This window comes from Vicia villosa, linkage group LG1 (genome assembly GCF_029867415.1).
Source record: "Vicia villosa cultivar HV-30 ecotype Madison, WI linkage group LG1, Vvil1.0, whole genome shotgun sequence".
NCBI lineage: Eukaryota > Viridiplantae > Streptophyta > Magnoliopsida > Fabales > Fabaceae > Vicia > Vicia villosa.
The window spans coordinates 3,794,310-3,866,398 of NC_081180.1; the positions used below are offsets into that span (position 1 = coordinate 3,794,310).

General features: G+C 33.5%; 3 protein-coding genes and 1 pseudogene across 3 annotated transcripts; all 4 read right to left on the minus strand.

Annotated features, from left to right (window-relative positions):
- Positions 1–6,899: 6,899 nt before the first annotated feature.
- LOC131645267 (uncharacterized) lies at positions 6,900–21,042 on the minus strand. Its single transcript, XM_058915940.1, has 5 exons — positions 20,812–21,042; positions 20,593–20,682; positions 19,377–20,409; positions 17,766–19,245; positions 6,900–17,514 (listed from the first exon to the last, which is right to left on the minus strand). The coding sequence occupies exons 1-5, from the start codon at positions 21,040–21,042 to the stop codon at positions 14,046–14,048; spliced, it is 6,303 nt and encodes a 2,100-aa protein (XP_058771923.1). The 3' UTR covers positions 6,900–14,045.
- A 469-nt stretch (positions 21,043–21,511) lies between these two features.
- Positions 21,512–23,074, minus strand: LOC131645268 (uncharacterized). The gene has a single exon (XM_058915941.1). It carries the CDS (start codon positions 23,072–23,074, stop codon positions 21,512–21,514), a length of 1,563 nt encoding a protein of 520 aa, XP_058771924.1.
- Positions 23,075–47,960: 24,886 nt separating this feature from the next.
- Positions 47,961–53,556, minus strand: LOC131645270 (uncharacterized; annotated as a pseudogene).
- A 967-nt stretch (positions 53,557–54,523) lies between these two features.
- LOC131645271 (uncharacterized) lies at positions 54,524–56,027 on the minus strand. The gene is made up of 8 exons (XM_058915942.1): positions 56,009–56,027; positions 55,855–55,927; positions 55,620–55,767; positions 55,379–55,536; positions 55,163–55,283; positions 54,917–55,087; positions 54,776–54,832; positions 54,524–54,697 (listed from the first exon to the last, which is right to left on the minus strand). Exons 1-8 carry the CDS (start codon positions 56,025–56,027, stop codon positions 54,524–54,526), a joined length of 921 nt encoding a protein of 306 aa, XP_058771925.1.
- Positions 56,028–72,089: the final 16,062 nt, after the last annotated feature.

Sequence of the window (72,089 nt, forward strand, 5' to 3'; positions counted from 1 at the left end):
TGAGGTTAGGGGATTTAAATAGATAACGACTTCATAAAACGAGCATTTTATTAATTACATTGTTTCTAAAGAGCTTTTCTAAAATCTAATGGGATGGCGAAAGCGTACATTACGAGTTAGGATAGTAATCTAAATCAACAGCGCGAAAGTTTGAGAGGAAGATTTTTAATCAATTGAATTAATAAAGATTTTTAATCGAATTATGCATTAGCCAATGGATCTTCGGATCACCTTAAGTTAAACGAAATACATACTGATATCCGTCTATTATTATATTTCTTAATATTCACAATCACTTTCCCTTAGGAACAATCAAAATATTAGTAGCCTTAGCTTTACATAGTAACCTTAGATAACGGTAGATCGATTCATAGTCCCTGTGGATTCGATATCTTTTAAAACTACACGACACGACTGTGCACTTGCAGTCATCAGATTTATAGACACGTAAAGTCGCGATCAAAACCCTATGTATATATTTGAAGTAAGAGAAAATTAGCCTAGTTTTATCAATACGTGTAATTTGAGAAAAGAGGCAAAATGAGAGAAAGAGCTTTTGAAAGGAAAATGGAGTCAGTGCTTGAAGAATTAAACCCTATTTGAGTTTCCACCATTGTTGAATTTTAGAGCTTTGTTATAACGAATGTGAGAGTGATTGTTTTGATGTATGTTGTAGGTAGTGTTTAATCGGTGAAATTAGATGTTTTTTGACGAAAGTATGATGAGATTACAATAGAAATGTGATATATAATATTAGGAATTTGAAATAAATTGTTTTGACATGTTAGAGGCCCGTAATGCTAATTTTTATACTCACCATGGAAACATAAGGGCTCATAAAAAACTAATTTTTCAAATAATAATTGATCGGTAAAATAGCAAGTGTACTATTTTGCCTCTGTAGTAATAATAGGGAAATTCCCCGGATGTCGATCTCAAGGACTGCGCAGGAATAATGAGTTCAAATTATAGTTCAGTTAAACAAAAACTAATGTTGGGGTTTTGTTTGCAAATTGTCACTAAACAATAATGAAAATAAACAGAAAAGTAAATTGGCTTTTTGACAAATATGAGTATTATGCTAGGGGTATAGTGTGTGATTGTTCCTGTAATAACATTGGATTTAGATCTCTTCAACAAGTTCATAACCTTTAATTACCGTCCTTTAGATTATTTTCCCCTAAGTCCTTAGTGGGAAAACCTTTGAACATTCATCGTAACTCCTAAGTCCTTAGAGAATTATGATGAAATCAAGCCTTTATGTTATCAAGAGTTAACCGGTAACTATAGGGTATCCCTAGTCTTAGGTGATATCTACTATAGTTTAATCGTACAAAAACCTTAACAACCGCTGTCCAGCTGGTTGTTAACCGTAAATCAATCTTGTTGGTCAGACAAAGAAAGCATAAAAACCTTGTACAATTAAATTAAATAAGAAAACAAATCTATTGATGAACTCAAGAATTCAAAATCATTATAGAATCAAATCAGGGACACCCCCTAGCATTAAGGTTTAGTTACTCATATTGTTCAAAGAAAACAAAATATAAAATAGAGACATTACAAGAATTGAGATGAAAGTTGATATTCAATCGCTTCCGTTCATGAAAACATTCTTCTCTCCCAAACCCTTGTTTTCTCCAATCTTCAACTGTGTCTTCTCCTCGCCAAAAAGTCCTCTAATTCATCGTTAAAACTCTTCTAAATAGTGCAGACTCACTTATGTTGGTTGGAAGTACCCAAAATGCCCCTTGGGTCAACACTTAATAAAAAATCACAAAAATCAGCAAAATCAGTGTTTTAGCCAACACTGGCCGTGTCAGGCAACACGGGTGGCCGTGTTGGCCTCCTGAACTTAATTTTTCAAAATCACACTCAGCACTGCTGACACGGGTGGCCGTGTTAGGTAACACGGGCCGTGTTGGTCCTTAATTTCAGAATTTGGATTTGTGTTCTTCATGAAAGTTGTAGCCCTTTTCGTTAGCGAAATTTTGCCACCGGAACCGCGTCATTCCGAGTTACGAAGCTCTAGTTATGATCAAAATACTACACGCCTGTTACGATGAGAAACATGCTCAAAATTTCTAGATCTCACACTTGCTAACACGAGCCGTGTCAGCCCCGTGAATTTCATCTCTTTTGCATTTTCTTGGCCACGCTTCCTCCTAACACTGCCAGTTTCAGGTGACATAGGTGGTCGTGTCAGACCTAATGTAGCTTGATTTTTCACTTCCTTCGAAACTCCCTTTTTTGTACTTTTTCGCATTGATTTGTCTCGATTTATTCCTTGGAGCCTACAAATAGTAAAATACACAACCAAAGCATAAAATGTAGAATAATGAAGTAAAACACTTGACAATATAAAGCAAAGATGACTAAAATCAACGGTAAATAAACGTGTAGAAACCACTGATCAAACTCCCCCAAACTTAAATTGTTGCTTGACCTCAAGCGACAATTACAAGAGCAAATGACCTTCCAGGCACACCGGTGTTCATACGTGAGATATCCGTTTGTATTGATCAAGAAACAGTTGGTCCGGTATTCACATGACGCGACGAGTTTCCGCTAGAACATTAAACCTTAAGCTCCCCTTTCAGATACCTCTCCAACTATGCTTTGCACTTAAGTCTCTTTTCGATTTTCCTCCTCTTTCATTCGGACAATCACATTAAGGCACTGCATTTCTTATAATGATCATCACATGCATAAGACGAATCAAGGCTTTTTATTTTCTTTTTATGGCACCAAACGAGCAACATTTGCTACTTTTAATTACCGATGAAATTTTCAAACTTTGCAGTTATATGTTTTCCTTTTTGGACGACGTTTGGGGATCAACCTCCTTTGGGCTGAATAACCGGGTGAGGGTTACCCAACTTAGCGAGCCGGTTTCCTTTTACCGCCTTTTCATCATCTGGTGCCAACTTTATCAATTTTTTTTTCTCAACCAGTCATCATGCATGTGAATCTGAATTATGCCAGACTGTATCAATAAACTACTTGAGGATTACTTCTCAGGAGACAAGTACTATGGTGCAAATCTACACGTTAGACTCGTATTTCTTTTAGGGAACCAAGGGTGTTTAAACAAACCTCTTCTTGTCACATTATTCCGAACTTCCTGTCCTCAAACAATCCTCCCTTCATCTCTATATACTATTCCCAATCGCTCTTTAAGATCAAAACTCTTCAACAAAAATTAAAATTTCAGTCAAAATTTGGGAAGAACTCAATGTTTGGTTTTACACATCATAACGAAAACATAAAAAGAAAAATGCAAGAGTAAATCCTCCCCCAAACTTGAACTAAACATTGGCCCCAATGTTTCAGAACAAGCCCAAGAGGGGTGACTCACAGAGGGTAGTGCAACTCTAACTGCAGCTTCCTAGCATTCACCAGAAAGGCCCCCTTTTTATTTCCTGGAAAAAAAAACAAACGCAAAAAGAAAACTAAGTTATTAAAAGCACGGGTTGCCTCCCACTAAGCGCTTCGTTTAACGTCGCATGGCTCGACGGTCAATTTCTCTTGTTAGGGTGGCATATATGATACAAAGTACACATCATCTTTTTTCTTTCTTTTGTTTGGTAGCATTCCCATGAACTTAAAGTACTGATGATGTTGTTGCCAAATCCATTTTAGCTTGATTTTATTGAACAAGGCATAAATGTCTTCCAGTACTCTGTCAATTTCTTGTCTTTCATCTGCCTTGTTGTAAAAATAGTTTTTGGGGATACTCTCTTGTTGAAGATTTTCTTGTTGGGTGACCACATCTTCACAAATTGTTAAATTTGTGGTTTTATCCCAAACTCGATCATCTTCAAGTTTCCTTATTTCTTCTTCCCCATATTTCTTTTTTACCTCAAATTCTTCTATTCTTACTGCATCCTCTTCATCTGATATTATGCATTTTTCTTCTGGTTCCACATATTCTTTTTCCAACTCTAACTTTCTCCAAATAAACCTATCTGGATAAAAGTTAGCTTCCTTACATTCATTCATAAGGATTCTTACCTCTCTCTTATATGCTTTAAAAAATTTAGTCGCCTCTTCCAAGGTGACTCCTAAATCAGGCGACCAACATGCAAGAGATACAGGTGGCAATGTATCAAAACAATACATAGCTACAAAACTCATACAATTTGTTAGTAGCAAAGTATAGAAGAATTCATGAAGCAAAAATAATCTGAGTTTTTTTTCTTTTTTATTTATTATAAAATCAAATTCAAATAAACAAAAACTGAAAACAAAATTTTAGTTGACGAGCAACAAAATTTCAATTGAACAAAAATTAAAACTCTATATTTTGGCAGTCCCCGGCAACGGCGCCAAAAACTTGATCGGTAAAATAGCAAGTGTACTATTTTGCCTCTGTAGGAATAATAGGGAAATTCCCCGAATGTCGATCTCAAGGACTACGCAGGAATAATGAGTTCAAATTATAGTTCAGTTAAACAAAAACTAATGTTGGGGTTTTGTTTGCAAATTGTCACTAAACAATAATGAAAATAAACAGAAAAGTAAATTGGCTTTTTGACAAATATGAGTATTATGCTAGGGGTATAGTGTGTGATTGTTCCTGTAATAACCTTGGATTTAGATCTCTTCAACAAGTTCATAACCTTTAATTACCGCCCTTTAGATTATTTTCCCCTAAGTCCTTAGTGGGAAAACCTTTGAACATTCATCCTAACTCCTAAGTCCTTAGAGAATTATGATGAAATCAAGCCTTTATGTTATCAAGAGTTAACTGGTAACTATAGGGTATCCCTAGTCCTAGGTGATATCTACTATAGTTTAATCGTACAAAAACCTTAACAACCGCTGTCCAGCTGGTTGTTAACCGTAAATCAATCTTGTTGGTCCGACAAAGAAAGCATAAAAACCTTGTACAATTAAATTAAATAAGAAAACAAATCTATTGATGAACTCAAGAATTCAAAATCATTACAGAATCAAATCAGGGACACCCCCTAGCATTAGGGTTTAGTTACTCATATTGTTCAAAGAAAACAAAATATAAAATAGAGACATTACAAGAATTGAGATGAAAGTTGATCTTCAATCGCTTCCGTTCATGAAAACATTCTTCTCTCCCAAACCCTTGTTTTCTCCAATCTTCAACTGTGTCTTCTCCTCGCCAAAAAGTCCTTTAATTCATCGTTAAAACTCTTCTAAATAGTGCAGACTCACTTATGTTGGTTGGAAGTACCCAAAATGCCCCTTGGGTCAACACTTAATAAAAAATCACAAAAATCAGCAAAATCAGCGTTTTAGCCAACACTGGCCGTGTCAGGCAACACGGGTGGCCGTGTTGGCCTCCTGAATTTAATTTTTCAAAATCACACTCAGCACTGCTGCACGGGTGGCCGTGTTAGGTAACACGGTCCGTGTTGGTCCTTAATTTCAGAATTTGGATTTGTGTTCTTCATGAAAGTTGTAGCCCTTTTCGTTAGCGAAATTTTGCCACCAGAACCGCGTCATTCCGAGTTACGAAGCTCTAGTTATGATCAAAATACTACACGCCTGTCACGATGAGAAACATGCTCAAAATTTCTAGATCTCACACTTGCTAACACGAGCCGTGTCAGCCCCGTGAATTAGGGATGGTGTCGCTACCGCGAAAATTAACAGAGTCGCCACTAACATATTTATCCTGAAAAGGAAGGGAATGCCAGCAAACCACAAAACAAAACAACGGTCTCACGACCAGAGAAAAAGGGTAAGGGAGTCGGTTACGCGAGGGGAAGGTATTAGCACCCCTCGCGCCCATCGTACTCGATGGTATCCACGCAAGTGTCTAAATCTATGGGTGTGTAACAACTCTATGCTAATCTGGACTAAAATGAATGCAGAATGTAGGGAAAAGAAAGGATTATGCTCGCACGGGCCCTACCCCGCTGCCTACGTATCTGTTTTGCAGAATCAGAGCTACCGTAGCTCGGCTAACTAATTTTGTTTGTTTTGTGTTTTTTAGGTGAACGAGTTACATTCACACTCCGCTGCTCGACCTTTGGAGGCTTACGCTTGGGAATGGAGCGGAAATAACAAGTTCTTAAGAAAAGAAAATCAAAGAGTGTGGTTTGTGTTTTAAAGAATGCATGAGGAAGACCTAAGCTAAGGGGGAAAGCTTGCTACCTAATGTTATCATACAAAGGGTATCAGTCTAAACTAAACTAATCAACCTACGAGGGAAAAGGGAAGCAAACAATAATATCACACAAACGAGCATCCGCTCGTAAAGCAAACAAAACCAACGGTACTGACCGAATGGTAGAAAAGCGGTCCCGCCATAGCCAAGGGGAGCAGCTCAACCCAAGTCAACCAAGCATTAGACCTCGCGAAAATGATCGGGCCATAGACAAGAGGGCGGACCCCTCTCAGCAACCAAGCCGTCACGGATCGTAAAGGAAAACGGTGCGTGCGTACACCGAGCATCAACGTCGAGCGACGCGAGCTATAGGAAAGACGGGGGTCCGATTGCATGAACCCTTTACCTGACATACTCGATAACAAGATCTTTTGCACGTTCGGAAGCAAACAACGCGAGGCGTGCGCCTACCAAACAGACTCGATGAGACTAGGCGGGGGTTGATTACGAACCCTTGACCGCATGCCTTCCATGAGGACTTAACGGAGTGCCATATAGGACTTATTACACCGTGACTCCCTGCCGCAAAGCACAAATATAAACACACCAACAAAAACAGAGCCTCTTTCGAGGACTTGGCCAGATGCATGTCTAAGTCCTACTTCTCATGTTATTGGATGATGCGGGAAAGCGATAAAGTGCGAGAGAAATAAAATGAAACGAAATCAATACCAAACGGATGATGATCCGTAAACTAAAGCGAAGAGAGCGAGTAAACTAGGATCCCGCGAGCGAGCTAGCAAAAGCAACAGCAAACATGTCAGCACTCCGATTAGAATCCGCATAAGCAATCAAGAGTCGGCGCGATGAAAGTAAATCACGCGCCAACGTGTGCATCGGGCACAACGAATACCATACACCTGCAAGGGAAACAGAAATCCGGACAAGCAAGTATAATGATAAAGGATGCGTGTAGAAACGCGAATCAGAGAGAGGATAAATGTCGTGTCCCGCAAATAAAGCGGAACACGAGAGCGGGCATCGACCAGAGCCTCCATGTTGCCTTGCATACTAGCACACACGTTAGAGATAACAAAGCACCGCAATCGGAATTGCGTTATTGAATTATAAGCTGAACCGGAAACGGATAACGGAATAGAAAGTGAAAACATAACAAAAGCAAACAAGAAGAAACGTGGGATAGCATTCAAAAGCAAATCAAATATGTACACTAAAACTACGGAAGCCAACACAAGTATTTACATGCACAACGGTACACCGAAACGGCGAAACCGGGTAAAAACAGTGAAAACTAAACTCGTCAGAATTAAGCCAAAATTTTATTGCAAGGTTAAAACATGCTAAAGAAGTCAAATATGCAATTAGAATTTACAAAATCGGCCTGGAAGCGCGACTTTCAAGACGGGGCAGAAGCGGAATTGGTGGAAAAAGTCGGCCGAAACCGAAAATAAACTGTTCTAACAGTTCCGAAAATCATATTCCACTCAAGAAACACTAATCACATGCTTAAAAATGATAAGCGGTTCTAAAGTTGTAACATTTTCAATCAAAGCCGACGTACCGCGTCTATTTGCAAAAATGAGGGAAAAAGAGGATAGCATTCATGTCATAACAGAAAAAATCAGCACTCAACAACATCACTTAATCAATCAAACAAGCTCTATTCTCATTTTGTATCCATGACTAAATCATAAGCCAAATGCACAACAATTTCTTTTAGTTTCTACATTCCCATGAGTCAACAAAATGATGAAGTGCACCAACAACTACACAACCAAAAATTCTGCATTGAGATGCTCTAAAACAGTCCCAAAAAGTTACTTAGAAACACATCTAAACACAAGAAAATGGTTCATGGTACTTTGCACAAGATAGCATATAATTGACATGTTGGAAATTAGAATCAAGCATAGTTTCAAGTAAGCACAAAGTATCAAATCCTTAACAAATAAAGTTCTCCACAATTAAGCATCAAGTGTTACTAACATTCAGGACAAATGCACAACATTCACATAAGCATGGTACCGATTAATTTTCAGCATTTCAACACAATTGAAATTCACCGTTCTCTCAAATTACATGTCAACAATACCACCAACCAACATAGAAATTTCCAGCATCAAATGTCCACCAAATGAGCAATACAATTCACATTATCAATCACTAAAACAACACCAAAATTCCAGCATCTATGTACAATGTCTAGCGCAAAACATCACACAATCCGCAAGTTGATTTTAGCATGAGACATGTTCTTTTCAAGTAGCATCAAACTCTTAACAAATGACACCATGCTTAGGATCAAGTTTCTTCTTGAGTCAACTATTCGAAATCACGATATCAATACATCCATCATTAAGAACAACACACATTCAATAACATGACACCATCAAACAAATGAAAACATGAAAATCGAATCGGTTTGGCCAAAATTTCGGTAAAATATCACAAACCCGTAACAGGGCAGACCACCCGAAACTGGACCGAATTTTGTCCGAATCGAGAAACCGTACGCGTGGAGAGCTTTGGAATGTTCGAGAAAATCGGTTTTCATTAAAAAAAATCCAGAAAACTCCATACGGTTAGAGAGTTATGACTAAAACACATTTTTAGCACAAATTGAAAAAAATGAACAAGTTAGCATATTGTCTCATGAAGCTGACATAACCAATGTTTATCATATTTCAAATAATCTACAAGAAATGACAGCAACTTGGTTCAACCATCCAACTCCACATACCACTCAACATCACCACGCAATTTGGACAACAAAATTAATCAATTATCAACAAGTGCTTCATCAACAAATTACAACCACATCAGCCAACATTTATCTTCACAAATCTCATATAAAAAATATTCATGCTTACCAAACAAACCAGCAAGTGGAGTAAGAGCATTAACATTCATGAACTATCATCAAAACAACCTAATCATCAACTGAACTCATGTACTCAGGTCAAGATCATCTCATCAATTCGAATTATCATCAACTAAACACAACAACAATTATTATCATTACCAATCAACAACAAAATCATCATCTAATTCTCATCAATATCTAACAATTAGTAATACAAAAATTCAATTTCAATCTCCACCTCCACTCAATTGTTCAACAAATTGAAACAACGTCATCAACACATGACAATAAGCATCAATCAATTAGTAATGATCAATTTGCAATGCCGACAGTTCATACAAGCATTAATACAAGCACCTAGCATGCTTATTTGTGAACAAACAATCAACTCATGAATGCTCATCCATTCAAGTGATACAATTCACGTACAAACTATGACTCCTATCAACTTTCCGCACCATCACAAAATGAACAGCAAGTAATTCAAATTCACTTTTCTAATTACTAATAGCAATGAGTATTAAGCATTATCCACGACACAACTACATTACTTCAAAAGCAAGATCAAAGTTCTAAAGCGAGGTCAAAGTTCCAAGAATTGAATTACCGTAATCGAAATGACGAGAAAGTGATCGGAAGTACGAAGTGGAAGATGCCGCGTCGGAAGCTTGCTGCACCGGAAAGTGAATTCGCACCGGAGGGGGAAGTCGTGTCGGAAGACAATCGCCGGAGGGATGTGCCGCGGTCACCGTGTGGAGACAAGTGATGTGCGATCGGAAAAAGAGAGTTCAGAAAGAGATCTGAAACTTTTTCTTTACGTGTTCTTGAGGAATTCTATGAAGTTCATAGTGTTCTTCCCTTTTTTCTATATTTTTTTGGTATTTTGATCTTAGAGAGAAGTGAGTGAGAATTGGTTTTTGTTTGTGTGATTTTTGGTAAAAGTGGAATTATGAAAGAAAAGGAGGGAAAATGACTTATATAGGGTAAGAGGTGAAATGTCAAAAATGCCCCCGACGTATCTCTTTTTTGCTCGTTTTCGGGGAAACGTGAATCGGTGCGAAATTCGGAAATAAAACGAACATCACTGCGAAGGTGACCAAATTTGTGACTCGTAGCCGCGAGAATCGTCTCAATCCGACAAACGGTGAGAAAATTATGCGCGTTTGAATGACGAGAAAAATCGGTTCATCTGGTGCGACTGTGCAGAATTTTTGTGCGTACCGCTCAAAGAACGTGATAAAACTCAAACTTCGGCTCGAAATCTGACTTAGCACGTGTGACGAAGAATCGAAGATAACGAAATTTCCGAGTGAATGCCGCCGGAATGGACTTCATACGATAAAAATCGAAAAAGTTATGAATTTTCGAACTCGGCGCGACATACCCGAAAGCACACTTTTCACTGAAAAATCAAGGCGTTCTTCAAAATGCTGGGAATTTTTGGTGCATAATTGGTCTTCGGTCCGAACATATAAAATCTTGGTAATGATAGTACGGAGCTCCAGTTAAATTTTCAAGAAAATCCGACGAGCGGATTGTGAGATATGAATTTTTTATTGTCCGAAAACCCTACATTCAGCACCGTTTTTCACTGCAAAACCTCAAGTAATTTGCAAATCTGACAACCTTCCTCAAAAAATTGGCTTCCGAGCCGAACACGAAAGTTGTAGATATCGTCGAAATAGTCGAGATTACGCAGGAACTTAGCTCATATCACCTTCCAAATGGGACTTGTGAATTTTCTCGTATTTGCACTGTTTAAACCATTTTTCACACCGTATCTTCTTAAACCCATGAAAACTCTTTATTATTTCTTCAATTTTTGAATGACGAAATAAACGTCATTATTAACTTATAGCTCAAATAAAGAGGGCAAATTTTGGGGTGCAACAGCTGCCCCTATTCAAACTTCTTGAACCTGACGAGTGAGAAACGAAGGTTTCGAACCGTTGAGGTGGAAGGAGATTGAATACCAGAATGAACTCGAAAATTTGCACTCTTGATCAATAGAAGATTCCGTCTTGTAATAAGAAGGAATGTACCACCCCGCAGGCAGGGAGAAAAAACTTCGATTGATCCGGATAATAAATATGCTCCAACTTGTGAAAAAGGAGGAACGGGCACCCACAGGCAGGGGAAACACTTCAAATGATTTGGGCATCAAGAGAAGGAACATCTCGACTGATCTGAATATCAGGCGTAGCAGATGTCTCCGAACATGCATCGGGATAGATGTCTTAAGTCGATCTGGGAATCGAAGGAGATACATCGGTTGATCTGAATATCAACGGGTAATAAGTATCTCTGATCTGGGAATCATGATCTGGGAATCTGGGCAGACATCTCTTCTGATGCAATTAAATCATCAGGTAGATATTCCTACTAATCTGAGAATTAGCGGCTAGCTCCTTAGTAAGACCACGGGGATCCGGAGGCGGTTCCTTCGACTGAACTGGAAATCAGGATAGGAACAATATCTCTTCCGAACTGTGTACGCCGGGGAAAGAATGCCTTTAAACTGATCTAGACATGATGCTAGAAAATAAGTAGGACAATCTTCATCTGAAAGACAAAGTCGATCAGGCAGACATCTCCATCTGATCTGATGATATCAGTGGCTTGCTCCTTCGTAAGATCTTGGGAGATCCGGAGGCGGTTCCTTCAACTAATCTGAATCTGAATATTAGGATAGGAACAGATATCTCTTCCGAACTGTGTACGCCGGGTAAAGAAAACGTCTTCAACTGATGGTTAGGCATCAGGACTGGGCAGGCGAGTTTCTTCTTCTGAACGAACTAAATCGTCAGGGAGTAGATATTTCCAACTGATCTGATGTATCAGAGGGCTTGCTCCTTCGGAAGATCTATAGAGATCCGGAGGCGGTTCCTTCAACTGAGCTGGATATCAGGATAGGAACAAATATCTTCCACCGATCTGGGGGCATCGGGAATAGGGATGTCTTTGAACTGATCTGAGCTATGCCAGAAAATAAGTAGAACAATCCTCTTCTGATTCAAAACATCAGGATAAGCGCCTGTAATGACTAGGCGAATATTGCTCTCTAGGGAGCATTTGAATCTGGATAACTTTCCTGCAGAAAGAAACAGATATGATATGATTTATGCATGATGCATGTATGAATGTTTATAGAATAACGCTCCCGAGAAGGAAGACGCTACACGCTTTTGAGAATGCTATGCAAATGATGCATGATCCGAACGTTGCTTAGGGAGGCAACAGATGAGCACTGAATTGCTGAAGAAGTCCTGGAGAGAGTATAGAACTCTGCGGGGAGGACAAGATGAGTGATCAAGGGTCACGACTGCGAGCTGGCAAAGATGGATCAGAAATCTGCTGGAGACGATCAAATCTGGATGCGAGCTCTGTATGGGGAAATAAATCCTGCTTGGGGATATGAACATCCCACTTATCTGCTTGGGTAATACCCTAGAAACTTCATTGGAGAAGCAAATTCTCGACATTCTGGGGATACGGAGATAAGAGCAAGTCATGAAGACAACTCTGATGGGGAGTGACCAACTAGCTTGCGTATGATGCATTCCGCTGGGAAAATCCTTGAAGGAAACAGATTCTGCTGAGGATGCATGCGAATCTCTGCTGAGGAAAGACTCGGTGGGGAAGATGAATACTTCTGCACAAAGATCCACTGATGAGATGAGGAATCCGTTGGGGATAAGGACTTAGCATAAGAACCTTTTGTTAAGACAACTCCTCTGGGGAACAAGATGACTCTCCTGGGGAGAACAGGTCAATCTGTTGGGGAGAGAAAACGCTCTACTGGGGAGAACGAGGAACTCGGGCAAGGAACCTCATTAAGAGCTAGCTGGGGAATCAGACACCATTCCATCATGATTCAACTGGGGAGAAAGCATTCCGTCGGGAATAAGGCTTCTGGAGCACAGAGATCGCATTAAGATGTGCTTTACTGAGGATATGAGAATCCTGGAGCAAGGAAAGTCCCATCTGAAAGTACTCAGCTGGGGAATGAGAATCTTTCATTAAGAAACACTCGGCTGGGGAGTGAGAATCTCTCATGATTAAGTCCGCCGATATGCTGATACGAAGCGCTTGCAATCATGTACCTGCGAGACAAACAAATGCAAATGCCCCAGGATATAGCATGGTATCTTAGCCTGCCATCCCAGTTACACAAAACTTCGAAGTAGATTCAAAGGTTTCATTTCTAATCATGTATTGTAAAAGCAATGCAGTTTTCATATGCAAAGTTTAACACAAACTTAGGACGTTTTATGCAAACAAAACGGTAAAAGAAAACAGTTGTTTAAGATAAAAAGGATCTTTATTAATTGCAAAAGGAATGCTCATAAAAGAGCGAACACTTTTCAGAAGTAGTTCCTAGTAAGAGGTAACCACACATTTATTGAGTACAAGAGAAATGGTAATGTGAAACGGATATCCATTGGTTTCGATCCCGCTATCACTTTTATAACTCCGACGCTCTCATCTCCTTGCTTTGGAAGACCGTACTCATTAGGATTGATCACTGCCCAATTTAACAACTGATTGATATGACATCACCAAACTTGTGGACCCGACGGGGTTTGTGAGCGCCTTTAGGGATTTGAGTTGCCAGCGATGCAAAACTCAAGAACACGGAGTCTTGCTTATCCCTCGGTCGGGAGCCCTAAACAAAGTGAGTGGATGTTGTGCATGCTTTAGGGATTTGAGCTGCCCGGTGCAAACTCAAGAACACGGAGTCTTGCTTATCCCTCGGTCGGGAGCCCTAAACACGACGATTGGAATTAGAAAATGCTTTAGGGATTTGAGCTGCCAGGTGCAAACTCAAGAACACGGAGTCTTGCTTATCCCTCCGTCGGGAGCCCTAAGCATGTATGAAGAGTGATTGCCATGGTGGCACGCGAGATGTAGTCGTTCGCTTTTGTCCCTTTTTTGCCTAAGCCGCCCTTTCGGGTTTTCAACTTAGCGGGTATATTTGTTTCTTTTTCATTCTTTTGCCTGATTCATTTTCTTTTCTCTTTTTTTTTCTTTTCTTCTTTTTTTCTTTTCTTCTTTTTTTTTTTATCAGGTCTATGCGAAGTATTTTTTGACTACATCTGCGTTCACAGGGTGCGGAAAGTTCTCGCCATCCATTGTTGCAAGCATCATGGCGCCGCCAGAGAATACTTTTTGCACAACAAAGGGGCCTTCATACGTCGGAGTCCACTTGCCTCGAGGATCGCCTTGAGGGAGAATGATTCTTTTGAGTACCAGATCACCTGGCTTGTAGCTTTGGGGTCGCACCCGCTTGTCAAAAGCTTTCCTCATCTTCTTTTGGTACACCTGACCATGTCCGATGGCCGCTAAGCGTTTTTCATCAATGAGGTTCAACTGATCCATCCGATTTTGTACCCATTCTGACTCGTCAAGCTCGACGTCTTTCATAATCCTCAAGGAAGGGATCTCAACTTCAACTGGCAATACTGCTTCCATACCATAAACCAGTGAGAAAGGAGTTGCCCCAGTCGATGTACGCACAGAGGTACGATAACCATGCAAAGCGAAAGGTAACATCTCGTGCCAATCTCGGTACGTCACTACCATCTTCTGCACAATCTTCTTAATGTTTTTATTGGCCGCTTCAACAACGCCATTCATCTTTGGACGATACGGAGAAGAATTGTGATGCTTAATCTTGAAGGACTCACAAAGCTCCTTCATCATCTTGTTGTTGAGATTCGATCCATTATCAGTAATGATCTTCTCAGGAATCCCATAACGACAGATTATGTTGTGTTTGATAAAGCGAGTAATCACTTGTTTGGTAACATTCGCATAAGATGCGGCTTCAACCCACTTGGTGAAGTAATCGATGGCAACCAAAATGAAGCGATGTCCATTAGAAGCAGTAGGCTTAATCTCTCCAATCATATCAATGCCCCACATTGCAAAAGGCCACGGAGAAGTCAAAACATTCAAAGGCACAGGCGGCATGTGGACTTTGTCAGCATAAATCTGGCACTTGTGACAAATTCTGACATGGTTATGACAATCAGTTTCCATAGTGGACCAATAGTAACCAGCCCTCAAGATCTTCTTAGCCATTGTATGCCCACTTGAATGGGTACCAAACTCGCCTTCGTGCATTTCCCCTATGATTTTTGAAGCTTCTTCCTTCACAACACATCGGAGCAACACACCGTCATGATGCCTCTTGTACAATACACCACCGTTGAGGTAAAACTTAGCTGCAAACCTTCTCAGAAACTTCTTATCAGTCACCGACGCTTCGGGAGGATACTCTTGAGTTTCGAGGAACTTTTTGATATCATGATACCAGGGATTACCATCCAACTTAACATCAGCCTCAAAGCAAAATGCTGGTTCGTCCAATCTGTTGATGGTGATGTTAGGCGCTTCATTGGCCCATTTCACTTTGAACATGGAAGCCAAAGTAGCGAGAGCATCAGCAAGATTGTTCTCTTCTCTAGAAATATGCTCGAATGTGATCTCATCAAAGTACGGAATGAGTCTCATCACATGCTCCCTGTATGGAATCAGATTCTGATGGCGAGTTTCCCAATCTCCATTGATCTGGCTAATGACAAGATTGGAATCCCCATAAACTTTCAAGTATTTGATTCGCAAATCGATCGCAGCTTCGATACCATAAATGCAGGCTTCATACTCAGCCATATTATTAGTGCAATCAAAACAGATTCTAGCTGTAAATGGAATATGAAAACCTGAAGGAGAAGTAATTACAACTCCAACACCATTCCCGAGTGCATTAGAGGCACCATCGAACACGAGCGTCCATCGCGATCCTGGTTCGGGTCCTTCCTCCGGTCCGGGAATGTTACAATCTCTGATGTACAACACATCCTCATCGGGGAATTCAAACTTCATCGGTTCATAATCTTCGACCGGCTGGTGCGCAAGATAATCCGCCAACACACTACCTTTGATGGCTTTCTGGGTAGTATACTGGATATCATATTCAGTCAAAATCATTTGCCACCTGGCTACTCTTCCGGAAAGAGCGGGCTTCTCAAAAACATACTTGATAGGATCCATCTTGGAAATCAACAAAGTGGTGTGAACCAACATATACTGCCTCAGCCGGCGAGCAGCCCACACCAAAGCACAGCAAGTTTTCTCGAGCAGTGAGTATCGGGATTCACAGTCGGTAAACTTTTTGCTAAGGTAGTATATTGCATGCTCTTTTCGGCCAGACTCGTCATGTTGACCCAGCACACATCCCATTGAATTTTCAAGAACTGTGAGGTACATAATCAAAGGTCTTCCTGGAACTGGAGGCATTAGTATCGGAGGTTCCTGCAGATACTCTTTCACTTTTTCGAATGCTTTTTGACAATCATTATTCCACCTGGCCGTCTGATCCTTTCTTAGCAACTTGAATATTGGTTCACAAGTGGCCGTAAGATGAGAGATGAATCTAGCAATGTAGTTCAATCTCCCTAAGAAACCACGAACCTCTTTTTCTGTTCTCGGCTCAGGCATCTCTTGTATAGCTTTTATTTTCGCAGGATCGACCTCAATACCTTTTCCACTAACAACAAAGCCCAACAACTTTCCGGATCGCACTCCGAAAGTGCATTTGTTCGGATTCAACCTCAGTCTGAATTCCCGAAGCCTTTCAAACAATTTCTGCAAGTGAACCAAGTGCTCTTCTTCAGTGTGAGACTTTGCAATCATGTCGTCGACATACACTTCAATCTCTTTGTGAATCATGTCGTGAAAAAGAGTCACCATGGCACGCTGATACGTTGCCCCTGCGTTTTTCAACCCAAAAGGCATGACTTTATAGCAGAAAGTTCCCCATGGTGTGATAAACGTTGTTTTCTCCATGTCTTCTGGTGCCATCTTGATCTGATTGTACCCAGAGAAGCCATCCATGAAGGAAAACACTTTGAAAGGAGCAGTATTATCTACCAACACATCAATGTGAGGAAGAGGAAAATCATCCTTTGGACTCGCCCTATTAAGATCTCTGTAGTCCACACACATCCTGACCTTTCCGTCCTTCTTAGGCACAGGAACAATATTCGCAACCCATGGCGGGTAATTCACAACTTGCAGAAAGCCAGCATCAAATTGTTTCTCAACCTCTTTCTTAATCTTCTCAGACATATCTGGGCGAGTCCTTCGAAGCTTCTGTTTGACAGGAGGACTATCTTCCTTGAGAGGTAGACGATGTACCACAATATCTGTATCGAGACCAGGCATATCCTCATAGGACCAAGCAAAGATATCCGCATACTCTTTCAACATAGTAATAAGCCTCTGCTTCACACTATTCTCAAGCGCAGCCCCTATCTTGACTTCTCGAACTTGCTCTTTAGTACCAACATTTACCATCTCGATTACCTCTTGATGCGGCTGAATCGCTTTCTTTTCTTGTTTCAACAATCTGGCCAACTCATCGGGGAGATCACAATCTTCATAAGCTTCCTCCTCGGCTTGGTAGATCGGATTGTCAAAATCATAATAAGCAATAGCGGAACTGTTACCAATGAAATCCGTGGTAGTGGAACATCTGCATGATTGATGTTTTTATTTTAGTTTTATTTTTATTAAGCTATGTGCGAGTGTGTGCAAAAACATTGCCATTTAAAGGAAAAAGTTAAAAGAAAGACAAAGAGCAAAACATTTGAATGCAAAAACGTCCTTTTATTTCATGATTAACTTTGAAAATGCGAACTGCATGGCCCTACAAATGATTCACTACGCCTTGGGCAGAGCATAGGAATTATTGCATGATAAGAAAAGTAAAAACAAGGAATTTACTCCTGAGCTTGTGTAACTTGGATGACATCTTCAATTGTCCAGTTGCGAGGCATCTCCCCAGGAATACTTGGACGAATCCAGCTATCAAAATCACAGTCACTATCCACCTCCTCGCCATTGACAATGGCATTAACCTGGCCATCTTGAATGACACCACCACTCACAAACTTGATCGGGCTAAGGATATTAGGCTTTGGCGATGCGATACGCTTTCCAGGACTGAAACCAAGACCATTCTTGTCAAATTTGGGACGCACATCAATTACTTGCCCCCAGCCTTCCACCTTTCCAGTCTCAACAACAACCTGAGCGTCTTTCAGAGAAGACATAATCGTTTCTGGCTTCGTTATCTCATAAGGAGGAGTTCTCACAGCATTTACAGCTTCAAACGCTTGGAAAGGCGTCTCATGTATTTCACCCTCGATCTCCACATATCGGAAAGAGGACAAGTGACTCACGATATAATCTTCCTCACCACAAACTGTAACTACTTTACCGTCAATCGGATACTTCAACTTCTGATGAAGAGTGGATGTCACAGCACCAGCCTTGTGAATCCACGGTCGTCCCAACAGACAACAGTAAGCAGGTTGAATATCCATCACATAAAAGGTTGTAGTAAAGATCTGAGGACCAATCTGGATTGGTAGATCTACCTCTCCGAAAACAGACCTCCTTGAACCATCAAAGGCGCGCACTACCAACTCACTAGGCCTTAACTCCACACCGGCATAGTCAATTCTCATTAGAGCCGATTTGGGAAGCACGTTCAAAGAAGACCCAGTATCAACCAGAACACGGGACAAAGTCGTCCCCTTACACTCAATCGAAATATGCAAAGCCTTGTTATGGTTTCTCCCTTCTGGAGGAAGATCACAATCCGTAAATCCCAAACCGTTCCCAGCGGAGATATTATTGGCCACCGCCTCTAACTGATTCACAGATATTTCATGCGGGACGTAAGCACCATTCAGGATTCTCAAGAGAGCATCTCTATGACCTTCTGAACACATCAGCAGTTGCAAGATGGAAATCTTTGACTGGGTCTGACCCAACTGCTCAACAACTTTGTAATCAGACTTCCTGATGATTCTCAATAATTCCTCCACATCCTTGGAAGACACAGCACTATCAGGTGCCCCACTCTGAATCGGAGAGTTCTGGACATCGGGCACTACTTGTTTTCCTTTGGCCTTAGCCAAAGCATCTGCATTGTTTTGAACAAGCTGAGGGGAGAACACCCTACCACTGCGAGTGATCCTACCAGTACCGGCGAAGTTATCAGTGTTTGCAACTGAGGCCTCAACAAACTTCTCTTTAGATGGCTCGCCTTCTTCCTTCGTGCCATAGTAATATACGTCTGAACCATAATGCCAAGGGATGGCCTTCTCACTCTCATATGGAATAGGCCCTGGCACCGTAATCATCAACGCCGCTGGTTGTTCCTCATACGGGATACTGACAGTATCTGAATAGGCACCTGAATACATATTGGAACAACTGGATCATAAGGAATTGAGATCACAGACACTTCACCATCCTTACTCTTCGCACCTCTCAACCTTCGATAGAACTGAAGAGGACCCTCGTCAATCAGCTTTTGTACCATACCTTTCAAATCAGCACAACCTTCAGGTTGACTTTTGCAATTCTCACAATCAACACCACAGCCCGGGAAGACACCGCTATTAATCAGATGTTGCTTCACAGATACAAGAGGAAAATTCAAACAGCTCACTTCAGATACAACCCTTACCTCTTCACTCTCAATGGCATTCACACCCGAACCTCCGTGAGCAGGCATCGGATTATTGACAATATTGGGTGTAGGAATGAACTGAATAATCTTTTGGTCCAACAAATCTTGGACTTTGTTCTTTAACGCAATACACCTCTCGGTATCATGCCCAGCAGCACCTGAATGAAAAGCACATCGTGCATTCGCATTGTAATTCGGAGATTGTGTGTCCGGAGCATTCGGAGCATCTCTCAAAGTAATCTTTTCAATCTTAAGCAAATGTTGCAGCACCTGAGCATAGGTCATAGGAATCGGATCAATCTTTCTGTGAGGCCTAGTCCTGGGAGGATAGCGATCATTACTGGAACGCTGTCCCTGCTGATGTTGTTGTTGTGGTACTGGGATCATGACAGCATTAACCTGTGAATTATTTCTCCCTGAACCTCTTCTTCCATATATGGCATCTGCATTGCCTTCTTTCCTTCTGGCATAACCTTCAGTTTGCTTCTTACCACCAGTGGAGTTAGAAGAAGCTCCCAACTGAATTTTCCCCATCTTGAGGCCCATTTCAACACGCTCGCCATATCTCACCATTTCAGAAAAGTTTGCTGAAGCACTACAAGCCAAGTAGTAGTGTCCAGACAAAGTACTGGTAAACATGTCAATCATCTCACGTTCAGTCATTGGCGGCTGAACCCTCGCAGCTAACTCACGCCATTTCTGAGCATACTCCTTGAAGGAATCTTTAGGACCTTGAACCAAACTCTGAAGTTGAGTTCGATTCGGCGCCATGTCAACATTATACTGATAATGCTTAATGAAAGCCTCCACAAGATCTCTCCAAGAATGGATATGAGTGCGCTCGAGTTGAACATACCATTCCAAAGAAGCCCCAGCCAAGCTATCCTGGAAGAAATGCATTAGAAAACCCTCATCCTCTGAATAAACTGACATCTTGCGATAGTATGCTTTGACATGAGTCATGGGACAAGTCGCCCCATTGTATTTGTCAAAAGATGGAACTTTGAATTTCGGTGGAATCCTCACACCAGGAACCAGCCCCAAGTCATTGATATCCATGCCCAACACCCCTTTGCCTTCAACCGCCCTGAGACGTTCTTCAATCAGACGATACCTTTCAACCTCATCATGCGCACCTTCAACACTATGCCTCGATACCTGATCAAAGTTTTCAACATTGAAATCCAAATTACCACGGTTCTGATTATCTCTCCTTCCCAACAGACGAGACGGAGGTTGAGGTGGAAACCCGTGATGCTGATTGAAAGGATTATAGTGCCCTCCCACGTGATCAAACTCATTCGGATCATGGTGATCGTCAATCCTGCCAGACACATCGTCAAACAGCCCTCGACGTCCTCCATTCTCATTCCTTCTGGAGCTCTCGACGAGAACTCGCAAGTCATCCTGCCCCTTGGTCACATTAGTCAATGCTTCCATAAACTGCGCCATCTGCGCGTTCATCTGCTCTGTCAATTGAGCTCTCATCTCAGCCATCTGTTCCTGAATCTGTTCCATCTGCCTTCTCTGATTGCTCCTAGTCGGATACGGGTGATTAGCCGTCTTAGAACTCCTTCTGATAATAAAACAACGAGACATAAGATATAAGACCTGCAAAACCTGCAAATATATGACATGTATGATATATGAATGATATGCATGAAATGTTTGTCAATTTTCAGGTATCCAAGAGTTCATCCCACTCTCAGATAGGACATAGAAACCCTGATACAGAATATATTCGAACAATAATCCACGCACGAGAATAATTCAACAAACTGAGCATATTTCATTCAAACATAACCGAGAATTTGAGTTCATACAAACAAAACACATAACCGTGTCACAAAGTGCTTATAAGGCATACAAAAGAAATCCAGAACATCAAAATGCGACCCCATCCAACAATCCTGGACATGGGCGACAAACATCAAGAATACACATCAAATCAAACCCCTAGATCAAACAAATCCAAACCACAGCAGCACTAGGATCGTCTGACAACAGAATGAGCTCCTCCATCTCCTCTCCGCTGGGACCGGAAGCTTGCAAGCTCTTCTTCAAGTCTAGCTGACTTGGCTTTCTCTTCCATCAACTGTTGTTCTGAATCCTGCATCCTTCTCTTGCTATTGCTTTCGGACCTTCGCAACTTCGCACATTCCTGCTGTTTTTGGTACAAGCTTTCTTCCATCAAGTCATGAGATCGCCTTTGGGCACGTGTCATGCTTGAACCTTCACCTTGCGCATGCTTGAGCTTACGAGCCAATTCCGCCTTTTCGCGATCTTGAAAATACCTCTCCAAGCCAACCTCATTGTCCTTTGCTCTTAGTTTGATGTTGTCCGCTTCAGTTTGAATATAGAGTTCAGCCGCAACGGTATCAGATAAAACCACGGGAGGTTGCTCATACAATGGACATGACCTAGCAAATGGCAACAACAGATTTGCCACTCTTGCTTCAACCCACTTTCGGTAAGGACCCATAGCAATAGGAACTTTCTTGCTCAAAGTATTCTGATCTCTCCTGTGAACTTTGGTCCAAGCATACGCTATCTTTTCTAGCTCCAGAGGATCTTTACCATCAGCAAAGTACACTGATTCAAATGCTTCTACATCATTCTGAGCCCTTTCCATTGCATATCCCAATTGACGATAGGCGAGTGTGGGATTGTAACTAATGCAACCTCTGGTTCCCATGAGAGGAACGTTGGGATATTGACCGCAACTAGTGATGATGTTCCAAATCTTCCCCACACAATAGTTCCACCTGATGTCATAAGATGTGAGGTTAACAATCCTATCTGACCACTTAAGAGAACTCTTCTTGAGCACAAAAGGTCCTCTCACCGACAAATGCAACATGAACCACTGATACAACAACGGAAGACAAGAACCAACAACATATCCTCCCTTCTTACTTCTCGAATGGATCGAAAAATAAGCGTCTGCAAGCAACGTTGGCACGGGGTTTTTGTTCATAAAGACACAAATTGCCGCCAAACTCACAAAGTTTTCTCTTGAAGGGAATAAAACAATACCATAAATCATGATAGCAAGCAAACGACTAAAATCAACCCACTGCTCCTTCTTCGCCGCATCCTCAGCCCTACTGATCAAAAAGCAAAGATAGAAACCAGAAACATCGCCCGATGACTTCCAATTTCTTTCCACCTCCTTTATACCCATGTGAAGAGCTTCAGCTATTTTTTCAAATCTCACAACCTCGGGAACTCGAATGAAAGGTACATCATCAGTGATTCGGATGTTGAGTATGTAAGAAAACTCCTCGAGTGTTGGCACCAGTTGATAGTCCTGAAATGTAAAACACCTCAACTGTGGATCATAGAACTGAAACAGGGTGATCAAAGCCATTGGATCGAAAGATGTCTTGAGGATAGAGAGCAAATTGCCATAATCATGATTGAAGTCACGAAGAACCTCCCCTTCCAACCGAGAACTCAAACCAATCAACCCCGAAACATCAATATCCGGAATCTTATAAGCTCTGGTGTGCCTTGTACGCTCCTTGACAGTATCAGTGGGAATGTCCATCTTCAACTTGAATGAACTCCTGAATGTCCCTGAAAAACATGACATGCAAATGCTTATTATACATATCTTTTTTTTTTTGCGTTTCTTTTGGAAATAAATATGCTATGATGCAAAGTGGTGGGGCTTGTTGCCGCCCACCAGGCATTCTGGACTGCCGGTAACACACATAATACAGAGCCAAAGGTTCGGCCCCCAAATGGTATACCATACGGAACACGAAATGTCAATCTACAGAACCAAAGCCCGTAGTCAACAACACACTGGAACAGAACACAGACTACCACTTGAACAAGAACCATAGTACCCCACGAACAGGAACCAACAGTACACTCGAACAAGAACAGCGGTAACCCACGAACGAGAACAGCGGTAACCCACGAACAAGAACAGCGGTCACCAACAATGTACCTGTTAATATGATCATTGATTCCCGCCCCACTCACGGGTAAAATCTAGGCCAAGGTAGGTCAAAAAGCCAACAGAGGATCGAATGTAGGCGCTATCATACGATATTGCCTCATTCCACCAAGCTCTGCCCGTGGATACGTGATCAGATCAATCAGGCATACGCCTTCTGTCCGTCACGGCCACTCTATTCCTAGTTCCTATGGTATCACTCATAGCCTGGGTATTGGGCCTTTTACCTCTTGAAACACCCACCCACAGATAGAAATCCAGACAGTCCAGAATATGATGCAGAAAAGTAAAAGCGCACATAGAATGCAATGCAAACAGATAAATATGCAAAGCGATAAAAACACCCAATGATAAACACACAAGCGCTAGGATCGACTCGCTAGGTCCGGACCAGCAACAGGTCGAGACGTCCCCAGCAGAGTCGCCAGCTGTCGCTACCGCGAAAATTAACAGAGTCGCCACTAACATATTTATCCTGAAAAGGAAGGGAATGCCAGCAAACCACAAAACAAAACAACGGTCTCACGACCAGAGAAAAAGGGTAAGGGAGTCGGTTACGCGAGGGGAAGGTATTAGCACCCCTCGCGCCCATCGTACTCGATGGTATCCACGCAAGTGTCTAAATCTATGGGTGTGTAACAACTCTATGCTAATATGGACTAAAATGAATGCAGAATGTAGGGAAAAGAAAGGATTATGCTCGCACGGGCCCTACCCCGCTGCCTACGTATCTGTTTTGCAGAATCAGAGCTACCGTAGCTCGGCTAACTAATTTTGTTTGTTTTGTGTTTTTTAGGTGAACGAGTTACATTCACACTCCGCTGCTCGACCTTTGGAGGCTTACGCTTGGGAATGGAGCGGAAATAACAAGTTCTTAAGAAAAGAAAATCAAAGAGTGTGGTTTGTGTTTTAAAGAATGCATGAGGAAGACCTAAGCTAAGGGGGAAAGCTTGCTACCTAATGTTATCATACAAAGGGTATCAGTCTAAACTAAACTAATCAACCTACGAGGGAAAAGGGAAGCAAACAATAATATCACACAAACGAGCATCCGCTCGTAAAGCAAACAAAACCAACGGTACTGACCGAATGGTAGAAAAGCGGTCCCGCCATAGCCAAGGGGAGCAGCTCAACCCAAGTCAACCAAGCATTAGACCTCGCGAAAATGATCGGGCCATAGACAAGAGGGCGGACCCCTCTCAGCAACCAAGCCGTCACGGATCGTAAAGGAAAACGGTGCGTGCGTACACCGAGCATCAACGTCGAGCGACGCGAGCTATAGGAAAGACGGGGGTCCGATTGCATGAACCCTTTACCTGACATACTCGATAACAAGATCTTTTGCACGTTCGGAAGCAAACAACGCGAGGCGTGCGCCTACCAAACAGACTCGATGAGACTAGGCGGGGGTTGATTACGAACCCTTGACCGCATGCCTTCCATGAGGACTTAACGGAGTGCCATATAGGACTTATTACACCGTGACTCCCTGCCGCAAAGCACAAATATAAACACACCAACAAAAACAGAGCCTCTTTCGAGGACTTGGCCAGATGCATGTCTAAGTCCTACTTCTCATGTTATTGGATGATGCGGGAAAGCGATAAAGTGCGAGAGAAATAAAATGAAACGAAATCAATACCAAACGGATGATGATCCGTAAACTAAAGCGAAGAGAGCGAGTAAACTAGGATCCCGCGAGCGAGCTAGCAAAAGCAACAGCAAACATGTCAGCACTCCGATTAGAATCCGCATAAGCAATCAAGAGTCGGCGCGATGAAAGTAAATCACGCGCCAACGTGTGCATCGGGCACAACGAATACCATACACCTGCAAGGGAAACAGAAATCCGGACAAGCAAGTATAATGATAAAGGATGCGTGTAGAAACGCGAATCAGAGAGAGGATAAATGTCGTGTCCCGCAAATAAAGCGGAACACGAGAGCGGGCATCGACCAGAGCCTCCATGTTGCCTTGCATACTAGCACACACGTTAGAGATAACAAAGCACCGCAATCGGAATTGCGTTATTGAATTATAAGCTGAACCGGAAACGGATAACGGAATAGAAAGTGAAAACATAACAAAAGCAAACAAGAAGAAACGTGGGATAGCATTCAAAAGCAAATCAAATATGTACACTAAAACTACGGAAGCCAACACAAGTATTTACATGCACAACGGTACACCGAAACGGCGAAACCGGGTAAAAACAGTGAAAACTAAACTCGTCAGAATTAAGCCAAAATTTTATTGCAAGGTTAAAACATGCTAAAGAAGTCAAATATGCAATTAGAATTTACAAAATCGGCCTGGAAGCGCGACTTTCAAGACGGGGCAGAAGCGGAATTGGTGGAAAAAGTCGGCCGAAACCGAAAATAAACTGTTCTAACAGTTCCGAAAATCATATTCCACTCAAGAAACACTAATCACATGCTTAAAAATGATAAGCGGTTCTAAAGTTGTAACATTTTCAATCAAAGCCGACGTACCGCGTCTATTTGCAAAAATGAGGGAAAAAGAGGATAGCATTCATGTCATAACAGAAAAAATCAGCACTCAACAACATCACTTAATCAATCAAACAAGCTCTATTCTCATTTTGTATCCATGACTAAATCATAAGCCAAATGCACAACAATTTCTTTTAGTTTCTACATTCCCATGAGTCAACAAAATGATGAAGTGCACCAACAACTACACAACCAAAAATTCTGCATTGAGATGCTCTAAAACAGTCCCAAAAAGTTACTTAGAAACACATCTAAACACAAGAAAATGGTTCATGGTACTTTGCACAAGATAGCATATAATTGACATGTTGGAAATTAGAATCAAGCATAGTTTCAAGTAAGCACAAAGTATCAAATCCTTAACAAATAAAGTTCTCCACAATTAAGCATCAAGTGTTACTAACATTCAGGACAAATGCACAACATTCACATAAGCATGGTACCGATTAATTTTCAGCATTTCAACACAATTGAAATTCACCGTTCTCTCAAATTACATGTCAACAATACCACCAACCAACATAGAAATTTCCAGCATCAAATGTCCACCAAATGAGCAATACAATTCACATTATCAATCACTAAAACAACACCAAAATTCCAGCATCTATGTACAATGTCTAGCGCAAAACATCACACAATCCGCAAGTTGATTTTAGCATGAGACATGTTCTTTTCAAGTAGCATCAAACTCTTAACAAATGACACCATGCTTAGGATCAAGTTTCTTCTTGAGTCAACTATTCGAAATCACGATATCAATACATCCATCATTAAGAACAACACACATTCAATAACATGACACCATCAAACAAATGAAAACATGAAAATCGAATCGGTTTGGCCAAAATTTCGGTAAAATATCACAAACCCGTAACAGGGCAGACCACCCGAAACTGGACCGAATTTTGTCCGAATCGAGAAACCGTACGCGTGGAGAGCTTTGGAATGTTCGAGAAAATCGGTTTTCATTAAAAAAAATCCAGAAAACTCCATACGGTTAGAGAGTTATGACTAAAACACATTTTTAGCACAAATTGAAAAAAATGAACAAGTTAGCATATTGTCTCATGAAGCTGACATAACCAATGTTTATCATATTTCAAATAATCTACAAGAAATGACAGCAACTTGGTTCAACCATCCAACTCCACATACCACTCAACATCACCACGCAATTTGGACAACAAAATTAATCAATTATCAACAAGTGCTTCATCAACAAATTACAACCACATCAGCCAACATTTATCTTCACAAATCTCATATCAAAAATATTCATGCTTACCAAACAAACCAGCAAGTGGAGTAAGAGCATTAACATTCATGAACTATCATCAAAACAACCTAATCATCAACTGAACTCATGTACTCAGGTCAAGATCATCTCATCAATTCGAATTATCATCAACTAAACACAACAACAATTATTATCATTACCAATCAACAACAAAATCATCATCTAATTCTCATCAATATCTAACAATTAGTAATACAAAAATTCAATTTCAATCTCCACCTCCACTCAATTGTTCAACAAATTGAAACAACGTCATCAACACATGACAATAAGCATCAATCAATTAGTAATGATCAATTTGCAATGCCGACAGTTCATACAAGCATTAATACAAGCACCTAGCATGCTTATTTGTGAACAAACAATCAACTCATGAATGCTCATCCATTCAAGTGATACAATTCACGTACAAACTATGACTCCTATCAACTTTCCGCACCATCACAAAATGAACAGCAAGTAATTCAAATTCACTTTTCTAATTACTAATAGCAATGAGTATTAAGCATTATCCACGACACAACTACATTACTTCAAAAGCAAGATCAAAGTTCTAAAGCGAGGTCAAAGTTCCAAGAATTGAATTACCGTAATCGAAATGACGAGAAAGTGATCGGAAGTACGAAGTGGAAGATGCCGCGTCGGAAGCTTGCTGCACCGGAAAGTGAATTCGCACCGGAGGGGGAAGTCGTGTCGGAAGACAATCGCCGGAGGGATGTGCCGCGGTCACCGTGTGGAGACAAGTGATGTGCGATCGGAAAAAGAGAGTTCAGAAAGAGATCTGAAACTTTTTCTTTACGTGTTCTTGAGGAATTCTATGAAGTTCATAGTGTTCTTCCCTTTTTTCTATATTTTTTTGGTATTTTGATCTTAGAGAGAAGTGAGTGAGAATTGGTTTTTGTTTGTGTGATTTTTGGTAAAAGTGGAATTATGAAAGAAAAGGAGGGAAAATGACTTATATAGGGTAAGAGGTGAAATGTCAAAAATGCCCCCGACGTATCTCTTTTTTGCTCGTTTTCGGGGAAACGTGAATCGGTGCGAAATTCGGAAATAAAACGAACATCACTGCGAAGGTGACCAAATTTGTGACTCGTAGCCGCGAGAATCGTCTCAATCCGACAAACGGTGAGAAAATTATGCGCGTTTGAATGACGAGAAAAATCGGTTCATCTGGTGCGACTGTGCAGAATTTTTGTGCGTACCGCTCAAAGAACGTGATAAAACTCAAACTTCGGCTCGAAATCTGACTTAGCACGTGTGACGAAGAATCGAAGATAACGAAATTTCCGAGTGAATGCCGCCGGAATGGACTTCATACGATAAAAATCGAAAAAGTTATGAATTTTCGAACTCGGCGCGACATACCCGAAAGCACACTTTTCACTGAAAAATCAAGGCGTTCTTCAAAATGCTGGGAATTTTTGGTGCATAATTGGTCTTCGGTCCGAACATATAAAATCTTGGTAATGATAGTACGGAGCTCCAGTTAAATTTTCAAGAAAATCCGACGAGCGGATTGTGAGATATGAATTTTTTATTGTCCGAAAACCCTACATTCAGCACCGTTTTTCACTGCAAAACCTCAAGTAATTTGCAAATCTGACAACCTTCCTCAAAAAATTGGCTTCCGAGCCGAACACGAAAGTTGTAGATATCGTCGAAATAGTCGAGATTACGCAGGAACTTAGCTCATATCACCTTCCAAATGGGACTTGTGAATTTTCTCGTATTTGCACTGTTTAAACCATTTTTCACACCGTATCTTCTTAAACCCATGAAAACTCTTTATTATTTCTTCAATTTTTGAATGACGAAATAAACGTCATTATTAACTTATAGCTCAAATAAAGAGGGCAAATTTTGGGGTGCAACAGATGGCAAATAGACCCAAACCCGCGGGGCCCACCCGCACCCGAACCCGAGTCAACGGGTGAAAACCCGAGTTGACTGGGTTTGGGATCGGGTGCCACCCGATATTTCGGGTGCGGGTTTGGGTAGTGTGAAACCAGCGCCCGAAACCCGAAATCACACCCGAATATTATATATATATATATATATATATATATATATAATATATATATATATATATATATATATATATATATATATATATATATATATATATATATAGATATAGATATATATTATATTATATATAATATATATATAAATTATATATAATATTATATATATATATATATATATATATATTGTGAAAAGTTGTAAGAAAATTGTAGGAAAAATATATTTTATGTATTTTGTTGCGGGTTTGGGTTTGGGTGAAAAACCCGAACCCAACGGGTGTGGGCGTGGGTGTTATTTTATCACCCGAATAGCTTTTGGGTTTGGGTTCGGGTTCGGGTGGTAATTTCGGGTGCGGGTTTGGGTAATATAAAACCCGCACCCGCGGGCACCCGTTGCCATCCCTACCGTGAATTTCATCTCTTTTGCATTTTCTTGGCCACGCTTCATCCTAACACTGCCAGTTTCAGGTGACATAGGTGGTCGTGTCAGACCTAATGTAGCTTGATTTTTCACTTCCTTCGAAACTCCCCTTTTTGTACTTTTTTCGCATTGATTTGTCTCGATTTATTCCTTGGAGCCTACAAATAGTAAAATACACAACCAAAGCATAAAATGTAGAAGAATGAAATAAAACACTTGACAATATAAAGCAAAGATGACTAAAATCAACGGTAAATAAACATGTAGAAACCACTGATCAATAATAAATACTAAATAAACAAATAAATAAAAGGATCTTTACTTTTTCAAATCTAATGTTTCCCTTTTTTATAAATAAAATTCTTTTAAAAAACGTGATAGCAACGGATATCAAACCATCTCTATGCTTTTTCTCTTCTTCTTGGTACGACTCCCTCTATTTATTTTTACACAGATCTCCTCTCTTGGTTTCTCTCTCCAACATCATAAACAAAAAGCAAGCCGTCAAAATAAGTGGTGAAAAGAAAACTACCGACGGTGCGGCGGCGAAGAAGCGATGCAGTGATGGTTAATATTGGTGGCTAGGCGGTTTGCGGATGGTGCTTTGCGTGATGGTGATGATTTCTGGGGGTTGAAGAAATTAATAGTTTATATTCGAGAAATTATATACTTGAACTGGTTTAATGAAGTGTAACATTATTCTTGGCACAACAAATTCTGGTTCGAAAAAGCCAGTAATCATAAACAAAAACGTCACAATGTATTCGAACACATTTGTGTACAGAAATTCATATAGTTGAACCAAAAATAGTTTCTCACATTATAACACAACTTGAAAAAATGTTTAACACAACTTGAACAACACGTCAAAGAAGGTTTAACAGAACTTGATCATTCTGTTTTGAAGTGTTTTAACTTGGTGGCTGATTCTTTAAGAGTTAGGAAGTCAATTGCATATAGGTCTTCAAGTCCAATTGAAATTCCATCCCTCTTAGCATGAGTATTACTTGAACTGACCTTTGAATTCAATTTTTGCTAGCGTGAAACAATTGGTTGGGCAGAGATAAAATAAACAAATATGTAATTGCATCCCTCTTAGTAGAGTTACAGACACAATTTAACAACATATTGACAATAAAGAGTTTCTAATATGGAATATGAAACCTTGTCTTGTCATCATCAAGAATAGCAAACTGATTTTCATTGGGACCAATAAATATTGTATCTAAACATATACACAACTGCTTTAATCATTTTATAGCACATCATGCATGACCAAGGCGTGGCTAAAAGAGAAAAGAAATGTATTCCTCACACAAAAATATACTTGAACATCCGATAATTGTCGAGCATCCAAAGACATGCCATGATACCTCATTGATTTCTCATGACCAAACCTGCAAAGTTATACCAGTTCAGCATAGGAACATCAAGGTGCACACAAATTTATCATCACAAAGCCAGGTGCCAAAACATGTGTAGCCCACAAAAACCAACACCAATGATCATTTTCAACATGACCTGCCATTCAACCATAGCATAATCAACCACATACAACTAACATCATCATCATCATGCCAACATTCAATATCAAATTTCATCCAGTCATACATACACTTTCACAATACGATTCACACATATACGAAACCAAACAAATAAACAAATTTCATCCAAACAAACAACTCACAGTTTTCTAATGATTAACTGAAACGAAACCAAACTGCAAACTAGCAATTAACAGATCCAAAACCATATAATAAAAATCTCTAACTAACTAACATAAGTTCACACTGGAATTCAAAACTAATTCGATTCAATCCAGATTCACAATGGAATTCAAAATTTAACTTGTACTATAAACAAAGAATTTAATTGGTATGCACTGACAATGTAAAGCAGTTTTACACTGTCAGTGAACTGTGACCGTTAAATGCTTATTGATATTTAACTTTTGTGTTATTTATTTATAAAATAATATTTATTAATAGTTGTGATGTACTAAGTGATAGTGCATATTAATTAATCTCATAATGAAAATTGTATTTTCGTATTATAAACATTAATAGAGACTAGAGAATATATGTTTTAAATAAAAATAAAATAATATTTTTGTATTTTAAATAATTTATATTAGAGATAAAAGGATATAAATAGTGTAATTTTAATAGATTAAAAATATTTTTCGTATTTAAAAAATATTTTAAATAATTTATTGTCTATTTTATGCTAAAACTTCAATATTATTACGAATCTTCGCCGTCTTAATATTCTCTTAATGTTTCACAAATTTAGAAATTAGCAACACTATCTCTAAATTCATTACAAGGTATGTAATTTTAATATCGTTAAAAAATATTAAATATTATATTTTTTTAATCGGCATGAATATAATTATACTACTCAAAAACTATCATATAAATGAAACAAAAAGTCACAAGTTAAAAGCTCAAAAGCTACTTTAAATAACTTTTGAAAAAAAAGCTAAAAACTAGAAAAAAGCTACAAACTAAAAGTTAAATAATAGTTATCAAACATAATTTTTTTTATTAATATAAACAAAAAAACTAAAAGTTTTTTTTTCTGGTGTTACTAAACAGAGCCAAAATTGTTTCATGTTTTATCAAGTGATAAAAAATTTCAATTTTTATCTAGATCTTGATTTTTATTCTATTTCTTAAATGTATTTTTAAATCTAACTAGTAAAGGACCCGTGCGCTCGCACGGGTCGCGTAAAGTCAATATAAATATTATATATTTACAATTAAAAAGTGTATATTAATTTATACGAATTAACAGAAAATTTCAATGTTGATTGTCATATAAATATTAATTTAATTTATCAAGTTGTAGTAGATGTCAGGATATACATAGATTTGATAATTGCTATTAAACCAAATATATGGTGGAAAAACATGTTTGACCCGTCGGACATGCCTATAATTTTTATAATTGTCTATAGTTATAATTTTACAATTTCTATTAACAAATATTATAAAATAAAATATATTATACACTAAAAAAACATATTGCTTTATTAATTTCATTAGATTTAATGAATTGAATAATATTATGCTTGTTAAATTTTTGTATTAATTTATAAGTTATATGCTATAGTAATTCAGAAGTCATTAAACATATGATCTCTAATATCTATTCAACTTAAGTAAATATTTTGTCGGTCCGTCAGAAAAATAGGTTCGGCCCGTCGACATGCCTATAATTTAATTTTAAAAAACCCACACACCATAAAATCTCCAGTTTATTTTTTAAATATCTTCCCTTTAAGTTTGATTTTTTAAATATATTTCATTAACAATAACAATATGTAAGAATAGTTGTTTTATAGATAAAATTATATTATCTCATTCACTAAAATAAAAAAATATTACATATTAATGTGGTACTATAATATTTTCTTGTGATTATGTATTTACATATTTTAAAAAAAAATAGATATTGAACGGATATAAAAGTTATAGTAAGCAAATAAATACCATTCTAAGAAGTCTATTTTTTTTCTAAATATCTATATCAATTGAGATCTTCATAGAAAATAAATAAGATAATAGATTAAAAATATTAATGCATTATACTTGAAATGAAGAAAAAAATATTTAAAAAATATAATAATACTTATATTATATTAGAAATATTAGATATTCATAAAAAATAAACTATACATTAATCTTGTCTTAAATTTCACACCAACACCGATGATACGTAATGTTAAATCGCATTAATATATAATTTAACATTAACTTGTATCAAAATATAAAAAATTGCAATATATTTGTGATGAAAAGGTAACTAAAGTGACCATTTTCAATATAAAAAATTGCAATATATTTATGAGCTTAATCTAGTAATATTTAACCAATTTTTAAACATAATATATTTTAAAATTATTTTATGTTTAATTTCTCAATCTATTTTAATATATAAAAATGAATTACCACCAAATTGCCTTAATTACCCTAATCACAAACAATTAAACATGGTTTTGCATACCCCTGAGCGTCATTTTACATCTAATCATGATTAAATTCCAACAGTTTATTTAATGCAAAAGTTCTGTATTGAAATATGAAAAAACCTGCACTATCTTCTATACTGTTATTGCATTGGAACATACATATTAAAAAAACCCTACCTTTTCATTATTTCTCCCTATGTCTATATATTTAAGTCATTATTACTTTTAACTAATTAATTTGTAGATTTTTTATATTAATAATTGGATCGTTGGTTTTCCCCAAATATTGTTTCACGCGTAAAACAAATTATTTTGGCATTTCATCACTTCCAACGCTTCCTTCTCATTATTAAAGTCTCTATTATTTTCCAATGCACATCAATGGGAGCATTTGCTATAAGAATAACTACATGAATAACTCTCCTCATTCTCCAATTTTCTTTTTCCATTAAATTTATTCCCCTTCAACCTTTGGATGAGCGACTGTTTTTTTCAATTTTATTTTTAGGGTTGTATTTTCTTCTTCCTGTTTATTGATTTTTCCTAAATAGTGTTGTTGTTCTCTTTAGATTCGCACATTCAGTCCAGGGATCTGAACGAGAGGGTTGGAGAAATCAGATTCGCTTATGCAAGGTAAGTTATCTATGAATCTCATTCAATCCTCCTTTCAATCTTTAGTTTCTTTTTCTATTAGAAATCTCCTTTTCTCTCTACTTCATATATTTTAGTTCTTCTCCTAACTGATTATGAATTCTATTTTTAATCCCCAGAACAAAAAACAAAAGCAACGCATTTTAGAAATTTGTTCAGAAACTTAAGTATTTCGTGTAACTAAAAATTGACCCCAAAGTCGATGTAAAGATAGTATTTTTAATTATTGTTAATCGATTTTGTTTAATTTTAGTGTTTTTAGTAATGTTTTCAAATGAGTTTTCTGCTATGTGTTGATTTTAATAGAAAAAAGAGGGAGGAAGAGATGGCTAAAGAGAAGGAGCAGAATAATTTATTCAAAGTTGTTGTCAGTCAGCTTTAAAGTTCCAACTGGTTATTATTTCACTGTGTAATATTTTTTGGGATTATAGTTAATGGGTTTCTGTTATTCAGGTGATGATGATATGTTGTTCATTGATGTTGTTTGTTTGTTATTGTTTTGGTTTTGATGAGATTTCTTTTTCATTTTTTTTCTTCTGTTGTTTTAGTCTGATGTTATTTAGATACAATGGAGAAATGGGATGCAGAAAGTACTGGAGGCTAAGCAAAATAATCAGAATAAATCGAAAGGAGTATAATCAGAACAAATCAAAAGGAGTATAATCAAAACAAATCAAAATGAGTATAATTAGAACAAATCAACTGACATCTTAGTTTAAGTTGGTTTTTTACAGTTTATGTTACAAATGATTCTAACAATTTTAAATATATAGGTAGGATTTTAATCTGCAAAAATGGAATGGTCCTAAATGACAAATACAGGATTTCCATGTGTGAGCCGAATGTTGCTTAACAATGAATCTTATTGCGCCCCCTGTGGGGAAGGGGATGAGATGTTTTTTTTTAATGTTTTGTCATACTTTTGTTTTCAGGGGCATAGTCAGGGAAAAAAAAGAAACTAATATATAATAATTTGTTGGACATCTACTTTAGTTTGTGTTATTATTATCAACCTATTTGGATTTTAGTATTTTAACTTATTAAAACTTTCAAACTTGCCTTTTTAGTATTCCAATAAATTGATATTCGAAATCATAATGTTCAATATTTGATAATTATGTTAATAAATAAAATAAGTATTCATGTATATGATCTAATTAATAAAATAAAATCAATAATTACATATTTCACCATTCATATTTGTACTTTTGAAACTTTCAAAGTTACGATATTTTTCAATATTTTTGTTAGCACAGGTAAACCAAAAGTTTGGTTTTGTCTCTTCATCTATATTAAAAAAATGAAAACAAAATTATTTTTAAAGTAATATATTGTAATTATTGTATTTTAGTATTTCAACAATAACTCTTTATATTCAAATTCCACAAACATTTATAGTCATCATTATTATTGTCATTAATATTTAACCTAATTATCTTTTTTTTTTAAAAATAAAAATGAATTTTTAATACATGTATTTAAATTAATATATTTTATTATTCCAACAATATTGTATTATAAAAACATTTTTTTAATACATGTCTTCCAATTTATATATTTTATTATTCCAACAATATTGTATTTCAATTTTATTTATTTTTGTTGTTTGTTGCAATGTTAACCACCGTCCTTGAAAAAGTCATTTAATTTTATAAATTAAAATAAGAAAATCAATATTAAAATATTTTTGAATTTATGTTTAAAATATAATGGATTAATATTTCTTATCTAATATAATCATTACTACGATATTCTAAATATTTTTTTTATTTAATCTATAAAGTAACAATTGAAGTGTCTAATACTAATTATAGATTTATTTCTTAATAGTAATTATAAATTTATTGATTAATAGCATTTATTTTATTTTACAGTTGAAAGAAATTTAAAGGTTAAAAGAAATGTTAAGCTATAACTATTATTTATATCTATATGTGAACATTAATGTGATATTTTTTTTTTACACCAATCACCTCTTTTACCGTAAAAGTATTTCAAGCATGTTTCATATCAATTTTCCACGCATGCTTTCTCTTCCAATGAGAATATTTTAACTTTTTAGTTTTCCAGCATTGGGAAATATCACGAATTTGAAATACCACCCATTCCAATTCCTTCTCTACATCTATAAATTCATACTCCTAACCAAATCTACCTAACACTTTTCTTTTTATATTATTCAGTAGCATTCTATCAAGCAGAAGGGTCTGTGTCTCTTTTCATCTTCCTTAACCCTATTTTTTTTCTCCGGCTCCGCCGATTATAGGGGACATAGGGATCCTTCTTCCTTCTTATAAGTTTTAAAACATAAATATAGGGATCCTTCTTCCTTGTTTTAAGTTTTCAATCCTACATTTTCAATATATCCTTTACTTTTCCCCTAAATTATTTCATCCTTTCTGATTTGCAGGTATGATTTGTTCTCTAATTTTAACAATCGTATATTTTTCAACTATCGTATTTTGTATTAGATTTTTGTATGTTCTACTTATCTTTTTCACTCTGATATGAAACAATCCCCCCTCCTCAAAGTTACCGAAAATTGCTCAAAATTGTCGCTGCCATCATTTTATTTTGATTTAGTTTTCTGCAGTTCTATGAAAATCCAAAAATTTCTCCTTCATTTGTGTATTCTATGTTTTAAGATTTTTCTTTTTTTTGTGTAATAGTTTGTGTATTTTATATTTTGAGGTTTTTTAAGGGTTTTTCTTCTCAATATGTTTTTATTTTGACAAACAAAGTCATAAGTTTAACAGTTTGTTTTTAGGGAACAAAATAGAAATTTAACAATTTGATTTTGACAAAAAATCATTAAATAAACGTAAGAGAATACACAAACTATTGTATCTTTTTAAATGTCTCTTGCTCAAATCTAAACCTTTTAATTACTTATAAACAAGGGAAAGAAAAAGGTGAAGATGGTGGGCACGAGGGATGGCATAAGAGAAACAGCAGCGCAGTGGATTTGTTTCCATTTGTTCTTATAGGGAAATTGGAGTTGCCTTATTATTTTATGGAATTAATATGGTTGTTATTGTAAGAATACATTTACTTTATTTGCTTCAAGTAGATTGTTAGAAGAAATTAGAATTGCTATTGCTTTTATAAGAATACATTTTATTCTGTTATAAATATATGAATGTGTTGTAAGAATTTATTATTTCATGAAAATGATGGTTCTCTGATAATGGTTGCATAGCTTTTGGATGAGAATTGTTTCACGGCTTTGTGGCTTTATCTTTCACTTGGTTACTATTATGAGAATTGGTTTATTGTTCTTGGTGTATCAAATCTATGTCAGTAACTTATTAGTACATTTAGTTTTATGAGAATTGATTTATAGAAATGTATGGTTCTTATTGTACCAAATGTAGATATATTGTTTAGAGGTTTTTTTTTATAGAAAATTATGAATCGATGGAATTGTTGTTTGAAATTGTATTATGATTTTTTTTAATCATGAAAATAATGATTATTAATAAGAAAATTGATTTTTTTCCAAAAGAAAAGGGTGTGAAATTGATTATTTATTCATTCAACACAGATCTTATTCATAGCTTAACGGAAAATGCTTAGGGATATATTGTCTAATAAAGGGTCATATTTCTCTTTCTTCTAAAATAAATCATAATTAATTATTACAATTAATATTGTGTATATGGCATAATTAATAGCCATCAATATATTAATCATGCCCACTTACTTAAATAGGGTTTATTAATTTGCGATTTTATTGTAATTTTGGACTATTGGTTTAGTCAATATTTTGAGTTTATACAAAACATCAGTTTCTAATGCTTCTATACACGTTTCTATATCATTATCCTCTAAGAAAATGTAAAGTCCCTCTTTTACCATGGCGTAGACTTTTTCTGTTCTGTTTCTATTTTTAATATAGGAAATTGAAAAGTTTTCCATTATTTATTTTCCACTATTTATACTCCTTCAAAATCTCATATTTGTCGAAGAAAGAGGGAATTTTTTTATTGGGCTTTTGATCTTTTATTTCCAATTTTTTATTAGACTTTTGAATATATGGTCTATATATAATTTATGATTATTATTATTTAAAATTTTAAATATTATAAATAATCTTGATCTGTGTTTAATAAATTTTAAGATGTTACTTTACATATATTTTTTTAAGTAATAAATATAATAACTATAATAAAATATATTAATTAAGTAAATCATTTGAAATTACAATTATATTATCGAAAAAAGTATGTTTTTATTTTTAATGGTTTTTAGAGGTTTCCATAATAACTACATTACTTCTATTTTTAATGGTTTTTATTTCCAAAGCATTTTATACTAAAGGTAACTCTACTCAACTTTTTGTGTTGGATAGATAAGAATTCACCTTTAAAAAATATTTGTATTAAATTATGTAATAAAGGATAATAATGATTATTAACATCATTTTGAAATATTTATATTTAAAAAATAACATCATAGTTTTTCTTATCTTTATATATAATAATAATAATAATAGTAATAATAATAATAATAATAATAATAATAATAATAATAATAATAACAACAATATAACAACAACAATAATAAAAATACTTTCTATAAAAATATAAAATAATAATAATATTAATAATAATAATAATAATAATAATAATTTATTAGTATTGTAAATGGTGAATATTTATAAAATTTATTTTATATATTTATTACATATTAAATATTATAAAAAATTCTTAATTTGGAGAAATTTGCATGTATTAAATTGATAAAAAAGATGGATAACACAATTTTCTTATGAAAAACTCAAATTTTTTATTATTTTTATTTAATTTATTTTATTATGTATTCAATATTTATAAAAAAGATGGATAAATTCATACTATATTTTTTTCATATATAAATTCATAATATATAAATTTTATATTCATATGAATTTTATACTCATATGATATCTTTTACAATTTACTTATCACATTGCATTTTATAAAAACTTTTTCTTTTAAATTTTTCAACAATGATTATTTGTTTAAAATTTGTCAGAGATTCCTTATAAAATTTACCTGTGTTTAAATTTATTTTCTATTAGATGATAAAATTATATATTATCAATAGAATTAATAAATTTACAATACGGAAAATTTAAAAATTATAGGCATGCCCGACGGGCCTAACCTATTATTTTGACGGGCCGACAAAATATTTACTTAAATTGAACAAATATAGAGATCATATATTAATGAATTCTGAATTACTATAGCATATAACTTATAAATTACTACACAAATTTAACAAACATAATCAAATTGTGTTATCCATCTTTTTTTGGTGTATATATTTTTTTTTTACATTAAATCTAATCAAATTATTAAACCAATATCTTTTTTTGTTGTATAATATATTTTATTTTATAATATTGATAGAAATTGTAAAATTAAAATTATAAACAATTATAAAAATTATTGGCATGCCCGACGGGCCAAACTTTTTTTTCACCATATATTTGGTTTAATAGCAATTACCCAATCTATCTATATCCTAACAACTACTACAATTAATAAATTAAATTAATATTTATATGACAATTAATATTGATTTTTTTCTGTTAATTCGTATAAATTAAAATACATTTTTTAACCATAACCATATTATATTTATTTAATATTTATACCGACTTTACGTGACCCGTGCGGACGCACGGGTCCTTTACTAGTTTTCAAGGAAAATTAAATACGGTTTTTGACATGTTTTCCATTACCAATACAACATCTTTGTCTTCCCGATGCAACTAAATGAATTCTTCCTTGCTTTAAATTGAAGAAAATAAATAAGTATCAATTTTTTCACTTTCTATTAATTGTTTTATTATTGTATTTTATTTGTCTATAGTGTTTTTCATCGACTGCTGTGTTTTGTTAATACTCTCCATCTTCAAACAATTTTAAATTACATAAAGATTTTATACCGTAATATCATATAAATTTGCGCAACTTTTATAGGTGTCTCTATTTGTAAAAAATTGAAGAAAAAAATAAACTTTTAATTTTACTATCAATTCTTTTCTAAATAATTGCATCCTATTTAATTAGCATATTTTATTTAATTTTCATTGGGCCATTGATTTTCCCCATACACGCTTTCAATAAGTGCATTAATTGTTTTAATATATTGATTTAATATAAGTGCATTAATATATTGATTTTCCCCATACACGCTTTCAACAAGTTTTAATATATTGATTTAATTTAATTTCTTTCAATAAGTGCATTAATTGTTTTTAATCTATATTGATTTATTTTTATGTTTATGATTCTACTATTATCTACTATTTTAATTAAAAAAAATAAAATTGACTTCACTATTATTGCCTTACACGTTTTTTTATGACTTTTACTTTGGAAAATAGTTAACCAAAAAAATAATTTATTTCTTCTATTACAAATGCAAAAACTTTCCCTTACCAATGCAAATGCATCACTCTAAATATTAACTCTTGCTTTAATGTCTAAAAATCTGACAAAGTTTAAAAAAATTCAAAAACTAAAACCATCATTACATTTATGGCATGATTAATAGTCTGATTTATTTTTATTTTATTTATGGCATGATTAATAGTCTGATTTATTTTTATTTTATTGTTTACAATACATACTAATAGCAGCCTATAGTAATAGCTAAAAGCCATAAAAAGAAAACTTACAAAACAAACAATTATGTAATCTCAAACAACACAAAAAAAAAGAAGAAAACCTTAATTACTTTGTCATGTTTTAGAATGAAGAAATAGTGTTGTTGCTTATTTATTTTGATTTTTCGGAATGTAGAGAAATCAGTTGGGAATGAGTAAAGATGGTTAAATGATTCCAATCAGGGAATACGTAAAATGTTCAAAACAAAAGAAAACCCAATGGATAATTTGGTAAAAGTAAAATAAAAGGGTCAAAACAATGGATAATTTGGTTAACAGCATACTCCATCAATCTTTTTCTCTGGTAAAAATCATTTATTTAGAATAACTTTTTTTCTCAAAACGAAAAATCCATTTGTTCTTCTTTATCTGCTTTAGATGGAAGAACGCCCACCGCAACAAAAGCTTACCGCTTCATCCTAATGGAAATCACTGCAGTGGGAGAGTTTATTGTAGCGGCGATGCGATGAAGGTGGATGTGTGATGACGTTGTGGATGGGTCTCTTGTTGTTCGTTCAAGAGATAGGGAGGTTGGTTGTGATGAATAAAAACAACCCAGAAGTAAATGATTTATGAAAAGATTGTACCTTTTGGTGTTCTGATAATGACAATGACAACAAGAACAACCAAAACTTTACATTTTCTAAAATATGCAGAGTATGAAATATGAAGAGATATGTGTGTAATAGAAGATATTGAGTTTATGTAGTGGTAATATAACAACAACAAAAAATGATGTTTTCATAATTGAAACGACAACAACCAAAATTTTTTGCACTGTATTTGCAAGGTATAAAATATGAAGATATTTGTACATATTAGAAGCACAGTTTATGTAATGAAGGGCAGGGGAATGAATTTATAGATAAACTAGTAAAGGACCCGTGCGGGCGCACGGGTCACGTAAAGTCGGTATAAACAAAGAATAAATATAATATTGTTATGGTTAAAAAATTATATTAAAATATATATATTAATTAATAGAAACAATTTCTTCAATGATGATTATAAAATCAATATAAATTTAATTTGTAGTTTTTAATTGTTTTTGCTATAAATATAAAGTCATGTTAAATAAACTAACATGTTTAATAATCTATCAAATAAAATAATTAAAAATTTGTATTTTATTATATAATAAATATAAATCAATATATTTTTTCCCACCCAATTAACAAATAGAGTTATATATTATGGTGTGAAAATAATTATTACTCTTAAAAAGAGTTGATCATATTTAGTTCTGCATGTACGGAAAAAGGCATTTCAAGAGTTTCCAAAAATTTGTGCACGTTTACCTACTAAAAGGAAGTCTAACAGGTAATGGGCCTTTGAGTATATATAGTAGTGATGACACATTACTTTGCCACGCTTAAATAGCCAAAGCAAGAAACCTAATCCGTACGTGGGAAGAAAAATGGGTAGCTTCTCCCAAGTTGTGAAAGCTTGCAGGTCGTTGATCATTTTTTTCTGTAATCCAATCTTTGTTTTTCGTTTGTGTTCTCTGAAATTTGACATTCGTTCATGATTGTTTCTGATTATGTAGATATATGAAATTTCTTGTGGTTCAAGACCCTCTTCAGCGATTCGTGATGAAACGGAGGTTGAAGCGAAGATCGAAGCTGCTGCGAATGAGGTTGAAGATGAAGAAACAACGGATTACCAAGTTGTGCACTGAGTGGGCTTGCATGCAGTGGACAATATTACATGCGCCTGGGAAAGGGGAAGTAAGATTCAGAACATAGCATGGGTGTGGCAGAATGAGATGCTTGGAATCAGGTGGTCGGGGAAGCATCAGGAAATAAGGGCTGGTTTGAGGTTTGCTTTACTTGAAGACGTCGATTTTGTAGCAGATGTTCTGGGAAGTGTCGGACTGCAGATAAACCCCAGAATGATAGAAATATCCAATTCAGTGTATATTGGGAAGATTGTCTTTGAAACTGAAAGGTATAAGAATCCTATTCAAAAGTTTTCGAAAATAAATGTTATTAGGTTATATGAGTTTAATTCAGATTCACGCATTAAGTTCATGTTTGTTGTTTGGATGATAGGGAATGGATGATATGGATAGAGTTGGTGAAGAAGCTAAAAACAATGGTTAGGAATATCTTTTACACATTAAATTTACACTTTATATATTTTGTTTGTTATTCTGTATGTTTCTGGAAATTAATTGAAATTATGATTCTTGTGTATTGCAGGTTTAAGTGAACATGTATTGTTTAGGTGTTGATGGCTATAATGGATGAAGGAGTGTAAAGTTTTGGAAGAACAGTAGTTTGTTTTGAATGATGTTGCTGGGTTTTTTTGTTTTAGTTGTATGTGGTTTCATGTACTGTTTAAGACTTTTATGTTTCTTATTTGTAGTTTCTCTTTGGATTGTAACAATTAATGTTTTCATAGCTACTTTATAATTGCAATATAATACTGGTATGCTTTTAACTAATGTGTGAAAATCAAATGGATTAGCATGGTTTACATTCAGTGTTATGTACTGATGTTATTATAATTTGGTTATGTTTAAGATTTTAATAATTTGAAAATTAAATGTTAATTTAATAGGAGAATGGGGAATATATATATATATATATATATATATATATATATATATATATATATATATATATATATATATATATATATATATATATATATATATATGTATTTTTTATAATATGATGATGATTTTGGATATGACTGTTAATAATATATATGTTGAAAAATATACATAAGGATATCAATATGTATAAGAAATATTGTAACATGAATTATAAATCAGTAAAATATGTATACGAAAAGATATATAAATTCCTGTTGTTTTTGAAATATTTTAGTAAGTGTTAAAAAATAATAATAATAGCTTGTTTGAATTTATTTTCCGTATGATATTAAAATTAGTGGATCAATATGCAAAGTAATATTATAAACTATAAATTTCATATTCTATTCAGTAATTGATTTTTAATTATTAGGTGAGTGGAAAAAAAAAACTTAACAACTTTTGTTTGTAAAATTTATTCTAAAGTGTATTTAATAATTTTAAAAGAATTATATATGGAGTATTTATCAACTAATATTTGCTTAAATTTTAAATTATAATAACATTTGTTTGAATTATTAAATGTGATGATAAAAAGTAATATTTGAATTAAAGAATGATAGATAAAAAATATTCATTGTCCCTAAAAAGTGGATTTTAATAAAAAGGTAGAATATAAATAAAAAATATATAAACTTTGTCTTTTAAAACGCGGGAAAAATTAGTAAAGAGTATAAGTAATAAAAAAAGCAAAGGAAATCTGAATATATTAACACTGCATGGTATTGGTAAAGCTAAAAAAAAATTGTGTATGCATGTATGTTTGAAGTTAACAGATAGAGATAACTTAAATGCCCTTTTCTTAGTTACACTACAAAGCGTTGTTTCCAAATGGTTTAGTAAATGCTTTGGATACACGGTGGATCATAGGTAACAGTTATGATTGATTGAGAAAGGGGTCATTTACTGAATACGTCTAGGGAAAAGGAAACATGCAAAGTTGGGTCACAATATATTTTGGACTGTTCACATTACACCACTTCTTTCATTCTCATTCCGCTCGTTTAGAAAAACAACTGACATCACTTCTGGAGATAGCAAGAAATGACGACAGTGAGAGGTGGAAGAAAGCCAACGTATGGGTGGTTATCCGACGACGACGAAGAAGTCATCAGGTTAGATGCATGAATTCCTGTTTAATTTCTTTGTTTTGGGATCCTCCTCACATGTCCGATCTATTTAGGTTTTATGGTTTTTTTATTTCTGCTGCATGCTAAAATAGATTTGTATAATTTTTAGAAAAATGATGTGAATGGAGTTTATTGTTTACAATTTCCCAGATCCGGTATTCGTAATATTGTGGGGATCAACTTCTATTGCATGTTTACTTTCCTGATTGTGTTAATCTATAAAGTATAAGTGTTTTATTTTCAGTCAATAGTGTGGTCTTATATATATTTTAAAGTTGTTAATCTTTTAATTATTTGATGTCTTCAGTATACTTGGCGTTATTATTCCGTATTTGGCATTCATAATGTCCTCATGCAATTATAATTGTTCTTTCAGTAAGGAAACAACAATGAATGAAATACAAAAACTCGTGGATGAGGTTGGAGAGGGTTCAGTAAAACAATCATCTGTCAAGTCGGTTAGAAAGGGTAAAGCAAATTCGAAGAAATCTGTTAGATTTGCATAAGCTTGCAAGAATGCCCCTGCAGTTGTTCCAAATGTCAACAACACTGCTGTTCCTATGAGGAGTGTTAAGGTTGAAGAAGATGATGTCCTCCTTGTCTCTGGGAACGATAATGTACCAACTAATAAAAAGAATGAGAAGTCCAAAACTGTTGTTGATAAAACAGCTGGGAAGAAAGCAACTGAAGTTGAGAAGAGGACAAATAGCAACAATCTGGGAAGGACTGCCAACAAAAGAGCCGTTACAGATGGGAGTGAGAAGAGCACAATGAAACTTGCGAAGAAGGGGAAAAATCTTTCAAATGTAGGATAAGAATGTGGGGGGGAAAGCCAACGTACTGCTGGGATATTGCTATAAAGAATGCAAGAGTAAAAAAGGATAATATCCAGGTAAGCATACTGAAAATCTTCCTCATATATTAATACATTGCATATCTCAAATGTTTATTCAATCAATCTTTGTGTTGTTGCAGCATTTCCCTAAGCAGATAGCAATAGACTGCTTGGCAAGAAATCAGAAGGAGGTAACTATTAGAGATTGTGATTTGATTCAATAATTCAAGTGTACTGTGAAGACGGCATACCGCAACGGGGCTCCAAGTCCGTCTGAGAAATATATGACTCAAGGATGGTACGACTATGTGAAGGCCAAGGGGTTCAAGAAAGGTGACACACTGACTTGTCAGTTGGCGCGACATGGTACTTTCATTTATGTTACAATGAAGAAGAAATGATGGGGCTGTTGAAAACATGTGGAAGAAACTTGCTTACTTTTCTGTTCTTTAATTAGTTTCAAAGACCAAAATCTTTTAATTTTGTGTATCTGGTGGTGACTTTTATGACCTCTCTGAACAATGTTGTTTGATGACCCTATGGGTTGGTAGTTTTACTATAATGATGCATGACTATATAAAAACTATTTTGCTGGGCTGGACAATTTTTAATGGTTACCTGTTTTGCATTTCCTAATGTTCTACATACTTAATAGTTGCTCCTTTACATTGGCCATCATGATTGGCTAATGTGTGTTAGAATAGTTTATTTATATGCATTATAAAAGTTTTCTAAATAGAATATATATAAATTTTATATGTAATGTTTTTTTAAGAAATTTTTGTTTGATAAAGAATTTACCATGTTAAAACCAAATTAGTGTTAAAATTTTTAATGGTTACTTGTTTTGCAAAACTTAATGTTCTACATACTTAATAGTTTCTCCTTTACATTGGCCATCATGATTGGCTCATGTGTGTTAGAACAGTTTATTTATATGCATTATAAAAGTTAACTAAATATAATAGTTATAAAGTTCATATGAAATGTTTTTTTAAGAAATTTTTGTTTGATAAACAATTTACCATGTTAAAACCAAATTAGTTTTTATAAATAATACATATTATACAGTCAACTTGGATATATAGCAACTTCAATTTAAGTAGCCAAATTTTTTTTATTAAATGTACAGAGGGAAATATAGGGTCATGGATATTGCCCATTTAAGATTTGTAGCATCTATGAACTACTGAAAAAATATATACAATTACTTTTTGTTGTTAAAAGTCGTTTACATAAGATCTTGGAAAATTGTACATATAAATTATGTAGGCCCATCAGTGTTGTCTGGCCCAATTATAAGGAGTATCACTATCTATATATAGAAATTATTGTCATAGTGCATCAGAATATTGTCTTATAAAATTTAATTCTGATATGGTGAAGTGGGGAGTTCCATTTGTCCCTTCTCCATCAAGCAAGTGAGTATACTTTGCATGCATCTTGTAATAAAAAAACCGGATTCCCTTGATTTCTCATCTATTTGCTTAATAGCAGTGGTATTGTTTAAAATATATGTTTCAGTGATCCTGATGGAGACAGTCTTGAATGGGCACGTAACATTAACAAAGAGTTTGAGGAAGAGCAGGAAAAGATGTATGAAACACTCATAAAAGATGGGTTTCTTACAGAAGCTGAATGCATGGCTGATTACACCGGGGAGGTAAAGTGGAAATCTAATGTCACAGAAGCGAATATGCGAGGCCAAAATGCTCTGGTAAGTTCAAAACCCACTTAAATACAATGCCGTATATAGATCTATAGATATCTGAGGTTAATAAGTAGAAAGTTGCAATGCAGAATATTCCAATGGAAATATCAAGGACATGTTTTCGTAAAGACCAAAATGCAATAAGGATGGTAGATCTTATTGACGGAAAGGGATATCATTGTCGTATTCTTAGGGCTGGAAGGAATGAGTATGAAAAACATATTGGAGTTGGATGGTACGATTTTGCAAAGTAAAAAAATCTTCAAGTTGGAGATTTCATAGAATTCTCCATGATTCCATATTCAGATCTGATGTTTGTGTACTTAGGGAAAAAAAGTAGCTGATGAATATGTAAAGCTGTTATTCGTAGCTTTAAATTTGTTGTTGATGGTACTTAGATTGTAATAATCGATGGCTCTGTAATGGATTTAAAGAATGGTTATCAACAACAATTTTTGCCTTTGCTAATCTTTTAATTGATGGTGTTCTGTAATCATTAACATGATGCAAGCTAACATTAATCATCATTTTTCAATCCAGCTTTCAGATGAAAATATGTTATCAGTATGCAAAGGTCATATCAAATCTTTAATTCATGACAGTTAATAAGTTGTTTAAGTTGTAACCTAATTTTAGGCAACCGAGCACAAAATCTCTACCAATAACAACAGGTCCATAGATATTGCGAAAACATATAGACTACACATTTTCAAACACTTCTTTGAAGACCACATTTGTTGTGGTGGTCAATGGATGTTTCTCCTTATCATGGATCAAGATTTTAAGGCCTTTTCTGCTCTTTACTCTTGAAACTGCAACATATAACTGGCCATGGCTGAATACGCTCCTCGGCAAATATATGCCAACATGATCCAAAGACTGACCTTGAGATTTATTAATAGTCATAGCATAACAGACCGTAATAGGAAACTGTCTTCGTGTCATCCTGAATGGCCATGGCGTCTGCGTTGGAGTAATGTCCATTCGTGCAATATAAATGATACCGCCGATGTTCTTGCCTGAAATTATTTTGGCTTCAATAACATGATCAACCAATCTTGTAACGATTAGACGTGTTCCGTTGCATAAGCCTTCTTCCTGATCAATATTCCTGAGCAGCATGATTGGAGTATTTACTTTCAATCTGATCTTATGATTAGGAAGTCCCGACGTTCTCAATCCATTCAAAAACTCGGGAGTTAAAACATCAAAACATTCATTGTCATCACCCTCATGCGTGTCGACTGAATCAGAGCTTAAGTATTCCTTTTCGTCCCCTAAAAATGGAGTGACTTTATATTACGATCTGTTAAAAATGGAAGTGAAAAATCGTCGGATAAATGTTCACACAAAATTTAATATTACCTGGAAGATTGTCTAATACATAGTGATTTATTTCATCTACTGTCTCAATTGTTCCAGCCAATATTGCCCTTGACTGCAGAAAAGCTACATTGTTGAAGTTAGCTTCAAAATTTGGATAAGTGTTTTCGAATATTGCTCGAAGCGGATCATCAAAATTAGATATCAAAATATCTGCTGGGATATCAATATCAGCATAGCCATCGTTAGGTTCTTCTAGTTTTCCATCTCCAACTTTTAATATCCAATTTGAAAACTGTTCTAAGTCGGATGCTGATGTAGTCGTCCTAGATTGCTGAAGCCTCATGTTTTTTGTAAGTTTCAAAACCTTACAATGATTCCAAATGTATGATGAATTGATAGTTGCATGAATTATATCTGAACGGCTGCCTCTTGGAATAACCGGTAGAATCTGTCTGAAATCCCCACCAAACACAATTACCTTCCCACCAAATATTTTATCCGATGCACTGGATCCACCCATGATATCTCTGAGGGTTTTATCCAAAGCTTCAAAACAAAATTTGTGACACATCGGAGCTTCATCCCAAATAATCAATTTTGATACTTTTAGCATGTCACCCCTGTCACTACCCTTGTTAATGTCGCATGTCGAAGATTCAAGTGTGGGAATGGGAATTTTAAATTTAGAATGTGCCGTTCGACCACCGGGAAGCAACAGGGATGCAATACCTGAAGAGGCAACTGTCAAGCATATTTGTCTTCTTGATCTTATGTAGGAAGCTAATGTTCTCCACATGTATGTTTTACCTGTACCGCCGTATCCATACAGAAAGAATACGCCACTGTTCTGGGTATCAACAGCCGTCAAGATTTGTTTGAAAACATCTCTTTGTTCATCTGAAATTTAGTGAACATATAAATTAGATGCTTCATATTAGCAATATAAATTTCTAAATAATATGAAATTCTTCTGCGTAATTGTTGTTAACTGCTATTTAGACCTGTGAGGTTATTAATATACAACGTATTAAACTCTTGAAGTTGTCCAGCAGGATCGTAGTTTCTCTCTTCGTAAATTAAATTATTTCCAAGCTCCTCAATGATGTAACCATGTGGTTTTGGCATTCCAAGAAAATCATTTAAACTCTTTCTACTGCGTCGAAGAAGTTTTTCAATTTCAATCAACGTTAGATTGAGAATTTCTTCATTCGTTAGCCGCAGACCTGTTAATAAATAATATAAAGAAATAGATGGTAAATATTGGAAAATATCTTCAAATAATAAATTAATTATTCTGATGACAATTGAAAATATACCTCTGTTGTTTGCAATCCTTTGCTGAGAATAAAGAATTCCATCAGATAACAGATGTCGAGTTTTACTCCATACATGCTTAGGCCTATTAATGCTACTTGACAATAACATGTGAACAAAAAGTAATCTCAAATAATGTCCAGAACCCCAATGAAATGCTTCTGTTATTGCAGATATGAATTCTCGATCATCCCCAATGAATCCCATAGCAAATCATGCATCACGGAAAGTATCGTACTTAACATTGTTTACTGTCTTTATTTCATCGTAGCTTTTCGGTCCTTTAACATGTGTTAGCATCATCCTGAGATAGTACAATTCCCCAGTAGTTGGAGGAACCCAAATTAGTCTTCCAATTGTGTATCCCTTTTGTCTGGGTTTCCACTCTCTCTTTTTCTTAACGTATACAAACTTTGAAACAAAATTGCTATACGTTAGTTGGCGCGCTTCGTCGTATTTCTTGTTTGCTTCAAACCAAGATGTAAACATCGACTCAGTAACGCTCGGTTTGTCAAGGACTGTGGTAATAGGGCTGACATCTGTATAGAAAACATAATTTTGCCCCTCACCATGAAAGTGAAGTCTTTCTACAGCTGGTTTTCGTCCATGAATAGAAAAACCATAAATTCTCCAAGCAGCTTCACTTGGAGAAACGTACCTACAGTCAATATACTGCTTTATTTCATCAACGGCGTCATGTTGCGAAACAGATCCATCTTCATTCATGACAATTGCAGCAGTTATTCTGTCATATCCTTTGTTGATGTATTTGAACAAATATTTGACGGATGTGCTTTGATTGCACCATTCCATATTAATATGAGCTTTGTACTTCAACAATAACTTTGAATTGTAAGGAACAACAAATCTGTTGTCAATCTTAATTCCATTCTTAGAAACTGTGTGTCAGTTGTCCCTTCGTCTATAAACCGGATATCCATCTTGATCAACGATCGTATCACGTCTGAATTCTTTAGGGAAGTATTTAGAACATTTTCCTTCCTTCATACACGTAGAATTACGAAATGCATTTCCGCAAGGTCCGTGTATCATGTGAGATTTGACCAAGTTATATAACTCTTCGTCAGTGTCTTTGTTTGGTATTTCTGCTGATATGATACGATCAATGTCAGCAGGTGTTGGATACTTGCTCGACGGATGAAGGAAAATTAATATGTGCGCATGGGGCAGACCTCTTTTTTGGAACTCAATTGTGTACATGTCTACAAATATAAAATTAAGATATTGGTTTATAATATGACATTCAAAATGAATAAGGAAATGAAATTAAACAAAGTTATAAATTACTTACACGCAAGAACCTTTCCCATGATACTGTCTTTAGTCAAATCGGACAGCAACGCATCAAATTTCAACTTGAAGATTCTTGTTATGAGATCCGGACGATCGGACGCTTTCAGATTTGCAGAACTTAATACGCGCTGTATTTCCGGCCAATTGGGATTACATGTGAATGTAATAAACAAATCAGGAAATCCAACATAACTACAAATTGCCATGCCATCAAAGTATAACTGATCCATAAATCTGCGGCTTCCGACATATGACGAAGGTAGGACAACTCTTTTCCCTGTAGCTGCACCACGTGTATGTCCATTTGTCCTAGCATATGCAAGATGATCATACTTCCCTACTCGTAGTTTTGACTGATTCTTTCTTAACCATCGAAGTCTCTCAGATTCCATCATTGTAAAACCATCTACCAAAAACTGCTGGAACAACCTCCTTGACCTGAGAATTGTCTGTGCCTCGTTTTTTCTTGACTGGATCATAAAGGCGAACCACTCTCTGATTGTAAGTCTGTTTCTTTTGGTTGCTTCCTCCCATGGAACATCCTCAATTTCCGATACGGTAGCCGTTGTTTCTGCATTACGAACAGTGTTAGATCCTTTATTGCGATGCAGTATGTTTGGTCTGTAACCATCTTCACCATAAGGGAAAATTAAAGGATATTGAAATCCCAAATAAGACGTATGATATTCATCTATTCTATGAAGTTGGCCACATTGTTTTTGCATTATAATATCCTTTTTTTCTGCAGTATCAACATCACCAACAATGAGAGCGGCAACTTCTGAAACTGTTGGTTGATTATATATTCTTCCATCATTTTGTCGCTCAGAAATGAGACGGAGTTTTAGATCTGCCACATTGCCTTCAGAAAGTCTATCCCTTGCCATCTTAAAAGATTGAGCATGAACATTATGTTGATATAACATTGAAGACAAATTTTCCACTATATTAATATCAACTCCGTCCCTTCTTCTGCAAAAACCCAACGTATAAAGTTCAGACGGGTGCTAAAATGCAACAACAAAATAATAAACAGTGATGAAACAAAAGATAGCTAAAGTAATAAACCTGAAAATATCAATTCTATTCTGAACTTCATGTTTTGTATCGAATATATAGAGCTGGGCAAAACGGGCCTTTTCACCTGGCAGTGGTAACATGCTACCTATACGATGACATGATTGACCTTGAATACGATAGTTAGGAGGACCTCTACCATTGTTAAATCTATTGTCCATTTTAGCACCTGGAGAAGTAAATGCGAACATCATATTGTAAAGACGAATTTGTTGTTGGAATAGTTTTGATTCACTTTTGGTTTGTCGAACAACAGGCTCTGCAATACGGGTGGGGGGTTTCTCAACAAAGGTATTTGAACCTTTCCTTCTCCCCAACACATTAAGAACTTAGGATTAGCAGAATGTCGAGACTTGTTCTTCCTCTCCATATACCACATATTTGCACCACATTGCTGACACTCACATGATGGGTCACCTAAATCGTAGTATTCTCCTAAATGAATATGTACAATTGTCAGGTAAAATACATAATACATCATGAAATTTGAAAGAAAGAAACATATTTATAAAATAATCTACAACCTGATCTTTGAACATTTATTTCTTCAATGTTAGTGTCGAAACCTACGTCATGCTCGTCCATTGAATAGTTAGAAACTGAACTGCAGGCTACAACAACATAGTAAAAAATATTTCGCAAATATTATGGTATTATATATTTCTGGAATGTATGAATATTCAATATAGGTTAATAATCCAACAAAAAAAAGCTACTTACCATCTGAAGAATTACCGGAATCTGCATCACCTTCACTGTCATCTTGGAAAAGTTCGTTGACATTGGAATCTGGATTTGGTGTATGGCTTGAAGATGTTGTCGCACCGCGCATAAACTCGTTATCAAATCTCCTTCCTAGGTTAACTCCTAAATTGTTAATGTTCCTCACAGAAACAACTCTTGGGCGTTTTTTTGTTACTGAACTTGGCAATGTATTCAAAGTTGATATACTATGAGTTTTCTGCTTTGTATTTCGATCAGTTATGCTGGAACTTGGAATATTTGGAGAAATAGAAGATAGTGGAAATCTGATATGTGAAGATGTAGTATCAGTAGGAGGTTGAGTTTGATATGCATTTTCTTTGTTCATTGACGCCAATCTCTTGGCTCTCTTAGCTCCAAGCACACGCTTTCTATGTTGTCTTGCATCAAATTGCCTTTTTCTTTTGACAACATTTATGAAGTGATCATGCTCGACACTTTGTTTCTTTTCCATTCTTTTTTACTTTGAACTTACAATCATTTTTCAAAATATGGCTGAATAATGAGGCAAGCAGCAAATATATGGACAAAAACTCCTTCCAAATTTTTTTATATGGAGGGAAGCAGCTGAATATGAAAGGTTTATGTTAATTAATATTTTATGAAGTTCAAAATATTGTGACTTAATCATTAAATAAGCTAATCATTAATGCACCAAGCAACCATAATTGCATGAAGCGTGCAGAGGCAATAAGAATAAAATCGATGCACTGGTAAATGACTACATGCACAACTAAGATAATAATCTAGTGCAAGTTACACGTTATAGGTTAGGTAGGTATGATGGTTGACATCATGCTGGTGCAGTTTTCAAGAGTCACATTAAAAAACTTGTTAAACATACGTCGTTAGTATTTATTTACATCATGCATGCTGTTTGCAAATTTTGTTGATGAATTAAAAAAACTTGCCTAAGATTTAGTCTGTTGAAAAATCTACTTTATAGTAATGTTTTAAATCTCTGATGCTTGAGACGTCAGTAATGAACTTATACTGCATTAACTGACTGTAAATATCAATGACAAAAATATGGTTTATTAAAAAAAAAACTCTGCAATTGAGAAGGAATTTGATATACAATATATTAATAAAAAATTAATTTTCACTTGCAAGTAAGAAGAAATATCATGTACGGTGATTAATTCAAACTTTTTTTCCAATTCATATGGATCGTTTGCAAACTCGGGCAATATAACATACAGTATTAAACACAAATGACAGTTAATATATTTAGAATTGGAAGATCAAAATATTACAAAAAACCCTCGGTTTGGAGAAATTATAACAAAACCCAAATAAACATTGCTAGATAATGCATAGCAAATAACTCGTGTCTCTTGTTCCAGAAAATTAAAACAACATGAAACAAATAAATCACAAATATTGAAAATGTTGGCACATAAACTGGTTCATAGGAGTCTTCAGGCATCAGATTCAATCTTAACTTTCTTTGAAGGCTTTGTTCCTGAAAGTTGAGTAGTACCATAGGCTTGAAATTCAGAATCTACAGCATCAAGATTAACGAGACTTCCTTTAGATGGAGTATTGGTCACAACTTTATCAGGATCATTTTCTCCGTATGCAGACAATGACTCCTGGAAGAAAAAAATTAACAGTAAGTATCAAGAAAATAATGTAATTTACTGGATAAAGTTCAGGCAACATTAACATACAATGGATTCATCGACACGATCAACGACTGGGTTTTGGTTTAAAGATTTGCTATCACCCTGCAGATCAGAGATTGAGATGAAGATTAAGATACAAATATTGATAAAAGACATATGTATATGTTCAAACAAAAATTTCCATACTTCATCAGTAATATAATCTTTCTCAATTTCCTTTACAAATTCTTCATCATAGGAAAGTTTCCAAACAGATGCTTGGCCAAATGTTGGCTGAACTTTAGCCCTAAACGCCATTTTTTTACCAAGAAGCATGTCAAGTTCATCTGGATATATCATAGGGTCGTCGTCACCTTCCTACACATTAAATTTAATGTAAGTACAACACTTATTACAAATAAATATTAAAATAGATAATGAATCAAACTTAACCTCAAGCATTGCTTTATAAATACTATCAGCAGACTTTCCAATAATGTCGGCACAGTCAGTGTCCCAAAACACAAAGCGAAGTTTTGATTCACCATCAACTACATATATGTCAACTCGATACCTTTTAGATAAATACATAGCAAAAAACTATTAGAACATTACAAATATTGAAACATGGCAAATGAATTGATCTGATGAACAATTGTAAAATACAACCTTGGTATGGCATGTTCTACATTCTGTCCACACGAACATTTGTATGGATTGTTCACATCAGATGCCTTTAAAGAACATTTAGTACATCCATAATAAAACCAACCGTGTTTTGAGACAAAAAACCTTTGTGTTGTTCCAACAGTAACGCATAACATGTCCTAAGATAAGATAACTTAAATATTAATAAATGCAACACTCTAACACAAAATCATCTGTATAACCATTTACAATAACCATTTACCTGTTTCACCTTGCAAAGGTCACTGAGAGATATACACTTGGCCTTATGAACGAAGCTTTCAACTGGGGTGAATTGAGAGGCACCAGACCAAAGAGACACTCCCTTTGAGGACTGGGAAGGCTTTTCAGTCTGCTCATTTGCAGGTAACCTGAAACATTGTACCAAAATGAATGTAAATGATGATAATTTTTAAAAGAGCTTATTACAATTTAAGAATATTCCAATTTGTGTATACTTTGATAAATACTCGGTTATCTCTGGAATGTCTTCGTTAATAAGCAATTTAGATCCACTCCATCCATTTGAAACTGAAATAGATAAAAATTAGAGTATCAAATTAATTACAGAAAGATATCACATCTTAATAATAGGAGACTATTGATACAAACCTTGTGATTCCTTTATCATTGCATGAGTTAGTATTATTACAATAGCACCATTGTTTTTTTATCGTGGTAGAAGTCCAAAAACTTTGTTCCGTAGCTCTCCCATAATGTGCAGTTAACTATGACACCTCTGCAGAAAAAAATATAAAAGGATCAATATGATAATAATGATGGCACACACTTATAATATTTGAATTCAGATAATTTACTTCAAGTCTTTAAGACTCAATGAAACAAAGGACTTTTTCCCAGAATTGTTATATTGAAAATTGTTGATTTCCTGAACCACACCAATGATATCTACAAAACAGAGTGAAAGAGATAGTTAAAATCAACTTCTGTAATAATATAATAAATTGTAGTAGGAAGAAATTAAATGATCTAATATATTTACCTTCAAGTCGACTCATCTCACAATTGCCTCCAAGAATATCAGTAAAGTCTTTGAAAAAAAATCTTTTGGGAGGAAGGTTCTGAATATCAACTTCCTTCACAGTTGTACCACCAATAAACACAAACTTCTTGTCATGATCACAGAGCTTCCACTGAAAATCGTTATCATAAACAGTTCCATTGTTGATTATGCAAGACATGTTTTCGCGTATTCGTGTTTTCCATTTTGGTGTGTGGTCAGAACGAATCAAAACTTGTATCCTATCACCCTGTTGATGACAAACAACATCAATATCATAACTGAAAAATATAATAAGCTAATAAAAGATTTGAGAGAATACGAAGCATTACCGATACGTCCATTATAACCATCTCCAGATGCTCCTTACCCTTGCTGTTGATAACACTCCAAATATCAACAACTCGAACAGCCAATCTCCATGTTTCTTTTGAATCGTTGACCTCCTTAATGGGGGAAAATTTTCGGCTCATATTCTGTTTAGAAACAAAAATGGAAGTAACAGAAAAATATCAGCAAGGTTGAATGGAGAATAAGAATGGAAATGGGGAAGGAGAAACGAAACCCTACCGCTCAACTTTTGTTTGAAAAACGGGAATGGGGAGATGGAACAGTTAGCACATGCAAATGGAAGAGTTTATACGTAAATATATAGACATAAGGAGAAATAATGAAAAGGTAGGATTTATTTAATATGTATGTTCCAATGCAATAACAGTATAGAAGATAGTGCAGGTTTTTTCATATTCCAATACAGAACTTTTGCATTAAATAAACGGTTGGAATGTAATCACGATTAGATGTAAAATGACGCTCAGGGATATGCAAAACCATGTTTAATTGTTTGTGATTAGGGTAATTAAGGCAATTTGGTGGTAATTAATTTTTATATATTAAAGTAGATGTGTAGTTGAAAAGGAATTGGAAGAGTTTTATTCATCTAAAATTCAAATTGATGGTGTTTTCCAATGCTGGGAAAGAGAGAAAGGCTACTTAATGTAGTCTACAAAAATAATTATTACAATAAAGACAATATTTTCTATATTAAAATAGACGAGTAGCATAGAACGAAGTGCATAATTTCCATATTCCAATAAAAAAGATTTGAATTAAATAAGTTGTTGGAATTAATTATAATTAGTTGTGTAATTACTCTCAAGGGTATGTAAAACCATCTTAAATTGGTTTTGATTAGGGTAACTAGATCTATGGCCCGTGCGTTGCACGGGTTTAATTAAAATATGTTTTAAAAATATTTTCTGAATTTTAAAACATCAATTAAAGTAAATATGAATTTACATAAATAATTTTTTAAATATAAAACTGTTTTCATATTTAATATTAATTTATTATAGAAAATAAATTTTTTTTATATCATTTATAGCCTTATAGGTATTAAAATTATATAAATTTTTTTAAATATAGTGGTTTAGTGATAAATTAAAATTATAATGTTAAAGATATTGAGTTTAAGTTTTTTTGTTCAATTAGTAAAAGAGACATTTTTTCAATTTTTTAAAATAAATAAAAGTAAAAATAATTTAAGATGATTTTTTAATATTCAATCAAGTTTAAATATCATATCATATTTTATTTTAATAGTGCTGTCAGATAATATTTATTTTGGAATAAATATATAATTATTATCAAAAATAGTTAAAACAACCAATCCGAAGATCCAGGTGATGTACTATGCATCCACAATCCTTAAGGAGATATATACAATATATCTATAATTATACATAGTTTTTTAAGTTTAAAAATATATTCATTCGATTATATTTTCACTAATCTTATCAAATTTTATTTTAATAGTGCTATTAGTTGATATTTTATCCACATATGATTGAATATTTTTATATCATTTATATTTATTTTTTGTTATATATGATTTGTAAATAACAAGTCATTTATATTATAATATTTTTTATTACTCACTCATGCCATAGTACATAGTTTTTTAAGTTTAAGAATATACTCATTCAATTATATTTTCATTAATATTCTTTTTATGAATTTTTTCATCGTCATTTTTCTATACATTTTCAACAATTACATTTATCTTTTATTTTTTTATATCAAATTTTAAGTTTATCAAATATTGTTTAAGTGTCACTCTCGAGACTATTGTTGGTAAATAAATTATTTTGAATTTTTAATGGTCTCTATTTAAATGCACCATCAATTGACATGGGATTGAATAAAATAACTCTTCAATTTTAAAAAATTGAGAAAACTTCAAGGTTAAGATTTTTTTATTAGTTGAATATTTATTTTAAAATAAGATAAATATTTCATTTAAGTTTATTTTATTTACTATGATTTGATTTATGCTAAAAAAAATTATTCAACTTATTTTATTCATTAATAGATAATATTATTTAGTAATATTTAAATATCATTTTTCATTTTTAATTATAAGCAATTCATTTTTAAATATTCTAACTGTTCAAATCACTTGTAAGGTGTAATTAAAATGATGAATGAAAAGAAAGACAATAAAAAAAATTCTTAAAATTTCACACCTTTTTTATTTTTCCGGTTAATTATAGTAAAGAGAAAGTAAAAAAAAATAATATAGTAATTGTTCAAATCACATATATGATATAATAAGAATGAAGAATGAAAAAGATAAGAAAAAGAAAAATCTTCAAAATTACATTCCTTTCTTGTTCTTCCGAAATAAACTCAAACAATATATTAGCAATTTCCAAATATATTTATTTCATTAAAAAAATCTTATATATGATTTTTTAATAAAACGAATAAATATATTAAAGATATTGAAAACAAAATGATAAAAATAAATATATTTAAAAAAATATAATTATCATCAACATATTAGTATATTTTAACTTTACAATTTAAGTATCATCTCCTATATTTAAAAATTCTTAAGTCAAATTTTATAATTTCAAATTTAGTCTACGCAATTAAAATGGTTAGAGACAAACTTATCTCTAAGAGATCACTTGTCATCGATTTCTTGAACACTAAAGATGCAATTGAAATAACAATATGGAGATAAGATCAAATTAATGGAGTTAGTATCATACAACATTAACTAAGGAATAGTCAAAATAAAGATTAAGAAAGATAAACAAAAAGTTACAATACAAAATTAAAATCCTGCGACAAAATTACTACGAAAAAGTGATTACAAATCAAAATCAAACATTAACTAATGAAGAATCAAGATAATATGAAGATTAAGAAAGATAAACAAAAATAACAATACAAAATTAAAAAGCTACTACATCAAAATTAAAAACAACATCTATATTCAACATTTAGTATATATATACATGATTGGGTGTATATTTCTTGAAATAGACAATCTTGACTCTTGAGAACAAATTTAAAAAGAGAAATAGAAAACAATTGAGATTGAAAGCCATTTTTTGAGGTATTTATAATAAATACATAGAATTCAAAGAGAGGATAATTGAAAAGTAAAAAAATTGTAACGTACGTATATTCAATAAAAAAAGTTACAGTAATATTTTTTTTTAGAATAAATTAAAATGTAGAAGATGGAAAGTTTTTATTCTCTCTTTAGAAATCTTTAATTCATTATTATTGCACTTAATAGAATTAAAAAAATCAATGAAAAATGTTTAACAGTTACATTCAAATTCATTCTTATTAAATGTTTTTGTAGAATTCATTTTTATTAAACTTCTATGTGACCGTTAAATGTTATATATTCTAACTGTTAAATATTAAATTTATTCTTAAAAAAAATGTAACCGTTGTATTAATTTTTTATATTCTTTATTATTGCAATAAGTATGAATTAAAAGAAAGTTTAATCAATTTATTGATATTGCATCATCACAAAGCTTCTCATTTTAAACTTACTCTCTAATAGATTGACCGTATTATTTTAATAATCATTATAAAATAATCTTCAATCAATAATTTATTTATAAAATTATAATTATTTATCTATTAGCCCTATCATGATAATAATTCTAATTTTTTTGTTGACATTGCATCATAAATAAAAATCGACAATTATTTATAATATTAAAATTATTCATCTATTTGCCCTATCATGATCATATACTATTTATTTTATTTCTTCTTGACTATAAATTATTTATACAAAATATTTTTTATATAAATTAATATTTATTTTGTTTAATATTTATTTATTTATTCTTAATTAATATATATTAAAATTGTAATCAATTTTTTTTTATATTTTCTACTATTGCAAAATAGATAAGTAATTATAATTTTTACAAATAATGTAATTTTTAATCATAGTAGCTGAATATTATATTATATTATATTATATTATATTATATGTTATTTATTTAGAAATAAAAAGTTCATATTTATTTTGAGAAAAAATATAATATTTTTGAAAAGAGACAATTGTATTGACTCTAATCAATTTTTAGAATTAATTAGTAATATAAAATGAAAAATTAGTCAAAATATTTTCAATATTAATTTTTATTAAAATTAAATTCATTATTAGATTAATCTAAATTCAATTATTCATTTAGTGTTTAATCTATAGATTAAAAAAAAATTTATTCAATGTCAAGTCCAAAAACAAAATTTAAATCATATTTTCTCTAAATTTTTTTATTTTTTAAAATCATATTATTTTACTAATATTATTAGCTAGATATTATATTATTATTATTAATAGTGGTGGTGGTTTAATATTATTATTATTTTTTATTTTAATATCATTAGTAATTATAGTATTGAATTAGAGTTTGTGTGAATAATTAAAAAAAGAGTAATAGAAATTCTAAATTCTAATATAATGCCACATAAGCATTAGAATTATAAGATGCTGCCACATTGGATTTAGGGTTAGATTTGTGTTCAAGGTTGTCATCATGACAACCTTGGATTTATATTAAGTAGATTACGAAAATTTGGTGGTAATCAACTTTTATATATTAATTACTCTTCAGGGTATGTAAAACCATCTTAAATTGGCTTTGGTTAGGGTAATTAAATTTGGTGGTAATCAACTTTTAATATTAACTAGCAAGAGACCCGTGCGTTCGCACGGGTCGTGCAAATGTAATTATAAATAATAAATAAATATAATATAATAATGGTTAATAAAAGTATATAAAAGATATATAAATTAAATAGTCTCGTTCAGTCAAAAATAAATATTTTACTAAAAAAATAGATGACTAAATAAATTTTGATTTTTAATTATAAACAAATTGAGATAAATGTTTTAAAAAACTTAAAAAAGTTAATAAATGGATTAAAAAACCTATATTCGGTCGCCCTTAGAACATATGATCTATAATATCTGTTCAATTTAAGTAAATATTTTGTCGGCCCGTTAGAAAAAAAGGTTCGGCCCATCGGGCATGGATTAAAAAACCTTTATTTTGTCGCCCCATTAAAACATATGATCTATAATATCTGTTCAATTTAAGTAAATATTTTGTCGGCCCGTTAGAAAAAAAGGTTGACCCGTTGGGCATCCCTATAATTTTCTGTATAATTATAATTATTAAAAGTCAATATATTTAACCAATCGTTAGTTAGTCTAGTGGAGAACCACGGTTCAATCCTCCGCAACTCCGAAAGGGGTGGAACCACATGATGTCAGAACTAACCCCGGGCTAGTTTATATATTAATAAGTGTAAATATAGGAATTCCAAAGGTCTGTTTTCGTTTTGAGACTTTTTCTCTACATTTGAGTACATACGTTGGAATCAGAATAGGGTTGAAAGGAAGTTATTAATGACCTATATAATTAATAGGTAAGTAATAATACGCACAATTCCTTAAGTATCAACCTTTTAGTAACCAATATACTACATTTATATTTATTAGTTGTTGATAATGATAATATTGCAAAATAATAAATAGAGGTATGAATTAGGGGTTGAGAGAATTGAAAAACACTATTATCACATTATTAGTACTTATTATTATTATTATATAGTATTATTATTAATTTGTTGATAAAAACTGTGTTTTAAAAATCGGATCGGACCGGCCGGTCGGTCCGGTTGAACCGGGAACCGGCCAGGTAACCGGTCTGGTTCGATTCCTGGATCAGATATGCCATTGAGCCGGTGTGAACCGGAAAAACTGGCGGTTTTTAATATTGTCAAATATTAAAAATATAAGGCATGTTAATATGAGTTAACGATGAAAAAGATAATTGAAGACATGCAAATCGGATTAAAATATTAGTTTAAACTTGGAAATGAAATTAATTTTGGTAGACATGAATTTTTTTTATTATGATAGTAGTTATTATAATAGTAGATGAATAATTTCTTAAAAAACAGTAATAATTGCCGATATTAAAAAAACGATTAATTATTATCACCTAAAACTACATATTCTCAATGACATTTTCTTAAAATTTTCTATAAAATGAATATAGCCTTGTTGATACAACTAATAATTACCTACACTTACCTATAAAATAAATGATTATCACCTAAACTCAATAAAAAAGACGATCACCTAAACTCAATAAAAAAGACGATTACCTCTATTGGGTCCGTTAATTTTACAACTAATACCTACCCAATAATATAAGATCAATCTATTCTTTTGTCTAACAGATTCAGTTTAATCAAGGATTGCGATAAAATAAAATATAAAAAAATATTTTATTAAATAAATTAGTGATTTTGTAATAAATAAATAATATTAAAATAGAGCAGCATGAATTAATTTATTACAGCAATCAATTAATAATTTTATTATAAATGCTCTGATTTGTTGTGAGTATCATACGTTATTATAATAGTAAATGTCATAGTTAAAAATAAATATATTTTCTTTCCTTAAATAAATATTATAATTATAATTACAATTATTAAAACTTCAGATTTTAATTTGCATATATATATATATATATATATATATATATATATATATATATAGTATTAAGTTATTAAAATACTAATATACAAAATTTTATAAGGAATATTTCTAATAAACCAAAAACTATTTATTATTGATTGACATATTAATATGATATAAATTTTCTTGTAATTGAATACATGTATTTTGATGAAAAGCTGGATGAAATTTTTAAATTCTAAAAATAAAGTGCGTTCGCACGGGTCGCGCAAATGTAATTATAAATAATAAATAAATATAATATAATAATGGTTAATAAAAGTATATAAAAGATATATAAATTAAATAGTCTCGTTCAGTCAAAGATAAATATTTTACTAAAAAAATAGATGACTAAATAAATTTTGATTTTTAATTATAAACAAATTGAGATAAATGTTTTTAAAAACTTAAAAAAGTTAATATATGGATTAAAAAACCTATATTCTGTCGCCCTTAGAACATATGATCTATAATGTTTGTTCAATTTAAGTAAATATTTTGTCGGCCCGTTAGGAAAAAAGGTTCGGCCCATCGGGCATGGATTAAAAAACCTATATTCTGTCGCCCCATTAAAAAATATGATCTATAATATCTGTTCAATTTAAGTAAATATTTTGTCGGCCCGTTAGAAAAAAAGGTTGGCCCGTTGGGCATCCCTATAATTTTCTGTATAATTATAATTATTGAAAGTCAATATATTTAACCAATCGTTAGTTGGTCTAGTGGAGAACCACGGTTCAATCCTCCGCAACTCCGAAAGGGGTGGAACCACATGATGTCAGAACTAACCCCGGGCTAGTTTATATATTAATAAGTGTAAATATAGGAATTCCAAAGGTTGTTTTCGTTTTGAGACTTGTTCTCTACATTTGAGTACATACGTTAGAATCAGAATAGGGTTGAAAGGAAGTTATTAATGACCTATATAATTAATAGGTAAGTAATAATACGCACAATTCCTTAAGTATCAACCTTTTAGTAACCAATATACTATTATTATTAATTTGTTGATAAAAACTGTGTTTTAAAAATCGGATCGGACCGGCCGGTCGGACCGGTTGAACCGGGAACCGGCCAGGTAACCGTTCTGGTTTGATTCCTGGATCAGATATGCCATTGAACCGGTGTGAACCGGAAAAACTGGCGGTTTTTAATATTGTCATATATTAAAAATATAAGGCATGTTAATATGAGTTAACGATGAAAAAGATAATTGAAGGCATGCAAATCAGATTAAAATATTAGTTTAAACTTGGAAATGAAATTAATTTTGGTAGACATGAATTTTTTTTATTATGATAGTAGTTATTATAATAGTAGATGAATAATTTCTTAAAAAACAGTAATAATTGCCTATATTAAAAAAGACGATTAATTATTATCATCTAAAACTACATATTCCCAATGACATTTTCTTAAAATTTTCTATAAAATGAATTTAGCCTTGTTGATACAACTAATAATTACCTACACTTACCTATAATTATCACCTAAACTCAATAAAAAAGACGATTACCTCTATTGGGTCCTTTAATTTTACAACTAATACCTACCCAATAATATAAGATCAATCTATTCTTTTGTCTAACAAATTCAGTTTAATCAAGGATTGCGATAAAATTGAATTAATTTATTACAGCAATCAATTAATAATTTTATTATAAATGCTCTGATTTGTTGTGAGTATCATACGTTATTATAATAGTAAATGTCATAGTTAAAAATAAATATATTTTCTTTCCTTAAATAAATATTATAATTATAATTACAATTATTAAAACTTCAGATTTTAATTTGCATATATATATATATAGTATTAAGTTATTAAAATACTAATATACAAAATTTTATAAGGAATATTTCTAATAAACCAAAAACTATTTATTATTGATTGACATATTAATATGATATAAATTTTCTTGTAATTGATTACATGTATTTTGATGAAAAGCTGGTTGAAATTCTTAAATTCTAAAAATAAAATATACTATGCAAAAGACTGAGGTATATCTCAAAGTAAAATGATTGTTGCTTCAAATAAAATTCACAATCAACATCTTTACCTTTTTCTCAAGAAAAAGTGTCTACAACAATAAAACAATCAAAAGAATATTACAATAAAAATTGAAAATTGCATTAGTGCTACTAACTAATGATTAAATTAAATTAATCAAATAATGTCAAAAAAAGTTAAATTAATCAACTTATATAGAGATTGACCCATTGAACCTATAAGTTGAACCTATTAGTTGGTGATTGACCCATTGAATCTATTAGATGCAATAAAAATATGAAAATGGAGATATTTCTTGAAAAGTACATGTGGTAATTAAAGTGGGCCAAAATACACTTTGGATTCGAATTGGAATTGATAAAACCCTCCACATTCCCATGTTTATTTATTCTGTAAAAATGAATTTACAACTGATACAAATTCCAATTATATAGACATTTAATAATTCATCTGTCACTATATTGAAAACTCTACTTAAAACTCTTGCATAAAGGTACATTCTACACCAAGATAAAAGACTTTGAATTCGAATTTACGAAAAACTAACCATTAATAATTTAATAAGTCAGTTCAGAAGTAAGACATAAATATGTTTAATTGCAATGATATAAAAAACTAAGAGTGATCTCTTGATAGAGGTAACATTGAAGACAGTTTTCATATCCCTCTTGAAATATTTGTCGAAGGTTGCATAACTCAGGCAGATAAGAAAATCTTGCAGCAACAACAATTAGAGAAGCTATAGCTTCTCTGCATTCCTGATTACAGTCTGAGTACATCAATTAAGGGATTATATATAATTAGTAAAACTAAAAGAAGAAAGAACACACCAATGTCATTGAGCGATTTAAATTAGATTTATTACAGATAAAAAAATACATAATATTTTAGAAAATAGTTAACTCACCATAACTTTTTCATAAAAAATTAATTTCGTAGATCTATATCCCAAATAGACGACTAATCCAACACGCATAGAAAAAAGAAGAATAGATCTTTTAACATTTGGTTGACTTTTCAATCGTGGGAACAAACAAAACCTAAAACAAAAGACCTAAAACACAAAACCTAAAATATAAAATTTTTTAATCATAAACTTTGTTCTCTCTCTTTGAAATGTTTGGATCTTCTGCTGCGTTTGTCTGCAGCTTCCCCTGCTACTCCATATTCAATGGTTAAGAAATAAGAAAATATTAATGAATGAGAAGAAAGATAAAACCAAAAAATAATTCAAAGGTCATACTTAGTGCTGTTATGGAGCAGAAGACAATAAATTGGAGAAGATCTATATCCACCATCACCATACTCTTCTTCTGAAAACAATACTTTTTTTTTATGAAAATCAAAATAAAATTCAACACTTCTTTCTCATCAACATCAACATTAATAGCTTTAATATCCCAAACACAACAACAAAATTTTTCCTCTCTAAAAAAGGGAAAATACGCCGCAAACTAAAATGGATGACATTCAAAGGAAAGAAAGGGATACCGCACAGTTTCAGAGTTGATTCGACATTTCCAGCGGCTAAGCGCGATTTTGTAGCATGACAACCTTGGATTTATATTAAGTAGATTACGAAAATTTGGTGGTAATCAACTTTTATATATTAACTAGTAAAGGACCCGTGCGTTCGCACGGGTCACGCAAATTCGATATAGATAATAATAAAATATATAATAATATAAAATGCATATAAAAATTAGTTTCATTTAATATGAAATTCATATAATTTGGTAGTCATCTACCATTGTGTCCGCACGCGTACGTTATTGTTTAAAATATACCATAAGTATCCATTACCCCTGCGTTCGCATGGGTCACGTAATAATATATCTAACCAATAATAATATTATTTTGTAAATTGTTTTAAAATGTACCACATATAAATTCATTAATTATTATATTGTGTATGAAAATCCATTCCGATATTTAAATAATGATGTATAAAAAAAATATTTGTTTAGAAATCAATTTATTTTAGCATAATAAATTTTAGCTTGTCAAAAATATATAACCAAAAATATATCAAAAAAGGGAATATATTATATTTTTTTGGCGAAAAATATAGAAGACAAAAAAAGCAATGTTTATAATTTAATCTTATAGATAATGTTAATTAATAATATAAATTAAAGCATATTATATAGTTTTCTTATGGCCAAATATGAATGAAGATAATTAATATTAAATTAAGTAGTAAAGGAATTGTAAAAAATAAATTCAGTTAATGTAATTAAAAATATATCGAATTGAATTTTGAAAAAATCAAGTGAAGACCCAATTTAAATAATTCAATGTATTAAATTTTATCAAAATTAACAGAATGATGTGTATATTGATAAAACGATATTAATTATTCATTTGAAGAGTTTAATATATTTTTTATGTAGTCATCTAAAAAGCTAGTATACCAGTTTCCCACATTTTTTGCACGTTTCCCTACTAAGTAATGATAATGTATGTGAAGTTGTACTTTGGAAAAAGAAGTCTAAGAGGTTGGAACGTTTCAGTATATAAGTGGATGAGAGGAACTTGAAATTAGGTTTTAATCTCAAAAGTGAAATCTACTCCATCGGTTGAACGAAAATGGGTACCTTCTCACAGGTTAAGAAAGCATGCAGGTTGTGGATTCTTTTCTTCTAAATCCAATATTTTTCTTTCATTTTTTTATAAGAGTTTGATTTTGATTTAACCTTGTTCTTTATCATGTAGAAATTTGAAATTTATTCTGGTTGAAGATCGTTTACAGCGATTCGCCATTAAAAGGAAGATTAAACAAAGATCTAAACTACTGCGCATGAGAGCGAAGATGAAGAAAGACCGGATTACGAAGGTGTGCACTGATTTGGCTGTTTATGTACGGGACAATGTTGCATGCATGTGGGAGAGTGATAGCAAGGTGAACAACATCGCACGGGTGTGGCAGAATGAGATGGTTGCAATCAATTGGATGCGGAGTCATGAAGGAATCAGATCTGGATTGAGGTTTGCTGTTGTTGAAGATGTTCAGTTTGTAGTTGATGTTATAGGCAGTGTGGGATTGGATATGAAACCCAGAATGGTAGAGATATCCGATGGAGTGTGTGTTGGTTGGATACGCTTTGAAAATGAAAGGTATGACTTTATTGTTCAAAGATTTACGAAAAGTTTGAAATTATGTTAGATGATATTATTTGGGTTTCAGAATCATAAAATGTTTGTATTATGGATGACAGTGAATGGAAGATCTGGACAGAGTTGGTGAAGAAACTGAAAACAATGGTTAGGATTGTATTTGTTGACATATAATGTTGTATAACATTGATATTGAATGCTTTGCATTTTAATCTGTATGTTTCTGGAATTTTTTTAACATTGTTATGTATGTAAAATGCAGGTTTAGATGATGGTGATTTCTTGATGTTTTAATGGTTAGGCTGGATGCATTGATGACGACTATTTGAAGAACAATATTTTTTGGTTTAATCATTTTGCTTGGTTTAGTAATTTTTGATGTCGTAATTTGAATGTAATTTTAAAAACTTGTTTTATTTAATCTTCAGAATTTTTGTTTGGTTAGTAATTGCCTATGGATTGATAAGAACTTATGCAAATTTAATGTTATGATATTCTGTTATGCAATTGCTCTTATTTACTGGTTTTGTAGTAGTCATTGTTTGACAGATACAATTTGTTATTGATTGGGTATGCTTTATATCAAACTTATTTATGGAAGATATGTGAAGTTAATAGGGGAATATATATGGCTAATGTCCTGGGGATGTACAATATTTAAATTATTAAATAAATTAGTTTATGTTGGGATTTGATTTTGTTAAGTCTATGTACTTTTTTTTTCAAAATATTATTAGTTCAATATAATTGTTAAGAGTAGATTTGCAATAAAATATACATATGACAATCATTGTCTATATGAAAAACTTTAAACAGTTGAATTTTGATGCCCAACAAAAATGTTTTGACATTGTGTGGATTTGATATATTAAATTAAATATACATGATATGAAATGGGAATATATTTTAATGCATTGATTAAAAAATATATTGGACACATTTTGTCTGTTAAAATTATTTTAATGTGTATTTAATAGTGGTAAATAAGATGTAAATAATAATAACAAATTAATATATGGGTAATTTAGTTATATAAAAAAAACCATTATTAGTTTTAATATGATGAGTGGGTTATTTTAAAAAAGAATCTCTTAATTATTAATTGCGTTTGTTAAAGAAACATATTAGTCAATCGCTTCTACATTTCTTGGGCTATTGGGAATTTTCTTGGTCAGGGCAACCCAACAATTTTCTTGGCCCATTGGAAATTAATAGCTGTAAATTGCCCAACATTATGCGGAAGCAGAGAGACAACTTATAAATTCATTTTTTATTGAAAACAAAAGCACCCTCGGCAAAACAAACGCGCGAGCTTTCTGAACAGTACGGTCATTCCAGATTTCCTGCATGCTAGAGAAGATGACCGGAGGAAGGAAAACTGTCCACGGATGTATATCAGACGAAGACGGCGTAGAAATCAGGTACTGCTTTTCATCGTTACTTTAAGAATATAAATCTGATTGTTATTATTTCAAGTTTCAGTGTTGAAGCATTATTGTTTCTAAATGGGTTGAGATGAATGTGTTTGGTAAAGGCGAAAATTTATCTGCAATTGAAAAATTTTCTGAAATCAACTTTTTAAAGATTAACTGTGATATATGCCCTCTTATGGCTATTATAGATGTATGGGTGATGAAACATTGTCGGTTGTGTCGTGTTTTTTCTGTGAAGTTTTTTTGAAGATTCTCTAAGTATGTAGGTGTATGTTAAAAAAATACGTACCAAGAGTCGTTAGGGTTTATGTGTATTTCAAACTGAATTTGCAAAAACAGAGTACATCAGGTTCGATTAGTGATTCTTGGGTTTTTACTACTGTTGGGTAATCTTTTATTCGTATTAAGTCTGTGTTTCTATTAAGGATCATTTTACATATTTGTTTGTTCATATTCTGAATATTTGTTGATTGTTCATATTCATTTCCTGTGAATCATCAGTAATCTTGAATTTGTTCGTATCAAGATAATTTTTATTGAGTAATTCAAATGGCTTAATAATTTCGTTAAATTTATAAGACAAATATTTAACTATTGTTATGATTGTTTTTGGTTGTTAGCGACGAAGGAGCATGGAGGTTGATAGATGGGTTGGTTGCTGAAACGGGGTACAATGCAGATAAGGCAAAAAAAGCTTCGAAGAAAGCGCAAAGAGTAAAAGAACATGGGAAAGTACATCGGGATGATCAAATGGCTACGACATCCGCCACTGCAGTTCCTCAACCTTCAAGTCATGAAAATGTTGTGATTCTGGATGTAAAGGAGGAGCCAATTGAAGAAACGATTGAGGATAAGACGATTGACAGTGTTAATGGGGATCCAGGGATGGTTTCAAAGAAAAATATGTGTAGTGAACGAAGTGTAGGAATTAAAGAAAAGGAAAAAAAGACCGTTCGGGCAGTTTCATCGCGGGGAAAAGTCAATCCGCATATATTGAGAAAGGGAAATCAATCAAAGAAAGGGAAAGGGAAGGCGTCTACTGATATTACAGAGGAGTTGTCGAATGGGGCAAAGAAATTCACTTGGAAAACTCGTATTACAAACGGCAAAAAAAGTGCAAAAAATGTGATGGTAAGATAACACAATATAATGTGATTCGTATTCATTTAATATAGGAACAATATGAAATGTAAGCTAAAATATCTGTGTATTTATGCAGCATTTTCCAAAGGAAATAGCTAAGAAATGCCTCCGAGTATATCAGGATGAAATTAAAGTTGTAGACGCGGCGACTCGAAATGTGTTCAACTGCAGGCTTCATAAGGCGAGGAGGAAAGGAGTCCCAAGCACTTATGAAAGGTACATGGCTCAGGGCTGGTATGAATTAGCTAAGAGTATCAAACTTTGCAATGGCGATACTTTAGTCTGGAGCATGTTGCGGTTTTCGCCTTATGTGCATTTAATTGTGGAAAAGCGTTAGGATGGTGACTTTGTAAAGTGCTGTTTTTTATAATTGCGAATGATACAATCAAATGTTTTTATAATTGTAAAAACCTGTATAACATGAGTTTAATCTTTATGTAGTAATGTTGGATTTTATATCAACCATTCTACCATTACAAACAGAAACTTGATATGTGTTGTTTAACACTGTCAAATAGAAAAAGGATATAATCTATAATTTAATCATTTGGAGGCAGTTTTATTTGTCTAATAAATTGATAAAACATCCAATGAATTTAATAAAATCTTTTAAAAACGGTGTACTAAATTTATGAAGCAAACTTCTTTCAATAATGTACATTGTTTTCGAGTATGGTTGTAGATAAATATCCTGATTATATTAAATTATGGGACTGATAAAAGGGAACTGTAAAAGAAAACGGTAATAATTTTCCTTTTAAAAAAGTTTAATAGTTGAAGAAATTAAAAAATTTGTAGGCCTTAATTGTTGAAAATCAAGACATAATAATTTTCTTCCATAAATATTTAAGTCATATTAAGTAATCTTAAACGTTAAAAAATGTATCAAAAGAAATTGAAATTTAAAAATTTTATGACGCGGCCCAATTAAAATTTCCAACATGTTAAGGGCCAACAGTATGTGTTTTGATATAATATTATTGAGAAATATAAATTTCATATTTTCTTGATAGAATATTATTTTGAAATATATTTTTCATAATATAGGAATATAGTTTTTGTTTGTCTGCACATTATAAGTGTTTTTTGTATGTTATGGATAA

Bases quoted from the DNA above. Each gene is read 5' to 3' on its own strand.
- LOC131645267 (XM_058915940.1), bottom strand. From the start codon at position 21,042: ATGGAACAGATTCAGGAACAGATGGCTGAGATGAGAGCTCAATTGACA. The intron at 20,410-20,592 runs GTGTTGGGCATG...CATTTCTTCCAG, and splicing joins GGGCGGTTGAAGGCAAAGGG to GATAGCTTGGCTGGGGCTTC. The intron at 17,515-17,765 runs GTAAATTCCTTG...TCAATCATGCAG, and splicing joins CAAGTTACACAAGCTCAGGA to ATGTTCCACTACCACGGATT.
- LOC131645268 (XM_058915941.1), bottom strand. From the start codon at position 23,074: ATGGACATTCCCACTGATACTGTCAAGGAGCGTACAAGGCACACCAGA.
- LOC131645271 (XM_058915942.1), bottom strand. The intron at 55,537-55,619 runs GTAAATGGTTAT...ATCTTATCTTAG, and splicing joins ACCTTTGCAAGGTGAAACAG to GACATGTTATGCGTTACTGT. The intron at 55,284-55,378 runs GTTGTATTTTAC...TTTATCTAAAAG, and splicing joins GTAGAACATGCCATACCAAG to GTATCGAGTTGACATATATG.